This window comes from Hypomesus transpacificus, unplaced genomic scaffold, assembly GCF_021917145.1.
Source record: "Hypomesus transpacificus isolate Combined female unplaced genomic scaffold, fHypTra1 scaffold_55, whole genome shotgun sequence".
Taxonomy (NCBI): domain Eukaryota; kingdom Metazoa; phylum Chordata; class Actinopteri; order Osmeriformes; family Osmeridae; genus Hypomesus; species Hypomesus transpacificus.
The window spans coordinates 444581-516669 of NW_025814032.1; the positions used below are offsets into that span (position 1 = coordinate 444581).

At 42.0% G+C, this 72089-nt stretch overlaps 1 protein-coding gene across 2 annotated transcripts; it reads left to right on the forward strand.

The window, feature by feature from the left end:
- Window positions 1-34817: 34817 nt before the first annotated feature.
- On the forward strand, window positions 34818-41560 carry LOC124465542 (BRCA1 associated protein). 2 transcript variants are annotated; one of them, XM_047017379.1, is made up of 13 exons: window positions 34818-35127; window positions 35678-35842; window positions 35957-36158; window positions 36327-36516; window positions 36622-36735; window positions 36949-37097; window positions 37374-37449; window positions 39452-39590; window positions 39804-39913; window positions 40006-40095; window positions 40256-40359; window positions 40577-40716; window positions 40856-41560. In XM_047017379.1, the coding sequence occupies exons 1-13, from the start codon at window positions 35049-35051 to the stop codon at window positions 41071-41073; spliced, it is 1776 nt and encodes a 591-aa protein (XP_046873335.1). In that variant the 5' UTR covers window positions 34818-35048; the 3' UTR covers window positions 41074-41560. The 2 variants fall into 2 exon arrangements, with proteins under 2 accessions (XP_046873335.1, XP_046873336.1); XM_047017380.1 differs by having other exon boundaries at window positions 35681-35842.
- Window positions 41561-72089: the final 30529 nt, after the last annotated feature.

Below are 72089 nucleotides of genomic sequence, written 5' to 3' on the forward strand. Positions count from 1 at the left end.
ACCTCGGATCAGCAGTGCGGTAGCACACGCACTGCGGCAGAAGGGCGGCAGCAGGTGAAGGAGAGACCGACCAAATACTCTCGTGGATTTACGAGACGAACCAACTCAGGAAGAAGACTGAGGACGACGACAATCCCGACCTCCACCGGCTCCAACCTGGCACTCGCTGTCGCTAGTCTGGCGGCAAAGCCCGTGCTTAATCCAAAACCGCCAACAGCCAAACTCCTCTTTCTGGGTTATTGTTGTTGGTTGAGATATTCACCCAACAATATAAACATAACACCACTAATGATAATATAAAATCTTCACTCTTGGTATTTTACCGTACGCTACAATTTTCTTCTCCCTCCAACTCCTCCGCTCGCTCTGTCTTTTTCTACTCCAACCTCATCTACCCCAACTTCCCGTGTTACCCTGCCCTTTGACCTCAAACCGGATTGGCTTAACATCATAATCAAAATTAAAGCAACAACATAGATTCACAAAACATTCATCTTACTCTCTTCATATTTGTAACCGGTACATTTTAACATGCGTTTTTTAAACAACAGATATACATTTCCAAATGCTGTATTCAGTAAAACATGAACAATATGCATTTCTCATCAAATCAAAATCATACTCTCAAACCTTAAAGTCTATTTATTAAACTATGAACTTAAGTATTATGTATTCAAACTTTTATATTTATGTAATAGGATTGTTTCAACAGAAATGTTTACCACCCGGGCTACACAACTATCGACCCATTGCATTGGCCAGTATCTTGTCTAAAGTGTTTGAGAGAATTATTTGATTGAAATTGGAAATGTATATTCTGACTGCAGAAAATCAGTTTGGTTTTAAAAGAAAACATGGTACTGATCTCTGTATCTATGCTCTGAAGGAGATTGTCTCAGGTACACAAGTCTTAATTCATCTGTATTTTTATGCTTTATTGATGCTTACAAAGCTTTCGATCGAATTTGTCATGAAAAACTGTTTATGAAGCTAATAGCGAGAGGTGTCCCTAAACCTCTTGTGAGGATTTTGGTGTTCTGGTATGCCAATCAAACTTTTCATGTTAAATGGGACAATGTTGTATCAGCTGCTTTCCATGTTGGTAACGGAGTTCGACAAGGAGGAATTTGATTTCCCTTTTTGTTTAATATGGATATGGACGACTTATCAAGCCAGCTGAATAAGACAAATACAGGCTGTCTTGTTGGTGAATCTATTGTCAATCATCTGATGTACGCAGATTATCTGGTTCCACTCAGCCTGTTGCAACAGATGCTATGGGTGTGCTCTCAGTATGGCTTAGATCATGATATAAAATATAATGCAAAGAAAAGCCACATAATGATAGTCAGAAGTAATCAGGACAGGAAATTAACCTTCCCTACCTTTTATTTATCTGGCAGTCCCCTTGGTGTTTGTGAGGAAATAAAATATCTGCCATGTCATTTCTGATGATTGCACAGATGACAACGATATGTATCAACAGCGCTGTCAAATATATTCTCAGGCCAGTATGTTATTAAGGACGTTTTCTATGTGCTCAGATTCAGTTAAATGTTCCCTGTTTAGAACCTACATAACACCATTGTACACTGCTCATTTGTGGTCTATGTACAGGTAAAGGAGTATACAGATACTGAAAGTAGCCTACAATGATGCTTTTAGATTGCTACTTAATGTGCCAAGGTGGCATAGTGCTAGTCAGTTGTTTGTGTCTAAGCACGTACCAACCTGTAAGGCAATCCTGAGACAACTGATGTATGGTTTCAATGATGCTTTTAGATTGCTACTTAATGTGCCTAGGTGGCATAGTGCTAGTCAGTTGTTTCTGTCTAAGCACGTACCAACCTGTAAGGCACTCCTGAGACAACTGATGTATGGTTTCATGTGTCGACTGGACAAGTCTGAGAACTGAATAGTAGAGGCTCTGGTCAACCCTCTAAAGAGCTACTATCGATTACTTGGAACTTAAGACTACATTGGCACAAAAGTCTTCATACTTTTTATGCACTGTATTATCTATGTTTTATGTTTTCGTTTTACTCTCTTTTTTATAGCTCTATGTCTGTTATTTTATGTGGAACTTGGCGTCTGAAATAAAGATTTATATATATATAAATACATATATATATATATCAATGTTTCAGGATTTGTATAACTTTTTACCATTGCATACAAAATCGGAAATGCAATACTAAAAAGATCAGCTTTTGTTAAGAGATCCAAGATTACAAGATCCACAAGGCCTTTGCTAGAAACCAAGGAATGAGTGGGGGCTTGGTCAGCCCACACTCTCCTGAAATGTTGCGTGTGCGTCTTGCCAAGCCCGCGCGTGTGTAAGTTAAGGCTGAGTTTGTGAGGATGTGGAGCACGCGCGGGCAGGAGGAGGGGAGACATTCATTGGAAATTTGGCTAGAAATTAGCCAAGCAAGCAGGTTTCAAATATTCACCAAAAATCGACCTTTGATCTTACAGTCAAATTTTTCACAGATTTGTGTTATAAACATTCTCAAGAGTCTTCATATGAACTTGTGATTGAATCAGAGTATCAGTTTTTGACTGGCTGATGTGTAAAGCATTATTTTAGCGTTAGCGATAAGTTCAATTTGCTTTATATCAATCATTTTTGGAGATATGAAGTTGCCTTTGCACACGGTAACATGTTGTAGTGTCTTCCATCGATATACCAAGTTTCGTGTTGATATCTCAAAGATTTGCTGAGACATGACTTCACATCCTGTTTGGCGGCTTTTCTGATGAATTTGATTGGCTGTACCGGACAAACGGTTGCGAGGATCAAAATTCTTTTCGATAACTTTTGTGACGCTTGGTCTGAAGATCATCTCTGGTAACTTTGAAGAAGATATGACAAAAATTGTAGGAGGAGTAGGCTTTCAAAGGTTTTTGATAAAACCGGAAATAGCGGAAAATCTATATAACCGGAAATTGACGCCATGGGGTGCGTTGAACTCGGCTTGATCCAGGGAATCCAATGGTACCTCATTTTTGAAAATGGGTCATACGGTTCAAAAGTTGCGTGTGTAAACACAAGTCCAACTTTGACCCGTTGGTGGCGCTGGAGTGATCTAATGGGAGACATGAAACTTGGTGTAGGCATAGAATCAACTGTCCTTAATGAGTGTGCCAAATTTCACAAAAAGTTGTCGAAGGGTTCTAGGGGCTGCCATTGACTTCCATGGAACAAGAATAATAATAATAATAAAACTAACAATAACAATAGGTTTCCTCCTGACGGAGGAATCCTAATAATAAAACTAACAATAACAATAGGTTTCCTCCTGACGGAGGAATCCTAATAAAACTAACAATAACAATAGGTTTCCTCCTGACGGAGGAATCCTAAATATAGCTGCAAGCAGCAATGGAGGGGCCAAGCCGTCCAGAGCAGGACATGGCCCCATAGCACTTGCGCAACAATTAAGTCACAACAACCTGTTGCACTCATGCAACACGCCAAGTTTGGTTGAAATATCTGTTTGCGTTCCAAAGTAGTGAGTGTTCAAAGTGTTTTTTTTTCTGGTATAACACCGCAGGCCTCCTCTGCTCCTCGTGGGAATGATGGAACCCAAGTTTGGTGACAATCGCACAAATGGTTACTGAGTTACGCTCTCACGTGTCTTTTGCGGTTTCGCCGCCGCCTTTGATCGTCTCTACCGAACAAACGGTTTTGAAAATGGAAAATCCATCCCGACACCTTTGTGAAGCTTGGTCTGAAGATCATCTGTGCCAAATTTAGTAAACATTGGACAACATTTGGGGCGTTTAAAAGGTTTTTACACTTTTCCATAAAATCCAAAATGGCGGCCGCGTCAATTCGGTTGTTATGAAATATTATTGATGGTCAAGCATTATATCTCACAAGACACCAACAGACAAAGAAATTACTTTATTAAGGTAAACACTTCAACAGTTATTAGCCAAAACACGTTTATGCTTCCGGCCACGCCCCCTTTTAGTCACATGACACAATCTTTGGAGGACATACTCAGAATAAGGTTCCGAGTAGGCATATCAGATTTGGTGTCATTGCCTCAAACAACTGCTGAGATATGACTTCACTTCCTGTTTGGTGGCTTTTCTGCTGATTTTGATTGGCTCTAACGGACAAACGGTTGTAGGGATCAAAATGCTCTACCATAACTTTTGTGCGGCTTGGTCTGAAGAGCATATCTGGTAATTTTGAAGAAGATATGACAAAAATTGTAAGAGGAGTAGGCTTTTAGAGGTTTATGATAAAACCGGAAATAGCGGAAAATCCATATAACTGGAAATTGACGCCATGGTGTGCATTGAACTCGGCTTGATCCAGGGAATCCAATGGTACCTCATTTTTGAAAATGGGTCATACTGTTCAAAAGTTGCGTGTGTAAACACAAGTCCAACTTTGACCCGTTGGTGGCGCTAGAGTGCCCAAGTATGGGACATGAAACTTTGAGAATTGGACCAGGGGACTGTCCCCAATGAGTGTGCCAAATTTCACAACTTTTGACCAAGCGCTTATGGGGGCTGCCATAGACAGCCAGTCCTAAGAATAATAATAATAATAATACTAACAATAACAATAGGTGCCTCGCAGCTTCGCTGCTTGGCCCCTAATAATACTACCAATTACAATAGGTGCCTCGCAGCTTCGCTGCTTGGCCCCTAGTAATAATACCACCAATAACAATAGGGTTCCCTCCTACCGGAGGAACCCTAATAATACCACCAATAACAATAGGGTTCCCTCCTACCGGAGGAACCCTAATAATACCACCAATAACAATAGGGTTCCCTCCTACCGGAGGAACCCTAATAATACCACCAATAACAATAGGGTTCCCTCCTACCGGAGGAACCCTAATAAAACTAACAATAACAATAGGTTTCCTCCTGACGGAGGAATCCTAATAATAAAACTAACAATAACAATAGGTTTCCTCCTGACGGAGGAATCCTAATAAGAATACGTAGAAACACTTAAGGTGGCTTCGCCGCTTTGCGGCTTGGCCACCAATAAAGTTGAGTCAACCAAACACAGCTTGGTCATTTTTTAACCATGACCTAAAGCTCTGTAGGTGTATGTGTAGGATAGGCTACATATATTTAGCAAAAAGAAATATAATACAAAATGGTTGAAAGGTGCATATTTATGTAAATATGAACCTGTTATCAATATCTGTGCCCATAAACCGAATGCCATATTGACAGATGGTTTTTCAAACCTAACAGTCCTCAATATGACATGACTCTGTTGTAGCCTACTAAGTTTTACCGTATTTCTTCGATTAAACGCCCGCCCTAGATTAAATGCTGCACAAAAAAAATTTGGAAAACGGTTATTTAATTGGTTAAATGAAAACACAGTATTTTTTACACAAGTAAATCACAAGTGTATTATATTCAGTGTTGGGTAACATTACTTTTTAAATTAATTAATTACTGTTACTAGTTACATTCCTTGTAAAGTAACTAGGAGCAAAATGAAGCTAAGCCAAAGCTAGGTATATTTACATTTACAATTATTCATTTAGCAGACTCTTTTATCCAAAACGACTTTCAATACAGAGCTTTACAAAGTGCATAGGTCACTGATAATAAAAACAAGATAGCCCCAAAACATTGCGAGTAGCCAAAACATGAAGCACATATTGTGAACAACCAAAATAAGTGCCAAAGGGAAGAACCATAAGAGCATGTAGTTAAACAAGTTACAATTAAACAACATGAATCTCTTAGTGCAAGTGTACCTGTAGAAAAACAAGCAACAATAAAAACAATATATCACAGCGAGTACAACAATTTTAATCAGTTACCACTAACCACAAGCAACAAGTCTCTAAGCAAGAGTCATTATGATCCTTGAGGAGACTAACATCGGGTCAAACAAACCATTTCTAAGTACCGTTATACTCCTGGAACAAATGCGTCTTGAGCCTTTTCTTGAAGGTGGAGAGACAGTCAGTGTCTCTGATGGAGTTGGGGAGTTGATTCCACCACTGGGGGGCCAGACAGGAGAAGAGCTTGTGTAGGGACTGGGCAGTCTTGAGCGGTGGGACCACCAGGCAGTTGTCTGAACAAGACCGTAGGCGGCGGGTGGGGGTGTAAGGCTGCAGGAGAGACTTGATGTAGTCAGGTGCAGTCCCGTTCACTGCTTGGAAGGTCAGTACCGGGGTCTTGAAACTGATACGGGCCGTGATGGGTAGCCAGTGGAGAGAGATGAGGAGCGGGGTAACATGGGAGCGTCTGGGAAGCCTTACTCTAACCTTACTCAAGTAAGAGTTGGCCATTAAATGTACGGCCTAGACTGCAATGTTTAAAATGAGATTAGTGATTAATATAGCACCATCTTAAAAAGAGGATTAGTATTGTCTATATAGTATAGTCATTAGTACTTTTATTTAAGTGATTGACCAAATGTTTTTGTCTACTGTTGTTCAAGTTTAAGTATTTTATTATCAGATGCACAGAACAACACAGGGTCAGACTGGGCACTGACATTCTTAGGACAAGAGTACTCAGAACATAGTTTAGACCTATGATAAACCAAAATATAAAATAAACCTCCTGATATACAAAATTATATATACAAAGCGGCATACTAAACCTCTAATGTACATACAATATACATTTAATATACAACCTAAGCTAACCTATGACAAGTGTTACCTACAATTAGTGATTAATTGAACCTGGATCCAGGTTGTCTTAGCAATTACAGGCCAATTTCAAATTTGCCATTTCTCTCCAAAATTTTGGAAAAAGCTGTGGCAAAACAGCTCACTGAGCACCTCTCCTCAAATCAGCTCTATGAACCTCTCCAGTCTGGATTTCGTCTTCACCACAGCACTGAAACTGCATTAGCCAAGGTAGTCAATTATCTATTATTAGCCTCTGACGCGGGCTCTAGCTCTGTCCTGGTTCTTCTAGACCTAAGTGCAGCTTTTGACACTGTGGATCATGAGATTCTCCTGGAACGTATGGAGAACTATGTTGGGATTTCTGGTACTTCACTTCAGTGGTTCAGGCAGGAGGACTCAGTAATGTTATGTTACTTGATACTTTATTACACACGTTACAATACATCATTGTAATATTTGATTTGGCGTATGGTTGTGCTCGCAGCGGCTCCCTGCCGCACCCAACTGAGACACCGTCTACTGAGACACTGTCTCGACATCCGGGCAGAGAGCAGCAACGCATTCCCCCTGAGGAAGAAGAAAAAGAAGAACCAGACAAAAGGGGGGAGGCCGGGGAGGTGGAGGCCGCAGGAGACCGAGAGTGTCTGTGTCACACTAGCAATGCAGGAGCTGGAATCCCTGCTATATACCCCGCCCTATTAGGAGGATGTGCCTGCGCGCATGATGACGACTGCTGTGACGTGCTAGGTCTCGCGTCCCCCTGCATGAACCTGCTTTGCTTGTTTTAGATCGTATCTATCTGATAGATCACAATATATCCACTATGATGGTTGCTAATCCAGGAGCTCCACTGTAAAATACGGAGTACCACAGGGTTCAGTTCCAGGCCCTCTTATTTTCACTCTATATGTTGCCTGTAGGAAACATAATTAGAAGTTTTGGGGTACATTTTCACTGTTATGCAGATGATACTCAGCTATACATGTCTATAAAGCCTGGAGAATTTCCACATGCTTTGGAAAAATGTGTTTCCGGGTTGAAAACTTGGATGACAGCATATTGGTTCTGACCCCAGGCGCATGTGGAGTGGACTTAAAGCCATTACAGACTACAAAGGGAGAGGCTACAATGAGACCCAGTCCTCTGTCCTACTGCCAGACGAGCTGTACTCCTTCTACGCTCGCTTTGAGAGGGACAGTGACCCCCCTGCAGTGGAGCTACCTGAAGGCCAAGCCAGTGGTGTGCCTACACTAACTGTAGCCGAGGTGAGGCTATGCTTTAAGAAGATCAACCCTCGCAAGGCACCTGGCCCAGACGGCATATCAGGTAGGGCCCTTAGGGGCTGCGCTGACCAGCTGGCAGGGGTCTTCAGTGACATCTTCAACCTCTCCCTTAACCTGTCTGTACTCCCCACCTGCTTCAAGAGGACCACCATCATCCCTGTGCCCAAGAACACCAAGGTCACATGTCTGAACGACTATCGCCCAATTGCACTGACCTCTGTCATCATGAAGTGCTTCGAGCGGCTAGTCAAATCATTCATCTGCTCCTCGCTGCCCCCACACTGGACCCTATGCAGTTTGCATACCGGTCCAACAGGTCTACAGACGATGCCATCGCTCTGACTATGCACACCGCTCTCTCCCACCTGGACAAGGGGAATACATATGTGAGGATGCTGTTCATTGACTACAGCTCTGCATTCAACACCATCATCCCCTCCAGACTGGTCTCCAAGCTTGTGGACCTGGGACTAAGCACCTCCCTCTGCAAGTGGATCTTCCACTTCCTGACGGGGAGGCCACAGGTGGTGAGAATCGGTGACCGCACCTCATCTGTACTGATCATCAACACAGGCACCCCCCAGGGCTGTGTGCTCAGCCCTCTCCTGTTCTCCTTGTTCACCCACGACTGTGCTGCAACGCAAAACTCCAACCTCCTCGTTAAGTTTGCTGACGACACAACCATCGTGGGCCTTATCTCTGACAGTGATGAGTCAGCCTACAGAGAGGAGGTTGACACCCTGACATCATGGTGTCAGGACAACAACCTCTCTCTTAACATCAGCAAGACCAAGGAGATGATTGTGGACTATAGGAGGCGGCAGGAGGAGGAGCATGCACTCCTACTCATCAATGGATCGGAAGTGGAGAAGGTCAGCTGCTTCAAGTTCCTCGGGGTGAACATCAGCAATGACCTCACCTTGTCTGTTCACACGGACAAGGTGGTCAAAGCGGCCCGTAAGCGCCTCTTCTTCCTGAGGAGACTGAAGAAGTTTGGTATGGACTCAGTCATCCTCACTAACTTTTACAGATGCACTATAGAGAGCATTCTGACTGGTTGTATCACAGTGTGGTATGGGAGCTGCACAGACTGGGACCGCAAAGCCCTACGAAGTGTGGTCCGTTCTGCTGAGTTCATCATCGGCAGGAGGCTCCCAGCCCTACAGGACACCTACCACACACGTTGCCTAAGGAAAGCCGGCAGGATTCTAAGAGACTGTTCCCACCCATCCTTCAGTCTCTTTACCCCGTTGCTTTCTGGCAAGCGTTACCGCAGCATCCGGTCGCGCACACGCAGACTTGACAACAGTTTCTACCCAAGGGTCATCAGGCTTCTCAATGGACACTTATATGGACATTGTTTTACTGCACACTAGTCACTTATACACTGTCACTTTCAGCTACTGGTTGCTCTTTCAGTAACATTGCACTACTGTACCTCACTGTACCTCGCCACCAGGCTCCTGTTTGGTCATTGACATAGTCACTGATCTGCAAATTTGCACTATTGCACTGTACTCCACTTAGGTTAGAATAGGTTATAGGGTTGAAACAGGTTTTCTGTGCATTAGGGTTAGTATAGCGTACTATTTATTGTTATCTGTAATTTAGGAAGTTTCAGTGTTAGGGTTAGGATAGTCGTTTAATTATTGCTATCTGTATATTTAGGAAGTTTCACTTATTTATTTGATCATATAACATCTACTCTTATCTCTTTACTCTGGCTCCCTATCCAAGCCAGAGCTGATTTCAAAGTTTTACTACTAACTTACAAATCTCTGCATGGATTGGCACCACTGTACCTCTCCGGTCTCCTTGCACCCTATTGCCCCGCAAGGACTCAAAGATCTCAAGATGCCGGCTATCTGGTAATACCCAAAGTTAAGAAAAAAACAGCTGGAGGTAGGGCGTTCTCATATAGAGCACCTCTTCTCTGGAACAAATTACCCGTTTCAATTAAGGAGGCTGATACTGTTTCGACATTTAAAACTTTACCGTATATTGTTACTATTATAGTTCCGTTGCTGTATATTGTTACTGTTATAGTTTTTATTACTAGTTGGAGACAACGGGGGACTGGTTGTTTTCATCCTTATTCGTATAACCTATTTTAGAGTTATTTCCCCTGGAACAGATTTCATGTTCCAACCAAGGGGGGCTGTCGCTGTCTTGGTGTGTGGGGCTGCATCAAATACCCTTTTAGTTCTGTTAAATTGCTGCACTAGTCCACACTTGACCGGTGGGGATCTCATTCTATTATGACTGTAACTGTTAAGGCCGATATATGCTTCTGCGTTTTTCGAAAAACGGACACATGGGAACGCCCTCGTCTCTGTGGAACGCTCTCTATGAGGTCTCCATCAGCCCTCAGAGAGCCTCGGAGAGCTTGACGTGCACCGCCTAAATTTTCTAACCCTCCGTCGTAGCTACGGAGAGCTATGGAGAGCTCCGCTGTGAGCTTGGCTGTGATTGGTCAGTATTAAGTACCGCTTGCGTCAGGGGCGGGGTTGCCGTGATAGCAGGACGAACAGAATCCTTTGACCGCCATTGCTTGTAAAGTTTTTATAATTAATATTTCAGCTAAACGGTACATGTAAATCAGCATCTGAATGAAAATGTGACGAGAAATGGGCAGTGTAGTTGCTGAAAATGTGCATATTTTATTGTTATATTTTATGAAACGGCTAATTCCCTCTTGGCTCTCGACGAAGGCGGTCGCATTTTTCTATCCTCCCCTCCCTGACCTTCCCTGCTTCGCTCTGTCTTGTCTGTCTTGTCTGTCTCAAGATACTCTCTCACCATCACTCTCCGAAACTGGAAGCATGGAATTAATTAGCTGGTCTCTCAATGCAATTGACACCATCTTCTTGAAGAGAAGCTCGGGTTCGGGGGAACCCAAATGTCCGGACGGGACGTTTGCAGCTGGTTACACGATGGACGCGTGGGACAATTGGCGTGTCGTGTGTCTAGCGGCGCTTTCCGTTGACGATGTTGAAGACATCTTTATTTTCGGAACCATGATTACAGGCTTTCTGCTGTGTGGATTAGGCGGTTGGCTTGTATATCGGAAAGTTAAGGAAACGACTGCAGCCATCAAAAGCCCCCTTAGGCTGCCCGACCTGATTGAGACGGTGGGCAGAGCCGTTGGAGCACTGACTGTGAACTTACAGCAGAATAGGGAGTACAACAGGGATAAGTTCGCGGCTCAGCAAAGAAGGTTCGAGGATCTGGAGGCCTTCCTGAAGGGTGGACGTGAAAATTGAGTCGCGTCTACTCGTCTAAACATCTACACAAATCTTATCTACTTTTGGCCCCGTAACCAGCTCAGGCCTTGGCCAAGGCCGTTGCTGGAAAACAACTCCCCTGGAGAGCGCTGAAGCGAGGCTATCTTGCTCTTCCCTTCCCACTCCCCCACCATCAACATCTGTGGCTTGGTCTCTACCCGGGTCATGACCAAGGACGTCTCCTTGCCAACACTATCTGCATAGAGAGACTCGGACTGATTGTGGCCAAGGTCGAGGGCGCCAACCCAGACCTACTCACACACTAACTTTCACCTACTACAGATACCACCACCCCCCCACCCCCATCCAACGCCTTCGACTGCTTTTCCCTGGGTGGCTGGCGGGTCTGTGTCCAGCGCCTATTACGGTCGCAGCCCTTTCCCATTGCCAGTGTTTGTAATGTTGTGGTGTTAATGTTTGTGGGCTTATGTGCTGAGGTTTTTGCCTGTTCCCATACTGTACTCCTTTAGGAGCATTGTATGGGGGTTGCCTTTTTCTCTCCTCCTCTCTCCTCATGTTATGCTTTGCTGTAATCTTTCTGGTGGGCGCCTCTGATGGCTGCCTAGGTAGGCTCTCCTGCCAAAGTAAATTCCGTGTCTGTGCAAACTTTCATGGCCAATAAACATCAATTCAATTCAATAATTTGTACATTTGCTCCGACTTCTCGGTAACCTAGGTAAATAAACACTTAACGACGTCTAAACACAAAACCATTGCGCCACCTACTCTTCTGGCGGTGAATTGTTTTCAGCACCCACAGCCTACGGAGAACCATAAACGCAGTCTATCCGTGCGTATCCGTGCGTATCAGTGCGTATCCGTGCGTATGTGCGCCCGCCCATCCGTAAACGGAGACGCAGAAGCATAATTCGGCTCCTGGCATTCTCTAATCCCTGCTCTCCTCTCTCTGTCCCCCCCACACATTCCCTGTGGTGTAGGGGGTTTGAGCTGTCAGGACCTGCTTGGTCGTCGGTCTGCCAACGCTGGACCAGGTCGTCACCCGGAATCCAGTCTCCATGACGGCCAACAGCGAGTTTCCCGGTCCCATCCAACGTCTTGAAAGCCGAACAATGGATTTTGGTGTTTCAAAACCCATTGACACTGTATGACTATGTTTAGCTTGTGTTCTGCTCCTCTCTCCTACCAACCGTCTCTGGAGGAAGGGATCCCTCTCTGAATTGCTCCTCCCAAGGTTTCTTCAATTTTTTCTCCTGTTGGGAGTTTTTCTGGGAGTTTTTCCTTGTCTTCCTTGAAGTTTTAGGTTGGTTGAGGGGCAGTTCTATGGGCGCATGTGAAGCCCTCTGTGACATGCTTGCGTGTAAAAAGGGTTATACAAATTGTAGCAACCCAGGGGACTTGAAGGCCCGATACACCATAAAATAGGACTCAGACACGGGGTTAACATAAATGGGTTTTACTAAGGGTTTCAGGGTAAGGGTAGTGGGACAAACTTCAAATTAGGGGAAGTTTCCGGGGTCTGGGGTCCCCAGAACCTTGGAGTGCGGTTCTGGGGGGGTCAAAGCAGAGGGAAAGGTTAATGGCAACGCTCATCCAGGGTTGTCTCTCTCATTCTCTGTCCCCCCTGCGGCCTTGGGCTGGCTCCCCTTTAAGCCCTCGCCTGATTGCCGAATGGGCTCCAGGTGTGACCAGTGCCATGTGCCCAGTGGCTGCAGCACCTCGACTGGCAGGTAGACTCCCTCTATCACCTCCCCCAATCGAAGTCAATGGACCCGCCTTCGGGGCCGGATTGGCTGTTCTGACTCCCCTGGTTTGCTACAAAATACATTTGATTTGATTTAGTGCAATATTGCTGATGCAACTAGTAGCTGAAAGAGCAACAAGTCGCTGAAAGTCAGTGTGTAAAGTGACTAGTGAGAAGTGTCGACAGTGTATCAATGTCCATATCAATGTTGATTCAAATGCCTGTTGGCCCTTGTTATAAGTGATCAGTGTTAGGGGTGGCACAATTCAGCTAATGCTCACATGCTAATCCTTGATTGTCTGAAAATGCAGTTCAAAGTGTTGTCTATATCTGCAATGCTATGGTATTATCAAGCCACATGGAACAAAGACCATGAAATCTACCTCCTGTGGGAAGTGTATGTGAGCAGAAAGTAAGGTTATCAGAGTCATTTCACTTGAACAAATGAACCCCAAATAGTCCAGATCCATGGGCTGTCGTTGAGAGGCCTGCTCCAATCTCGACTGCAGTCGGTTGAGAAGATGACTTCCCATTTGAAAAAGTTGTAAAGAAAATACATTTATTTAATTATACCATGAAAAATGTCTGTATAATAGCCTAGCCTACATCCTCTGCAATTCATAAACTCTTAAAAGCTCTCTGTAAGCATTGCCACCACCAGTGTTTCGCTACATTTACAGTAAAGTCAATTGCAACAAGAATATTTTGAAAGGCCGCAATATATCAGACAAACACACATAAATCCGAATCCAATCCAAGCTCAAAAAGGCTACGCTTTTGAGCCCACAAACTCCACTAGGATCGTTTATTTAATGATCGCATAGAGTAGCCCACGTTACCTTATTTTCTAAATTGTGACCACTTACAACTATTCCGAATGGAAACTGAAACTAGTCAACCTTCAGCGAGCCTACTTTTTTCTTCCCATTTTAGTAGGCTAAGTGTTGACATTAGCAGTGACCACATAATCCAAATATGGAACTTAAGAAACTCTGGAATGCACGCAAAGGTGTCTTACATGTATGTAGCTAACTATAAAACTTTATTGGCATGTTCCGTGATGTAATTAACCCACCTTTGTCACTGATGCGTTCGCCTCTGGCTCTTCCATGTTGACTGACCAGACCAGATTTTCCATGATATCTCCTGAAAAAAACATCAAGGCACATATACGATGATGTCAACCCCTATGTTTTGATGGTCAAGGATTGCAATGATACCATAGACAACATCATTGAATGCTTTGTGGCATTCATGGTAGTAGGGCTGTCCCCACTTGGTCGACTAGTCAATTTTCTGGTCGATATGGGAGTTGAAAAGATTGAAAAGATACTAAATACCATCGGCATTCGGTTACAATAGGACTGGTGATACGAGTCTTATTATTAGTAGGCTATTAGCGGCTGAATCTGCAATGTCCAGCAGCCATTGAGTCAGATTGCGAAAATGTTTGTACGTTTTTTTTTTTTTTTTACATTTACATTTTGTCATTTAGCAGACGCTCTTACCCAGAGCGACTTACAGTAAGTACAGGGACATTCCCCCCGAGGCAAGTAGGGTGAAGTGCCTTGCCCAAGGACACAACGTCATTTGGCACAGCGGGGAATCCATCCGGCAACCTTCTGATTACTATCCCAACTCCCTCACCGCTCAGCCATCTGACTCCTTTGCGTTTCAAAGTTTGATTAGTCGATTTTCAGACGTTTTAGTCGAGTTTTGGTCGACCAAATAAAATCTTAGTCGGGGACAGCCCTACATGGTAGCCATTTTGCCTTCCTCCATAACCGAATTCTGTATTTTGCGTCAGATCTCTTCAGCCAAACACAATGAATGAAAAGTGGTAATGTCTACCCCCATGTTTTGTTGGTCAAGGATTACAATGATACCATACACAACACCATAAACTACATAAATCTAAATATAAGTCTAATTGTGATATACTGTGGAATGGAAATCATAATATTAATAGACCGATTTTTCTAAGGGATTTGAGGTGACATTTTATTTGAAGAAAGAATATTTGAAAACAGAATTTGGATTTTCTACCTGTTTTTCTTGTTACTCCAAATTGGAATAACACAAATTGATGTACTGTCTCTAAGTGAGATTGTCTCTTTAAGATCAGATTTTGTTGGTGGCAACTGTTGCTGAGCAGAACATATCTGAGGTAAGGTACATATTTTGTCAAATTATTATTTATCTCAATGTCCAAGACTTAAGGGTATTAAAGCATACCCTCTATATGTGAAAATATGTAATTTAAGGGTGTAATCTTATTGACAGATAATCAATTGCTGAGTTAATTAGACAGCTGATTGATTACTAGCATTAGCTGAACATGCTAATGTTTTTAACATGACATGAAGATTGAAAATGGTCACTGTAGCCAGTGTGTTGTGACTCATTTGTTCTGCACTCTTTGTTGCACTCTTCACCAGCACCAGCTAAGTGGCAAACCAACTGGAGTAAATGTTGTTTATGTCAAAAGGAGACACAAGAAGTTCTCAAAGCCCCGCCAACACGATATTCATCTGATCAGGATGGCTACTGCATGATTTCAATGAATATCCCCCTCTTTTATGAGACCAATTACCTGCCAATCATGTTCGATCCTGCACGGCTGGATGAGGGTGGTGGGATAGATGGAACATTGAGACGGAATAAGGCCATGTATCATCAGAGCTGCCAACTCCTTTTCAACAACACAAAGCTTGACCGGGCCAAAAAAAGGAGAGCACAGAACAGTAATCAAGGTGATTGCCAAAAAAAGATGCGCAGAGCTCATGAAGGTCAGAAGTCTATCTTAGCTTGCTTTCTCTGTAATACAGAAGCTCCAGCATCAGTGCTTAGACAAGTAATGACGATGCAACTTAACCAGAGACTAAATGAATGTGCCAAAGCACTTAATGATGGAAAACTTCAGGCAGCACCGAGTGGTGGAGATGCCATTGCCCAAGAGCTGAAATACCACGTCACGTTTGACTAATCTCTACAATAGAGAAAGAGCATCCCTCAGAACCATCAAGAGACGAGCACGTGAACAGAATGCGTACCCACATGCATTTTCTGAGCTGGTCATTTATATAGTGGAGACCAAATCTTGCTCCGAGGATCTGTCTGTCTTCCGGCTTGCAGATATAGTTAACCTGTATCAGCAACGGCTCGAACAGCTCTGGGTGTGGAAAAACCTGTAAATGCCACCAGACTTAAAGACCGATTGCTGGCCGAAGTACCGGAGTTGGAGGCTCATAAGCAAGGAATAAATGTACTCCTCGCCTTCAAAAGTGATGTCGAACAGCTCTATCCCAAGCCTGTGAGTATGATGATGCCATGATCCTTGGCAATGCAGCTAAGATCTTAAGAACACAGATGCTCAATCATAAGGCAAGTTTTGATGGGATATTCCATGAGGGTTGCATTGAAGAGGCAGTTCCATCCAGTCTCCTTCAGTTTGTAGGCATGATTGAACATGGTGCTGACATCAAATCACAGCTGTCATTTGGTGCATCAAAGACCGACCTTGCTATTGCCCAACTCCTGCAGTACAACTGCTATGCAAGGTATTGGGAAGGGGCATCAAAACATAGGCACTTGAAAGCCCACGAGAGTCTGTTTCCTATTTACATGGGGATGTCTGTCTATGCGAATACCAGGAAAAAGGCTTGCACAAACATTGACACCAAATGTGCTTATAGTGACCAAAGAGGAGCAGGCTGTCGGCGATCAGTCCATCAACCTAGATTAAGTCAACTCATGCCCACATGAGGAAGTGGACACCAGGAGCAGGTTGCACCAACAGGATTTAGGACCAGTCTTAAGCTAAGACTGGCGTGAATCAACGCTCTATGTCTAAAATGATGTTGCGCCTGTTGCACCAAGCTGACTTAAGCTGCTCTCTCTCTAATGCTGGGGACACACTACAGGATAATCGGGCTGATTTCATCCCTTCCGACAATCCTAGGTAACGTCCCGATTATCTTGATGGTTCTACAGATTATTTTATCAGATGTTCCCTTGGTGTGAGGTGTGTCAAGAGTGACCGAATCTGCTCGGAAGGACGTCGGAGGCAAATATTCAACATGTTGAATATTTGCGATCAGATATCCTGATGTGTGGGGAACTCCGAGGACAAACCCTGAGTTTATCACGTGAAACGAAACACACTTGCACTGCCTTGCACAACGTCATGTGGAACGGCCGGGAATCGAACTGGTAACCTTCAGATTACTAGTCCGATGCTCTAACCGCTCAGCCACCTGACTGCCACATATTTGTGGCAACAGCAAGCCCTTTTCTTTTTTCCGTGAATTTTCTGTGAAAATCATTCCAAACACTATCATCGCAATTTCTTCCTGCATATAGTCCGCCATGCTTATTCTTAAATCTCGACAGATTTTGCGAGATATCTTGTGTTAACAGACGGGACACTGTTTGTGTGTGGTGTACACTGTAGGAGCAAAATGGCTAAATCTAGGATTTTTTTTCCTTATGTTTGTGGTCTCACACAGTTTGAAAATCTTATAACGTAAAAAAAAATTGTGTAGTGTGCACTGACATTAGTCAGTGTTTCTCAAGCTTTTTCAGACCAAGGGCCACTTGGCCAACAAATTTAAACTCGCGGACCATCTAACTAAATAGTAGGCTATATCCCCAGAACAACAGGCCTCCAGACCTGGGGCCATACAATTGTTAGCGGCACATGATTTTCTAAGGATAATGTAGGCTATTCCGCTAATTATAATTTCCGCTAAAAAAAAGTTTGGAGACCCGAGTGTTACTCAAACACTGAGCTAGACGTTGTAAATATTATAGCTCAAACCTAGGACATATGGGTTTGAAGTGATGCAGATAGGGATTTCCGCACAAAATGTTTGGCCATTATTTGAGCGCAAAATAGTTTTGGGAGATTTATGTAAAATAAACAGCCGTTTTATAATAATTTACTTGTGGCCGTCGCGGACCACTACGGGGGAAGTGGCGACCACCATTGGTCGGCAGACCACACTTTGAGAACGACTGCTATAGACAACGAGCCTCTCATTGTCAATGTTGATGACCGTGTGCTAGTGAGATATGGCACTCTCGAAATGCCAGCTGTAGTTGTACAGGGGGAAGGGCCTGGGCTTGCTGTTAGATACTTTGACGGTGTAACTAGTACTGGTGCCAGTTCAGGATTGCATGCCGCACAAGATGCGCACTTACACTGGTAAGAACACATTTTGATAGCATATGGACACAGTTTGCGTGCTGGTTGGGCATTTTTCCGGGGGGTACTTTTATTAGATTTTGAGGATTTGTCCGGGGGGTACTTAAATTCTGGGGGGTACTTTTATTCGGGAGGTAAAAGTATGGGGATTTATCGAAAGTTGCTTCCACGAACCAAAAAGAGGGGCGTTTTTTTCAATCTTAGCCTGAAAATTAGCTTGCTAAACCGCTTAGCGAGCCACGACATATACCCCCCAGGAGTCACGTGGCTTCTTCAACCGTTCTTTAACACCATTCACCAAGTGTGTCGCCATATTCTGAAATTAGCAAAAGACACTGTATACCAGGGGCGTACCCAAAAACGAAAATATCTATATAAAACGAAAAACTATGCACCGGGTGCACATCTCAGGGTAAATAAGTAAAAAAAAATCTGAAAAGATGCCTATCCATTTTTTTCTAGGCCTACCCAAACATATTTTTCTGGCTACGCCCCTGCTGTATACTTGAACATATAGATTTTTGGAGAACCACCAAGCATCAAACTGATCGATCTTGAGAAATATGTTGAATATTTTACTCTGCTCAATAAAATAAATATTACACCTGCCCTGTGACCAAAAGAGACACTTTCAGTGCAGGTGAAGCAAGACTGACTTCAGTATGTCTAGCAACACTGGAGGGTGAAGTGAACATGCATCAAAATGGGGTAACATACTTTAATAAAAATAAGACAACAAACCTTTCATGTCCTTTCATCTTGCTCTTTCCTATTTACAAGTCTTGGCTGCATATATCTCTTCCCTGACTTCTATTTCGCTTGATGGAAATTTGAGCCCTCAATGGCGCCTTACAGGCAGCGCTGCATGCAAGGCACTATCTTAATCCTAACCCCCTAAACCTGACTTCTGCCCTGAGACCAGAGGAGAAAGTTGGCTCCCTGCCCTGAGAACAGAAAAATACGACTTCTGCCCTGAGATCAGGAGGGATTCACCTGTCCTCAGACAACTTCTGCCCTGAGACCAGAGAAGACAGTTGACTCCCTGCTCTGAGAACAAAAAAATACGACTTCTGCCCTGAGACCAGGAGAGATTCACCTGCCCTCAGACAACCTGCCCTGAGACCAGAGGAGACAGTTGACTCCCTGCCCTGAGAACAGAAAAATTCAACTTTTGCCCTGAGCCCAAGAGAGATTCACCTGCCCTCAGACAAAAGTGCGGGAAACGATAGTCTTTGCCCTGGGACCAGATGAGACTTAACAGCCGTGAAGAAAAGCCACATTTATCAATTAGACTACACTGCCCTAAATAGCCATTGTTTTTTGAAAACGAGTACAGTAAAGCTTAATGCAATGTACATTAACAAGCTTTCTAGCTCACCTGATTAGCTTGACTAGCTGGCTTAGCTAGCGCTTATGGTTAACATGTATGGGCACACAATGTTGATAGCACTAGCAGGTAAAAAAAATCACACATAGCTGCACCATTTTCGAGAAAATTACTCACGTTTTAGTTTTTACATACTTAAGGTCCAGTGGCGGCTGGTGAAAATTCTAGGTGGGGCTGTGAAATATTCAGTCAATTCGGTAACCATCCTAATACAATTGAACACAAACTGCATGATACGAGTTCTCTGAGAAATAGTAATTATGTAATTAATGCACACACCTATAGGCAAATGTCCACATTTGTGGACTATAAATATCATTACACTCAGTTCAGAAATATTGAAAACCACGGACATCTGGGCACTTGAGCCACTCTGCCTGGTATTATTAGGAAACAAAACACAACTATTACTGTAAAACTAAATATTAAGGATCTATAAATGAATTTAACACAATCAATTATCTTTGATAGAACGTGCCTGTTCTTATCCACTTCTTCGTTGTTTCTCCTCACCTCAATCCGGTGACCTTCGTCCAGTTGCATAGCGATTGTCTCTGCCTAGCATTGGTATCTTGATTGTATTCTCCATGTGTGCCTTTGTGCACTTGTTTTGTTTTCTCAGATAAATGTTTATGTCCTTAACATCCACGCTGTATCTGTTCCGAATGTTATAAAAAGCAAGTAAGGGAAGCAAAATAAGGCATTGACATGACTGCATCCAGCTAGCCAAGCCTTTCTGTTGTAGCTTAGAAATCGTGGGAGAAACCTCTGTGTATGATTTACCTTTACCCTTTTCGCTCGCCTGTTGTGTAATTTTGATGTCAGGTTGGGCCAAACTCTTTTATTTTTATTTTATCCACTAAAATTCTCCTCTCGAAAGGATTTTGGAGAGGATATCTGACAGAATTTGAGAAATGAGAACGTCTGAAGTCCGGTCCGGAGTCATTCATTTTCAATAACGTTAAGTAGGCCCTACAGTCAAACCTACAAGGCAAAATCATTTCGATACTTAACTCTGCTTGGGGCGCTAATTCCAGCGCCCTTTAGGCATCATTTTTGAGGACGCTGATTGGCTAAATATGTGTTTCTTGTTAGCAACGGTCAGCAATTCACCTATCGCCAGCAGGTTGGTAGGCGTTTTGAGGGCGCTTTTTTCTAGCGCCCCAGATGTCGAGCATGAAGTACATTTATCCCAAAACAGAATTTTATTATATATATACACAACACTTTATTGTGTATTTTTAACGCAGTCATGCTTAAAATGAGTAGTTATTGTTTAGAAAATATATTACACGAAAAACTAAAATCTAAAACACTTTTCACCAGGGAGGGCGCCCTCTATTGACCAGCCGCCACTGTTAAGGTCTGCAAAAAATTGGGTGGCTCTGAATTATCAAAAAAAAAGATGCAAAAAACGCAGAAAATCTAACCCGATCCGGAATTTTTTTTGTAAGGACAAAAGTTTCGGAGGCAAGTGTGTAAGCATGATTGACATAACGTGAGGTATTTATTTTTTAACGTGAGCCAATTTTGGACACGAATTTCGGACTTCGTACAAAGACCTTTACATTGAAATTATAACCAGTTCCTCTTGATTGCGCGTAACTTATGGCACGTTGTTGAGAAAAAAGATTGAAAATGGTGGCCCGCCTCTGCAATTCTCTCCTCTCTTGCAATTGGTTGTCAGATTAAACAAATCACAAACGTTTCTGCCCACAGGACAACTTTGAGCAAAGAAAATTCCCTCGATATGATGAACTAAAGCAGACCAAAAGGATTTAGTATACATACAATTGCAAAACAAATGAATGATTGTTTCATTCTCGGTATCACAATAAACACATTTAGGATCAAGGATCAAAATTTAAATCTATTTAAAAGGTGTTTCACTGGATGTATCGTGTGCAGGGTTTCTAAATAAAGGTGAAATAAAAAATAAATACAAAAAATGTACACCCGCCAACCCGCCAAATGCGGGTTAAATTCAATGTTAATAAAAACTCACTTGCCAGTTTGGCCGGTGATGCATGAGGCATTTATCCCCTGGCAGTACTTCCTGCGTTTCCAATGAACACCAGTGAATGTCTAATATGGGGAGAACTCCCACTCACGGGAAACTTCCGGGTTCTGAACTTGTTGCAGTTCCACTCTAGTTCTATATGAGGGCGCTAACGGTCGAGTGCAGAATGAATGGAGGTCTATGGAGCTATACCCCTCAAAATCCACTTTTCTCAGGATATAATTGTTTGTCTAGTAATTTGAATTCTGAATTTGAAAGGGGAGCCAAAAAAAATACACACCGCTGGGGGATAGATTTTTTTAAAGTCGCGTTTCTGTTCTCAAAATCCTTTTTAAATGTCATTGACGTCATACACATTGCACGGCCCGAGATACTGCTTGACGGCAAGCTCTGTTTACTGTCACTTTTCACTCGAGGCATCGACAACACAGCTGACAGAGGAGGCTCTCCCTGTCAATACACATGCTAGGAAGAGTTTTAGTTTGCTAATGTTGTTAGCAAACCAAATGTTGCTATGCTCTGATATTCTGGTTCTGCTTCGGATGCCATCAAACAGGATCTCTGGTCATAGTCAGTCCTTTTCTAACCAATCAGCATTCGTTAGTAGAATGCTAGCGTGTTATGGGCAACAACGACTTACCCTGTAAGAAATCGAAAGGACACAAGTAGTCGTTCATTCAACTTTCGAAGTGTAATCCATGTTGAACATGCTAAAACTACAATCAAATCTGAGATTTCTCAACGACAATCAGGTGAAAGAGACAAATGTAGCCGTTTAGCTCCATAGACTCCCATTCATTTTGCATTCGACCACAATCACTCCCAGTGGAACTGCAACAATATTTCGGTACAATGGGGCTTAATAGGGAGTGGCAGGCTCTCCTTAAACAGGCTCTGTGAACACTGTGCCGTAATGCTACGTGATAACCTTTTAAACGCCCATTGGCTGCGCGCAGTTTGAAGTGAAACCTGTGCGAGAATCCATGGAAACGAACGGAGCATCCACCAGAAAACACAAGGAATAATAGGAGTTGATAAGAGCTAGTGCTAACTAGAGTAGTAGAGGAAAGTAAATAAGTTAACTAAATGCGGCGGTGGTTAGAACAAACTAATGGGGGCGAGAAGAGGAAAGAGGCAGGGGATGAGGATATTGAAAGCACTAGCTCTAGAGAAACAAAGAAAATAACATTTAATGCCAAATGGCTGATGGGTTGGGAATGGCTTGTTTAACAATTAAAATGTTGTCATGTTTTGTAAGGATTGCCTCATTTATGCAAAAACAAAACAAACTATTTTGTGGTGGGAACAAATAAAGTTGAGGCAGTAAAAGACCACGAGACGCCCGAAGTCATCAGGAGAGCCTCAAGAGTTGTAGTTCTCTAAGGTCACTGTTGTAGTTTGTGTAAAACTGTGCAGACTTGGGTCCATGCACTTACAATATCGATCATTATTGATATAAATATAGGTGCTCCTGTCTCGATCAAAATACAGCTTTTACATGGCATGATGCAAGTAATCAGATACGCTGACTAGATGTTGCATGATCTTGTCAACTAGGCTATACAGCACTTCATACATTTTCCCAGTAACATTCGCTAGGTTATGGCCACTACACATTTACTGTATGGCTAGCGAGTGACTGCCAACCAGCATTTTAACGTTGAATGTCAATCGTGTGCCGGGTGAACTAGACTAGCTAGACTACTGTAGTAGGCTATGCAGCTAGCCCAGAAGAAAGTTAGAGCTACGACTACGTAGCTAGCTAATGTGACAAGACTGAATTTAACACACCAGGGACACAGACAACCTCGGCAACCCTGCGTCAGGAATATATTTTTTTTAACGTCACTTTAATCTTACAAAGGCGTTTAAAACAAGACTGGGTGTGTAGATACGTATAATATACGTTTCTCCTACATCTTGAGACCTAGAAAATGTTTACCATGACCAACAGTTGCCACGCTACAAGAAACCAATCCGATTGGCCAACGCTAGCGTTTTCACGCTCCTCATGTACATAAAGTTTAGAAAATCCAACTTTCAACGCTCCGCTCGCCTTGCCACAATGCCCTACGTGAGCGTCAACGCCTGGTTTCATTGAAAATGAATTGTAAGCCGACATCCCGCTCCGCCCGCTCCGCCCGCTCCGCCCGCTCCGCCCGCTCCGCCCGCTCCGCCCGCTCCGCCCGCTCCGCCCGCTCCGCCCGCTCCGCCCGCTCCGCCCGCAGTATGAACGCACCGTAAGGATTAAAACTGCCAAGACAGATCGTATTGAAGAGAGCCTTTGCTGGGAAAAGCCTTGCTTTTCTCCCCAAATACAGACAATTCATCAAATGCCCTACCAGAGAAGAGAACACTTTGGATCACTGCTACTCTACTATCAGTAAAGCATACCATGCGGTTCCCCGAGCAATACTGGGTCACTCAGACCACACCATGGTCCACCTGACCTGATTCCTGCATACAGGCAGAAGCTTAAGCGCTGTAAGCCTGCTGTGAGGACATGTAAACAGTGGACCAGTGAGGCTATGGAGGAACTGCGGGCGTGCTTGGACTGTACTGACTGTGACATGTTCATGACTGCTACCAATAGTCTGGATGAGCTCACGGAGGCTGTGACATCATACATCAGCTTCTGTGAGGACTGCTGTATACCAACACGCACCAGGGTGAGCTACAACAACGACAAACCCTGGTTTACAGCTAAACTCAAAAGGCTGAGGCTGGACAAAGAGGCCGCGTTTAGGAGTGGGGACAGGGACAGATTTAAGGAGTTGAAGAACAGGTTTAGCAAAGCGGTGAGAGAGGCTAAACGATTGTACTCGCAGAGACTAGAACATAAATTCTCTGCTAACGACTCTGCTTCTGTCTGGAGAAGCCTCAGGCAGATCACCAACTTCAAGTCCAGAGCCCCCCACTCCACTAACGACTCCCGTCTGGCCAACAACCTGAATGAGATCAACTGTAGATTTGAAAGACAATTGGACAGTCCTGAACAACCCCTTTCCACCCGTGAGGCCTCCCCCCTCCACCGTCTACAGTGACGACCCTCTCCATTCAGGAGAGAGAAGTGAACAAACTGTTCAAGAGACAGAACCCCCGCAAAGCAGCTGGGCCGGACTCTGTCTCTCCAGCCACCCTCAAGAACTGCGCTGACCAGCTGTCTCCGGTGTTTACCTACCTCTTCAACACCTCCCTGGAGACATGCCATGTGCCAGCCTGTCTCAAGTCCTCCACCATCATCCCTGTGCCCAAAAAGCCCAGGCCAACTGGACATAATGACTACAGACCCGTCGCACTGACCTCTGTGGTAATGAAGTCTTTTGAGCGCCTGGTGCTGGCACACCTTCAATCCATCACAGACCCTCTACTAGACCCCTGCAGTTTGCCTACAGAGCCAACAGATCTGTGGACGATGCAATATCACTAGTCCCTCACAGAAATGTATGCCTGTACCGTATGTGTCGAATATAAAATGTAACTTATTATAGGCCTATTACTTGTGAAAACCAGTATAACTCCTCACTAATTACTCAAGCGTTACATTGTCATCCTGCAGTAACTACTTGTGATGTGGACCATTATTTTAAAGTGACAAACATGTTAACACCTCACTGACATGTCACCTCACAAGATCTACAACATAAAACAACTGCCGTGATTGGGTAATATTTTTTTTTATTATATGCACTGGAAGATTTCCATGAAATCATAAAAGCAAATCCTACATAATGCAAAAATGCACATGGGCATGCAAGAATAAAGCATTTTGTAAAATATGTCTGAATTAAACATTCTTTGTTTTGCACAATGATGAAACCTAGCATTTAAACAAAAAATCTGTATTTTGGAATGAAACATTCAACACACTCAACAAAATGTGATGATAAACTGAGTCAAACATAATTAGAAATTTATTGTTTGGAGGATAACCCCTTGAGATGCAGCATCTCGTTTTCGAGGGGGTCCTCAAGACACAAGACAAATACATGCACATTCAAACTCGCTCAAGTTCCCCCACTCCCAGACCTCACCCACCCCACCGACTCTTTATTGAATACATATTGTAATATTGAGAGGTATATATACACATATACATACATACACATATACATACATATATATGCACACATATACACAAACCTTCACCCGTACACACGTACAATATTTATACATAAAAAAAAAAATTACAAAAATAAAGAAAAGTCCAGTCAAACATGAGCAAAACATTTACAGCGATAATTTGCTTGTAAGTGATTATAAAGGGATATTTTGAAGGAGTGCAAAGAAGTGATAGATCTTAGAGACCCTGGTAGGCTATTCCAGTCTGAGGGGGCTTTAAATTTAAAGGCACGCCTGCCACTCTCTTTTGAGATGTTTGGTACAGTAAAGAAGGGGTATTCGGTGTGTCTCAATCTGTACATAGGTCTATATGGAATTAAATATTCCTTCAGGTAAAGAGGATAGTCAGAGTAGATACATTTGAATATAATCTGGTACCAGTGAAACTGTCTTCTGGCTTTTGGTGATAATAAATTCAGTGTGTTATACATAATACAATGGTGAGTAGTGAACGGACATCTCAACACAAATCTGCACATACTATTGAAAACAACATTTAGTGCTTTTAGATTAGATTCTGATGTGTTTTGATAGACAACATCTACATAGTCTAATATAGGAAATATTAGCTGTGTCACAATTCTTAACCTAATCAGTTGAGTGAAACAGTTAATAGAATGATACAATATTGGTAAATTACAATTTATTTTATTGACTACTAAATGAATGTGACGCCTAAAGGAGAGTTGTGAGTCAAGTACAAGGCCCAAATATTTGAGTTCATCAACTTTAACTAGCGGAGTATCATCTGAGAATTTGAGTAAGAGATTGTTGTCTTGATTCAATGTAGCTGATCTGGTGGGAAACAGCATACTATATGATTTTTTCTTATTGAGTAGTAGGTGGTTGGAATGGAACCAAAGTTGGATGGCATTAAAGTTAGATTGCAGTGTGGATTGAATCCTAGAAATCGACGAGTTAGATGCATAGATCACCGTGTCATCTGCATATAGATGAATAAGACAGTCAGAGCACATTTGAGGAAGATCATTGATAAATATAGAAAATAAAAGAGGCCCTAAGGAAGAGCCTTGAGGGACACCTTTTTCCATTATTAAGGATTCTGATAAATAACCCTGAAAAGAGACTCGCTGACGTCTAGAATGGAGATAAGAGTTAAACCAAAAAAGAGATTGTTTAGAGAGGCCTATCGCATGTAGTTTGTCAAGAAGCATATAGTGATCAACCATATCGAAGGCCTTAGTGAGATCTATAAATATTGCGCCAGTCGACATGTTATTGCCTAAGGAGGATGAAACATCATTGGTGAATTTTAGAAGAGCAGTAGTTGTAGAAAACTTAGGTCTGAAACCAGATTGATTAGGTGACAGAATGGAGAAATCATTAATATATTTAAATAGTTGATTAAATATTAGTTTTTCAAACACTTTTGCTATACTACTTATGATGGAAATGGGTCTGTAGTTGTTAAGGTCAAGTGCATCGCCACCCTTGTGTATTGGTGTTACTCTGGCAGACTTCCACATTGATGGAACCACACAGGTGGATAACGATAAGTTAAATAAGTCCGATAAAGGAAATGCCAGTACATGAGAGGCGAGCTTGATAAACTTGATCTCCAGACCATCAGGATCAGTACCATTACCTGCTTTTAGATCAGAGATTGCCTGTTGGACGTCAATAGGATTCATTGAAGCGAATGAGAAGGAGCTGCTTAACTCATCTATCGGATTAGAGTAAGAGAGGTTGAACGATTGTGAACTACAAATAGTGGAGAAGTGTTGGTTAAAAGCATTGGCAACCGCAGAAGGATCACTAATAATGTCATTGTGAACTTTGACTTTTGTGGCAATGCTTTTAGTGTTGAGTAAAGAATTGAGACTTTTCCAGAACTTCTTAGGACTTCTGAAGTTATTAGACAGAGAATCTTTATAATAGTTTGATTTGGCGTTTCTTGTTTTAGTTGTACACATATTTCTTAATTGTTTATATGCAGCCCAGTCTGTTGAGTCCTTTGACAGGCGGTACTTTTCCCATGCCTTATCTCTTTGTTTAAAAAGATGTATTAGATCAGCATCAATCCAAGGTAAGTGTCTGCCCTTAACCCTTACTGATATCCAAGGGGCATGTTTGTCAATAACTTTAAGAACTTCAGTGTAAAGAAAATGCCAAGCATCTTCAACAAAAGGTATAAGTTGAAGCCTATTCCAATTTATATTTACTATATCTTGAATGAAAAACTCAGTGTTAAGATGCTTACTCTGCCTTACCCTGATTACCTTGGGTGGTAAGCGAGGCAATCTAATTTTCCATACACAGAAAACCATAGAATGATCGCTAAAGCAATCGGGTAGTACACCAGATTCAGTGATTCTTTCAGAGTGGGTGACCAAAATCCAATCTAATAAAGATTTAGATCTGTGGTCAACCCGAGTAGGTTCTCGGATAAGTTGAGTCAGGTTTAGGGTCTCAAAAAAATGTCTGTCGTTTAGAGATGAACGGTCTAACCAGTTGATGTTAAAGTCACCCAGTATAATCATCTCATTTGAGTTATCCACGGATTTGATAGTAGTGCCTATGGAGTTTATTGACTCTGAGGGGGAGTTTGGAGGTCGGTAAATATTCCCTATGATCAGCTGTTTATTTGCGTGAAAACAAATTTTAACAAAAAGGCATTCAAAATGCACAGGGTTTTCCTTCGGGATTACAAGTTCGGAAAATAAATTTGAGGAGACATAAGTGGCTACTCCTCCACCACGAGCACCCCTGTCAGCTCTATACACAACATAGCCATCCAGTTTGATTTCATCATCTGATATTTTTGTATTCAGCCAAGTCTCAGATAGTGTGATAACACTGGGTTTATTATAGACAAGCCAGGCTCTTAAAAGATCAATTTTATGTGGCAAGCTTCTTATGTTCAGGTGAATGACAAATAAGCCTTTACCCATATATACTATTCAGGGACATAGGAGAAAAGGTGGACGGGGGATGAGGGGTATAGTGAGGGAGAGAGAGCAACATACACGCAGACACACACACATACCCACGCACACACATACACAAATCACAAACTGGCTAGGCCAAAGCATTACAGAATGCAGATTCCATCTGCTAAATTTCTCACTGAAATAACATGAAGTGAGGGACTATTATTACATATTTTTCATACTGGAAATAATAATTTAGGTCAAGTTAAATCCAAGCCTTTAATAGTATGAAATAAAAGGAAATACTATTGGCCAATATCATTCTAGTCAGAAAGAAAAAGCTCAATAGCTAGGTAGGTTAGCAGGCATACTTAGGTTTACCATATATCAACCATAGGACCTTAAAGAAGAACACAGGAGAATGGCCAAAATGTATCTAAGTGGCCTGAGAAACAGGTAGCCAAAGCTACTCAGTAAATAACAGAGTTCACTTCAATAAATTCATATATAAGCCTTTCATTGCCACAAATAATATTTAACAAATTGAATCTTATACCTCAATTAAATGAGACGAAGTAAGTCATTTTGGGGAATGAGTCTCAAGATCCTGAATGAAAGACTCTGCATCTCCAGGGCTTTTGAACAGGACTGCTTTGCCCGCTGCAATGATCCTCAGTGAGGCCGGATAGAGAAGAGAATATTCCATATTCCGTTCGCGGAGCTTTTTCTTGATGTTGTCAAACTGCCGACGTTTGATGACCAAGCTAGCGCTGAAGTCAGGAAAGATGTGGACGCGGTTGCCTTTGTACATTAGTTCCTTTTTCTCACGTGAGAGACGTAGTATTTGTTGTTTATCTTGGAGGCTGAGGAGTTTTACCAGGATTGGCCTTGGCCCAGGTTTAATAATGGCTAAATAAGTAAAAAGAAAGTACATGGCTGACCCTAACCCAAATCAACGTATAGGTCTATTCACTACTCAGGAGTCTTGCATTGGCCACTACTGCGAAATATAACAGCAACGCAATTCCAAAGGAATAAAAATGATGAAGGAAGAAAGAACAAATGGCAGGACTGTAAAATAACTGGCTAGATAACCTAATTCAGAGAATAGAAACATGGCCCAAAACGCTAGCTACAGTTGTTGATAGCTGTAAAGCCAGGCTATAGCTGTTGGCTAGCTTGTAAAAAGTCCCTCATACATTGTATAGTATTGCAATCAAAATCCACACAAATTCTACAATTCGAAATTTGCACAAATTCTACCATTCGAAATTCTAGTGAAATTCACCTAGTCGTTGTTGTAGTATGTTAGCCAAAAACTGGATATTTGCACAAATTCTACCATTCGAAATTCTAGTGAAATTCACCTAGTCGTTGTTGTAGTATGTTAGCCAAAAACTGGATATTTACCATCCATAAAAATATCCCATTGTCAAATGATTTTGCGCTCCTAACTCACTCATTGACGTTGGACCATAGGTTTAGGGAAAACATGACATGGATTCAGGACAAATAGGTTTCGGTAAGCCAAGTCGACTGGATTTGGAAAATGGACCGGCCGTGATTTGATATTTTCTGAGCTGCAGAAAGACCTAATTGCAGACACATCGAAATTGCCCGCATAATCATACAGTATGATCAAATATTGGGGAGGACGTGTCCCATAATCATACAGTATGATCAAATATTGGGGGGGACGTTTTGCAGAGGTGCACACTCATAATAATTTCAATGAGGGGAAAGGCGGATATCGCGCGCCATAACACCAACAGCATAACGGTTATCCAAATAACAAAGAAGTGTACAACACTGGCGTTACAGCGTTAGTATTCACACACACACTTGATGCCATCTACCTTTACATTAGCAACAGTAACTCAGCTGTTAGCTGCAGAGCTAATGTTACAGCCACATTCTAAGGGTAGCAAGCTAGGTAACCATATACAGTAAAGCAACAAAATGATATAGCGTTAGCTTACTTGTCCAAGGTTTGTAGCTTGACCAAGGAGAGTTAGTAATGATCCCAAATTTAATTTCAGCAAGGCCAGCTTTGTATTGGCTCAAGTTGAGGAAACAGTAGTGGCTGAAATGTTTGGCGCAGATATACAAAACTTGGGGAAGTTGTGTCGGCGCATTTCCAGCGAAAATAAAATGTTGATACTGGTTGTGCAGAGGCCTGGATGAAGGAACTTAAAAAAATACTTTTGTTTTGATTTGTACATCCAAACACTGAGCAACTGTTATGGTTCGTTCATTTGCTAGCCATGATGTCTCTCCAGGAAAATGTTTAATCGCACTTGCCTTTGCACGATCGTAGCTCAGTTTTTCATGGGCGGGCCATATTATCTGGGCGGGCAAAGCAGAGATAAGGGCGGTAGCCTGGCTCCTTGGGACGTCAGAAGGAGGAGATTTTCAAACAGAGCAATTGAGCCTTCATTTTTCTTAAAGGCGGAGAAGAACACCCAGGGCTTGGTTTACACCTATGGAAAAGTCTAGCCACTGGGGGACCAAAGGCAGGCTAGGGGAACTCATATTAATGTTAAATAACCTCCTAAAGTGAAGTTTTCATGTCATGTGACCTTTAATCTTACCTAAAAAATGTCAGATGTGTCATGCGTGGAGCATCGTGTTGGTGAACATTTTCTGAGAAGTGTTAAAACACCAGTTGTTACTGCATCAAACAAAAGCATATAGACCAATTTTTTGTTTGAAAACATTCGGGATGCTTGCGCAAAGTGGTGGCAGAATCCCGGGAAAGGATAGCATTTATAACGGCAAAAGGACCACACGGATCATACAACTAGTTAGATTTAAATAGACCAAAAAAGTCGAGGAGGTCAACCTTTAAGAGAGAAAGCGATTCCCCATTGATCTGTCGCATCAGAATTTTGATTTGGATCTCGAATGTCTTGAATGTCTCGAATAAAAAAAAAATCGGACCAGCTGGCTGAATTGAAACAACCTGGCTGAAAAAGGCAGAATTCCCATATCTCTTGAAAGCTGCCCTGCTCGACATTTTAGATGTAGAATGGACTGTAAAACTGTAAAATTATGAACTTTGTAACATGACGTGAAGACATTGCTGCCGCCTGACTATGCCGTCTACCGGGCGACATTCTCACTCAAATTGAGAGGCAGTGAAAACCGAAACTGTACTGTACTGTAGCTAGTGGTACGTGCCAGTGGAGCGAGTGGTACGTGACAGTGGCTAGTGGTACATGCCAGTGAAGCGAGTGGTACGTGACAGTGGCTAGTGGTACATGCCAGTGAAGCGAGTGGTACGTGACAGTGGCTAGTGGTATGTGCCAGTGCCTCTACTGGCACTTAGTGGTTTGTGCCAGTGGAGCTAGTGGTATTGCATTGGGTGTCTTGCAGCTTTTATTTACTATCATGTAGCCTAACTGCCCCGCGGCCATTTTAGAATAGGAGAACAGACTATAAACTTTTATTTTTTTAAATATGTGTGGCGGCCTGCGGAAACCTGTGGATGTTGCAGCCGCTCATTGTAGGCTATAAGCCATAAAAGATCGAAAATCGTTTTCTGTCAAAATTTAGATTTTTGATGTTTTGTATAGTTAACACCCTAAACTTCATTGTAATGTACAAAAAGTATACGATTACTCATGAAAAACTGTTAATTTCAAGGGTTTTTGGACATGTCAGCTAGCAAGATTTTCAAGCCATGTCAAATCAAATGCTTAGTTTGCCTGTTCTTTTGAGTGCTGCAGCAGCCCATAACATCTGATCAATGAAACAACTTGCTGAGAAGTTATTCATGCAGCCTATACTTAAACTGACATTTACATTCACAATGTCATTACGAACAAAAGGATATTCTCCCATTTCACTCTTTGACACAGGTCGATTTAATGATGTAACTTCAGTTGTGATAAAGATATCTGAGTGATTTAATCCAATATATCCAAATATCCAAGGGAGTTTGTAGTTTCCAATATGTATAATACCCAGAAAGTACTTTTGCAATCATAGGGTGTCATTTATTGACATGGTTCTTCATACGAAAATAATGAACTATTATTAACAACTATATTTTCTCAGAGTATCGAAATGCAAATGGCCAGGTTTCACAGATTCGTTAAGAAGCTATTAACGCTAAGAGCTTCTTAGGAACGTTCTAAGACCATTTTCATTATTTTCGTATGAAGAACCATGTCAATAAATGACCATATGTAGGTTACCTATATTGACTTCAGGTATTACAATTACTTATATACGCCACTAAGAGGCGCTGATAACAACACTACGATGTGCATTAGAGTCGTAGGAGAGTCTACAACAGTGGCTCATGTGCACGCTTAAATTCAGTTAGTCTGAGTAAAATAATTTGTTACTAATTCATTACGTGTGTACAAGTCTGCTTTACATTACAGTCACACCATTATACTATATGCAATATAATTGTAATACATGTAATTGTAATATTGTGATGTCTTTCTTTCGGATTATCGCTGCCAACAGAGGAAGTGGGTGGACCACGACCTACCTAGCATTGCGCACGCCTACGGCCAAGCCCCCGGCCCCTCCAATGGGTGACCAGTCTTTCCGAACTGCTTCTCCAATGGACAATCAACGCCAATGAAGGACAAGCGCCTTAAAAAGGGCATGTTGGCACAGCAGAGGGAGCGGACATTGGTGGTATGACGAAGCTGTGCGAACAGCGTGACAAGACTGGTTAAGTTGCTATCCCGGTTTTTATTGATTCTTTTTAGACTACGTATTGTTTGTCTGTTGTATTTGCAGGTGTACGGTGAGGGCCCTGACCAGATAGGTTGTATGTATGTCCAGCTATATTCAGACTAGAAGGATTAATTGCCGTGGGACCTCACTGCCATTTTTAGTGTGTGTGCTCCCTCATTGCATATTGATGGTTTGTGTACTTGCAGTGCCTGTTTTGCAGTAGTGTTGTTAGCTGGGCTATAGGCATCCTATTTTATCAGTGGCACCAGTCTTTGAATACCATAAATTGACGAGTCTTTTTGATAAACTTGTGAGGTCTGCCAGTTGTTCACTGAAGCCCCATTCCAGATCCTCAGTTTAGTATAACTAGAAATAAAGCGAACCGTTACATAATGTCTAAATTGAGGACTTTGTATGGTGGTGAGCTTGTAGCGAGACATCAAAAGTATGGTTTGGAGTCTGTTAGCACAAACAGTTTAACTTATTTTTTTTGAATAAAAGTTTATAGCCTGTTCTCCTATTCTAAAATGGCAGTTACACGACAGTAAACAAAAGCTGCAAGACACCCAATGCAACTGCCACGAGACCCTTGCGTACCGCCATCAACAGAACAGTAACTGTCATGTACCAGTGGAAGCACTGTCACGTACCACTAGCTACTGTCATGTACCAGCGGAGGCACTGGCACATACCACTAGGTGCCAGCAGAGGCACTGGCATGTACCACTAGCTACTGTCACGTACCAGTGGAGGCACTGGCACGTACCACTAGCCACTGTCACGTGCCAGTGGAGGCACTGGCATGTACCACTAGTTACTAGGTGGGTTCGACATGACCCGACTTCATGCGGCGCTGCAGCCGGCTGCAGGCAGCTGACTTGAAACAGTGAATTCTGGTTAGACTTTTTGTCCGACTTAAGACGGCATCGAGGACACGATACTGTGACGTCACCATCAAAGTACCGTGAGATCGATTTTTAGAACTGCCGGCTGTGTAGCCGAGCGCATTTTTCTCAAGAGCAACTGCACGGGTTCAAGTGATGACACAGCTATTTCATGATTGGCCAGACTCACACACGACAACTTTGACGTGTGTTTTGTAATATTCGGACACCTTCAGTTTCGCCAATGCTCAAATCCGGACCAAACAGTCGAATTAAATACAAAATGTATTGAAGAAAGGGTTTTGCTCCGCCTCTTCACTAACAGAAGACTAAGTTTAATTACTTTTGTGATCAAAATCATAATTAGATCAATGGGAAATCGCTTTCTCTCTTAAAGGCTATCCTCCTCGACCTTTTTGGCCTTTTTAAATCTAACTATTTGTAGGTGTGGTCCTTTTGCCGTTTTAAATGCTATCCTTTCCCGGTTTTCTGCAACCACATTGCGCGCGCACCCCGAATGTTTACAAACAAATAATTGGTCTATTTTTTGGCGGTTACAATTTGTTCAGAAAATCTCGATAAGAAAGTAACATATTATTGGCATCTAACAATTGGAATACATAAATTATGTTATCAAACCAGTTGGGTAAAAATATTTTGTTGTCAGAATGTCTACCAGTCTGACCCGGAAGAAATATCAGGATGTTGGGGCGCTGTCGGCTGTTCAAGCGTTACGATGCATTGGCAGGGATCTTAGCTGTTATGCATGTGTGAATTCTGAAAAAGTATTGTTTCATTGTGCAAGGAAAACAACGCTATTCCTCCCATTCTCAAGTTGGCTAGAGAGTTACTTACGACAGCTTGCTTGCTAGCTATCAAACTGCCTTTGTTTTTCTTTCTTACAGTAGAGTTATCCGTCTTTAAAGACACATGAGTGTGTCTCTGGTCGTGATCCGTCTGGAGCTAGCAGACCAATCTCCGTCGCCCTTACATTTCCAGTACAGCGCAGGTAGGAAAATGTATAGAGCTAGCCTAGCTATCATTTTTTCTCTCTCTCGAAGTTGAACATTTGCTCGACAGTCTTTTACAATATTAATAAGACAGTTAACTAGCTAGTCAGACATCTGGTAGCTGGCTATAGTAATAACCTATACAATAATTTATGTTGGTAATTGGTTCTCATTCTGTCCTTTCAGTTGCATGCCTTTGGATTGTTTATAATAAAACTGCCTTTATTGCATTGCCTCATGTTATCAGACAATTGGTCCTGCTTAGATGGACTTCTACAATATTTTCCTTGTGAGTCACTTGAACTTTTGTGAGTCAGCAATAGAAATTTAGCTCATAGCTAGATATTTCCTTGTTTTTTTTCATGCTCAGCTTTGTAAGGACAACAATAGCTATTGGCCGTTTACCACGAATAGTTACAATAGGTATTGTATTGAACCACAAGAACATTATGTAGAATTCATGGTTGAATTCATTATATTTTGTTGTGTGTGTGACTGCTCTGGCTGAAGCTATGGAAAATTACCTCAGTTTCTCCTCTCCTGGTCCAGCAGTTGAGCGTATGTCAGAGAAGGAGCTTCATGAAAAGGCTCTGGGCTCTGCTCAGCAGGCACTGAGTGGGAAGACTGAGCTAGAGAGAACTGCTGTGCTAAATCAACACATTGGCAGCAGAGCCATGGGAGACATGGTCATCGAAACCTTTTCTACCAACCCAGGTTAGAACCACTTTGGTAATGTTATATTCTTTTATCATTAGAACACAATAATGGTAAGAACTCTGTTAAATCTGTCGAACCAGTATTGGTTTAACTTTATCTTGTTCCTTGCAGAAAAGGATGAAAGTGCGGAGATGAGGCCATCAGGAGGTGAGAGTGATGGGACCCCAGAAACCCAACTGGGCACTACGGGGGGCAGAGAGATGAGCACAGCTCCTGACTCCCCCTCGAAACAGCTGCCAGACCAAATCTCCTTCTTCAGTGGCAACCCCTCGGTGGAGATTGTCCATGGCATCATGCATCTCTACAAGACCAAGTAGGCTTCTGCCATAAGCAAGATTCTAGAAAAAATATAGTCCTTTAAAGACACTAGTTTATCAATAGTTCAGTAAAGGTGGATTTATTATGGAACCAAGTGACACTACCGATGAATAGAACTCCGACCATTACTTGCCTGCTGTGTTTCTTATTTGTACTGTTGCAGCAAGATGACATCACTGACGGAGGACGTGAGGCGCAGTGCAATGCTGTGTATCCTGACAGTCCCTGCTACAATGACGAGCCATGATCTCATGAGGTTTGTGGCGCCTTTTAATGATGTCATGGAGCACATGAAGATCATCCGGGATTCCACACCTAACCAGTACATGGTCCTGATCAAGTTTAGACATCAGGTGAGATTATAGTGTGTTATTATTTTGTACCACTTTGTTAGAAAGTGTTTGTGTGTGTTCACCCAGCTTAACCCCTATCTATCTCTTATCTTGCACACTCGTCAGGTGGATGCAGATAGCTTCTACACGGCATGCAACGGTCGCCAGTTTAACTCCATTGAGGACGCAGTGTGTCAGCTGGTGTATGTGGAGAGGGCTGAGGTCATCAAGTCTGAGCAGGTATCACCTTTCGTTCTACTAATAAATCAGTCAATCAATCAACTCAATATTGCTTTTCATAGCCCGTCCTTACGACATATATATTTCATTCATCTTTTTAGTTAAAGGCCTATCCTCTTTTTCTCTCTTTGCAATCTTCCCCTCTTACTCGCCCACCACTTCCCTTATTCTCTCCCAATTTTCTTTATTTTCTCCTAATTTCCCATCTACTAGGGAGCCAGTCTGCCTGTGATGGAGATGACGGAGCTACCTAAGTGTACAGTGTGTCTGGAGAGGATGGATGAGTCAGTTAACGGTGTTCTGACCACCCTCTGCAACCACAGCTTCCACAGCCTGTGTCTACAGCGCTGGGAGGATGCATCGTGAGTGGATAAACACACACATTAAAATTGCTTTTTGAATTTGTATTCTGAATTCACATGGCTTATTCATCTTGTGGACATATCTGCACACTTGATGTGATATGTTGAGGGTTTATGATGTCATTTTGAATTTCTGTTGTACAGTATGGCTTTGTGTGTTTGTGCTGGAACAATGGAACTTCTAGGTGCTGCTGACTGTGTGTGTGGGTGTGTGTGTGCTCAGCATGTGAAAGGATGTTAATTAAAGTGTTGCTTGTGTCTTTCTTTGTCTTGTAGGTGCCCTGTATGTAGATACTGCCAGACACCAGAGCCTGTAGAGGAGAACAAGTGCTTTGAATGTGGGGTTCAGGAGGTAAACACATTTGTTTGGAATATCTGACTCAAATTTTGAATGTACATTTACCATTAGCTGTGTCATTGTGTGCAGTACAAAACTTCATCGCTGATGATCGTAGCCTGAAATATGTATTTTTAGTTAATAGACAAGTCAATCCAACTATCTCAGTATATTTTGACCTGTGAGTGTGAAAGATAGGGGAACTAGTTTAAAGTCAAGCTAATAGATTTATTATGTCAATTGTAAAGTACAGTGAGGGAAAAAAATATTTGATCCCCTGCTGATTTCGTATGTTTGCCCACTGACAAAGAAATAATCAGTCTACAATTTTAATGGTAGTTTAATTTGAACAGTGAGAGACTGAAAAACAACAACAAAATCCTGATTTTTTTTCAAAACTGTTATAAAGTGATTTGCATTTGAATGCATGAAATAAGTATTTGACCCCCTCTCAATCAGACAGATTTCTGTCTCACCGGTGTCTTTTATACAGATAACAAGCTGAGTGCGCCAAATATCAGCTTGTAACCTGTATAAAAGACGCCTGTCCACAGAAGCAATTAATCAATTGGATTCCCGACTCTCCACCATGGCCAAGTCAAAGAGCTGTCCAAGGATGTCAGGGACAAAGTGGTAGACCTACCCAAGGCTGGAATGGGCTACAAGACCATCGCCAAGCAGCTTGAGGTGAAAACAGTTGGTGCGATTATTCGCAAAGGGAAGAAACACAAAAGAACTGTCTATCTCCCTCTGTGTGCAAGATCTCACCTTGTGGAGTTGCAATTATCATGAGATTGGTGAGGAATCAGCCCAGAACTACATGGCAGGATCTTGTCAATGATCTCAAGGCAGCTGGGACCATGGTAACCAAGAAAACAATTGGTAACTCACTACGCCGTGAAGGACTGAAATCCTGCAGTGCCCGCAAGGTCCCCCTGCTTAAGAAAGCACATGTACAGGCCCATCTGAAGTTTGCCAATGAACAGATGAATGATTCAGAGGAGAACTGGTTGAAATCAAGCTCTTTGGCCTCAACTCATCTCGCCGTGTTTGGAGGTTGAGGAATGCTGCCTATGACCCCAAGAACACCATCCCCACCGTCAAACATGGAGGTTAAAACATTATGCTTTGGAGGTGTTTTTCTGCTAAGGGGACAGGATAATTTCACCAGATCAAAGTGACGATGGACGGAGACAATCTTGAGTGAAAACCTGCTTCCCTCAGACAGGGCATTGAAAATGGGTCGTGGATTGGTATTCCAGCATGACAATGACCCAAAACACACGGCCAAGGTAACAAGGGAGTGGCTCAAGAAGAAGCACATAAGGCCTTGGAGTGACCTAGCCAGTCTCCAGACCTAAATCCCATAGAAAATCTGTGGAGGGAACTGAAGGTTTGAATTGCCAAACGTCAGCCTCAGCCTTAATGACTTGGAGAAGATCTGCAAAGAGGAGCGGGACAAAATTCCTCCTGAGATGTGTGGAACTACAAGAAATGTCTGACCTCTGTGACTGCCAACAAGGATTTTGCCACCAAGTACTAAGTCATGTCTCGTATAGGGGTCAAATACTTATTTCACTCATTAAAATACAAATCAATTTATAACAATTTTGACATTTTTCTGGATTTTTTTGTTTGTTATTCTGTCTCTCACTCTTCAAATAAACCTGCCATTAAAATTATAGACTGATAATTTCTTTGTCAGTGGGCAAACATACAAAATCAGTAGGGGATCCTTTTTTTCCTCACTGTCATTGATATCAAATGATGATTAAACACAAATCAATACAAAAGCATAAGATAGTTGTAACGCACCAGAGCTTGTATGGTTTTAATGATTATAAGAATAGTGCCATTTAGGTCAAGAATGAATTCTCACCCCCACATTGACATGTAAGTACTTACAGTCAATAACAGCCCCTAATTCAACCCAACAAACCCACGTAACTATGTTGCTTTATGTTTCCTTTATCTTTATAGTTGCTGCCCTACATTGACTTATATTCTGTCTCTGTAGAACCTGTGGATTTGTCTGATCTGTGGGCACATAGGTTGCGGCCGCTACGTCAGTCGCCATGCTTACAAACACTTTGAGGAGACACAGCATACTTATGCCATGCAGCTGACCAACCACCGTGTCTGGGACTATGCAGGAGGTGTGTGTATGACTTCCTCAGGAGCTCGTTGACAGGCATCTGACCACTACTTTACAGGATGTAGAGCTGTTGTCTCAGCAAACTCACTCTGTATAGATAGTGTTACAAGTGGTGCAAAAGTTTAAAAGTCTGCAAGAGATTGAATACTCAGATGTCAGCCCTCGGCTTACTGAAAAAAATATTTGTTTTACATTTATGATCTGCTCATTGAAGACAACTACGTCCATCGCTTGGTGGCATGCAAGACTGATGGCAAGATGGTCCAGTATGAATGTGAGGGCGACACATGCCAAGATGAGAAGATAGATGCGCTACAGTTAGAGGTTGGTATATTTGCATGCCTGTTCATGCAAATTCTTCCTTTCCCCCAGCGTGAATGTCAACTAAAAGTATGTAAATGTGTGTGACTGGGCAGTACTCCTACCTACTGACCAGTCAGCTGGACTCACAGCGCATCTACTGGGAGAACAAGATTGTTCACTTGGAGAAAGACACAGCAGAGGAGGTAGGAGAATCAAAATCATTTAGTTACCTTGTTTATAATTTATTCATGAACATACAGATTATGCGTTAAATGGGCTTGATGAATATTCATAATATTTATGTAAATGTAGGTAATATTCTCATTATCAATTGTTGTTTGTGTGCCTGGATTGGTGTTACAGATTAACAACATGAAGGCCAAGTTCAAGGAAACTTTAGACCGCTGCGATAACCTGGAGAGGAGACTGGGAGAGTTGTCCAAGGAAAAGCAGAACATGGAGAAAAAGTAGGTTGCGCAACTGGCAGTCACCCCCCATATCTCCTAACAAGCAGTATATAAGCCTACTGTCATTCACCCCCCATGTTTCCAAAAATGCCCCTGATTTTAAACAGAAGCATGAACAAAAGTATCAGTTCCTGCAAGTACACACCTACACTCGCTCTCTTTCTCACACACACACACTCATTTTCTCCCACACCTCTGTCCATTCCTGCCCCTTCAGGTGTACCCAGTTCAACAACCGTGTCATGAAGCTGGGCCAGGAGTTGAAGGAGGAGCAGGAAATGAACCGCTGTCTAAGGGCAAATCAGGTCCAGCTCCAGATCCAGTTGGCAGAGGAGGAACGTAAGGCCCGGGAGACAGGTGAGTTCTAAGCAGACATGTCCAGACACCTTATCCACACCTACGGAGACCTGCAGATATATTTAGATCTACTAGTTTCATTGCACTGTGACCTCTGTGTGTCTGGTAACTGTGTGTGTGTGACACTGTGATCCTCCAGGTGAGAGGAAGGATGCGGCCATAGCAGAGCTGCAAGAGCAGCTGAGAGATGTCATGTTTTACCTGGAGACCCAGCAGCAGATAGAGCACTTGCCCCCGGAGGCAAGGCACGAGATCCAGGAGGGGCAGATCAATATCGGCGCCAACCCCACCAACGCCGGAGCAGGACCATCCTCCGTTGGACAGGGCAGGAGAGGTCGGGCAAAGAGGGGGAAGTAAAGAGAGAAATTGAAAATGAGGTTGAGGTAGAAAGGTTGAGGAAGAGACTTCGGAAAAGGACGGCGTGTGCCCCTGTGTGTCTATCAAATAGTTCCTGTTTGAGTACATGTGTGTTCCACAATGATGTCTTGTAGACACTGCTTTTGGATGTAAGGAAAAGAGGTTGAGCATTAAGGGGATGGGGGGGGAGCTGATGTAATTCACTAAAGGAATGGGCTTTGTCAGAATGACAGTCTTCTGGACATGTCACTTGTGTGTAAGTAAATATATATTGAGTTAAAGGATACAATATTTTCAAAATATAACTAAGCGATTAACAAACAAATCTAATTGATGTCTTTCCCATTCATACTGCCTGTCTTGAGCCAGTCAGATGTGTTGTCTTTTTGTTTGTTGTTTTTTTAAGTATTAACCTTAAAATGTTTATATTGGTATAGAATAAGGCATTTGCTCTCTCACACATCCTAAAATAAACAGAAAGACTGGAGGACAGGAAGCCACTGTACACAACTGACATGCAGCCCCAGGGAACAGCAACAGGAAGCACACCTTCTCAGTAGTTGTTTTTGGCGGCCTGTTTTTATTTTAGTTTTAGTCTAGTCTTTGTGTCAAGCTGTCATTTTAGTTTTTATTAGTTTTAGTCACGTTCATACTGTTTTTAGTCTAGTCTTTTTAGTCTAGTCAAGTTTCAAGTGTAATTTTAGTCAGACTTATCCATGACTATTTTCGTCTAGTTTTAGTCAACGAAAACTGATGACATTTAGTCTAGTTTAAGTCAATGAAAATTGTATTTTAGTCTCTTTTTAATCAAAACAGAAGTAGTCTAAGCAGTATTCTCGGGAGGCATGTTAATGACAAAACCATTTGTTTAAATTTATGTATTTGTCTAGAAAAAGGTATTCAAAGTCATGTTGTTGATGCCAAATTCAGTTCAGTGTGATTGTTATGTGAATGACAAAACTAGCTACAATATTTGGCCAACAAGGGATGCTTACTACACATCAGTCAGGTAGGATCTAAGAACCCACGTTACACTCTCATACAAACAAAAACACACACACACAGTACACACACTAGTCTCACGTGTTAACCCACTTTACACTCTCACAAACAAACAGACGCTAGTCACATACGTTTGTCTCATGACGCTCAGTCGTCTTCAGCTCCAGTGGCTAACGTTTAAAGCTAACGTTAAATGAGCCACATTAACCACAGCCTCATGAGATGGCTTATAATAATAACGCGACTAAACGAGACGAAATAACGTTATAACATTCCGTCTCGTTTTTATTAGTCAACAATATTGCATTATACATTTAATCATAGTCATCGTTGCTTGACCAGCATTTACGGCGTGTATCGTTTTCGTCACGTGATAAAGGTTCGTTGACGACGATATTTAGACATAATTTTCGTTGACGAAAAGCAACACTACTTCTCAGTAGCATCCTGACTGTTTATTTGCATGGGTGAGATATGTGCCTGTACACTTGAAACAATATTTTGCAATGTCCTTTACTCCTTTTAAAAGACTGTACGTTGTTTATATCATTGATAGAAGTGTAGAAACATAGAAATTAAGGTGGGCATGTAGGCTACACAGTTGGTGAGTCAGTTATTTCAATTCAGTCTCAATTCAGTTTAACTGTGAGGGTGACCCTTTCATTTTGTGGTTTTCACTTTAAGTAAAGTTATATATATATATATATCAGTCATGTTCAATCTCTTTACAAATGTTATATGGCCCAAAAAAACATTGAGAACCAGACAAAAGCATCAATAGGTGCGTTCGACATGGACTGCGGCTGCATGAAACGACCGATAAGAGTATCCGCTTGCAGCTGGGGATTAGTTAAAAACAGCTTCGTGGTTTGCTGCGTTGATGTCAATCATGGCCGATCAAGCGCTGTTTGCTTACTTTATTGGTGGCCAAGCCGCGAAGCGGCGAAGCCACATAAGTGATTCTACCTTTTCTTATTGGTGGCCAAGCCGCGAAGCGGCGAAGCCACATAAGTGATTCTACCTTTTCTTATTATTAGGGGCCAAGCAGCGAAGCTGCGAGGCACCTATTGTAATTGGTAGTATTATTATTATTATTATTCTTAAGACTGGGTGTCTAAGGCAGCCCCTAGAGGCGCTTGGTCGAAAGTTGTGAAATTTGGTACACTCATTAGGGACAGTCCCCTGGTTCAAGTCACAAAGTTTCATGTCCCATACTTTGGCACTCTAGCGCCACCAACGGGTCAAAGTTGGAGTTGTGTTTACACACGCAACTTTTGAACCGTATGTCCCATTTTCAAAAGTGAGGTACCGTTGGATTCCCTGGATCGAGCCGAGTTCAACGCACACCATGGCGTCAATTTCCGGTTATATAGATTTTCTGCCATTTTGAATTTTGTGAAAAAACGTTTTTTTGCTTCTCCTCCCTCAATTTTTGTCAAATCTTCCCCAGAATTGGCACACATCATCATCAGACCAACCCTCACAGAAGTTATCAAAGGATATTTGATTTTCAAAACCGTTTGTCCGGTACAGCCAATCAAAATTGGCAACAAAGCAACCAAACAGGAAGTTGGATCATATCTCGGCTAATCTTTAAGAAATCAACCCCAAACCTGGTGTGATGATTCGGAACCCTCTTTTGAGGCTGTCCAATGAATTTGGTGTCATGTCATTACTGGGCGTGGCCGCGGGAAGCAAAAATGTGTTTTGGCCAATAACTGTTGATTTGTTTGCCTTTATTAAGTGATTCCTTTGTTTCATGATATCTTGGGACGTCCCGTGTGTGACCCATCATCATTTGTGATAATAGCCGAATTGATGCGGCCGCCATTTTGAATTCATTGAAAAATGTTTTTTCTCTACTCGTCCTACACATGTTGTCCAATCTTCACCAAATTTGGCAGAGATTATCTTCAGACCAAGCTCCACAAAGGCCATCACATGATTGTTTGATTTTCACAACCGTTTGCCCGGTACAGGCAATCAAAATGTGCAATTAAGCCATCAAACAGGAAGTTGGGTCGTATCTCAGCAAATCTTTGATGGATTCACACCAAACTTGCTGAATGCACTCGGAACACTGTTCTGAGGATTTCTTAAGTGTTTTATGGGTCATTTGACTGCTTGGCCACCACATTGCTGCTTGCAGCTATATTTGGTGGCCAAGCCGCGAAGCGGCGAAGCCACATAAGTGATTCTACCTTTTCTTATTATTAGGGGCCAAGCAGCGAAGCTGCGAGGCACCTATTGTAATTGGTAGTATTATTATTAGGGGCCAAGCAGCGAAGCTGCGAGGCACCTATTGTAATTGGTAGTATTATTATTATTCTTAAGACTGGTTGTCTATGGCAGCCCCTAGAAGCGCTTGGTCGAAAGTTGTGAAATTTGGTACACTCATTAGGGACAGTCCCCTGGTTCAAGTCACAAAGTTTCATGTCCCATACTTTGGCACTCTAGCGCCACCAACGGGTCAAAGTTGGAGTTGTGTTTACACACGCAACTTTTGAACCGTATGTCCCATTTTCAAAAGTGAGGTACCATTGGACTCCCTGGATCAAGCCGAGTGCAATGCACACCATGGCGTCAATTTCCGGTTATATAGATTTTCCGCTATTTCCGGTTTTATCAAAAACCTTTAAAAGCCTACTCCTCCTACAAATTTTGTCAAATGTTCTTCACAATTACCAGATATGATCTTCAGACCAAGCCTCACAAAAGTTATCGAAGGATATTTGATTTTCAAAACCGTTTGTCCGGTACAGCCAATCAAATTCTGCAGAAAAGCCGCCAAACAGGAAGTGAAGCCATATCTCAGCAGTTCTTTGAAGCAGTGACACCAAAGTTGGTACGCCTACTCGGAACCTTATTCTAAGGATGTCCTCCAAAAATGGTGTCATGTGACTAAAAGGGGGCGTGGCCGGAAGCATAAACGTGTTTTGGCTAATAACCGTTGAAGTGTTTAACTTACTAAAGTAATTTCTTTGTCTGTTGATGTCTTGTGAGATATCAAGCCTGGCCATTGATAACTTTTCATAATAACCAAATTTATGCGGCCGCCATTTTGGATTTCATGGAAAAGTGTAAAAACCTTTTACACGCCCCAAATGTTGTCCAATGTTTACAAAATTTGGCACAGATGATCTTCAGACCAAGCTTCACAAAGGTGTCGGGATGGATTTTACATTTTCAAAACCGTTTGTTTGGTAGAGACGATCAAAGGCGGCGGCGAAGTCGCAAAAGACACGTAAGAGCGTAACTCAGCAACCATTTGTGCGATTGTCACCAAACTTGGGTTCCATTGTTCCCACGAGGAGCAGAGGAGGCCTGCGGTGTTTTACCAGAAAAAAACACTGTAAACAATCACTACTTTGGAACGCAAACAGATATTTCAACCAAACTTGGCGTGTTGCATGAGTGCAACAGGTTGTTGTGACTTAATTGTTGCGCAAGTGCTATGGAGGCCTTGTCCTGCTCTGGACTGCTTGGCCCCTCCATTGCTGCTTGCAGCTATATTTATTATTACGTTTCTTCTGTCATTGGAGTCTATGGCAGCCCCTAGGACCGTATGGTAAAAAGTTGTGAAATTTGGCACACTCATTAAGCACAGTCCCTTCTTTATATTCACCAAGTTTCATGTCTCCCATTGGAGTACTCTAGCGCCACCAACTGGTCAAAGTTGGACTTGTGTTTACACACGTAACTTTTGAACCGTATGACCGATTTTCAAAAATGAGGTACCGTTGGATACCCTGGATCGAGACGAGTTCAACGCACACCATGGCGTCAATTTCCGGTTATACAGATTTTCTGCCATTTTGAATTTTGTGAAAAAACGTTTTTTTGCTTCTCTTCCCTCAATTTTTGTCAAATCTTCCCCAAAATTGGCAAACATCATCATCAGACCAACCCTCACAGAAGTTATCAAAGGATATTTGATTTTCAAAACCGTTTGTCCGGTACAGCCAATCAAAATCGGCAACAAAGCAACCAAACAGGAAGTTGAATTATATCTCAGCTAATCTTTGAGAAATCAACACCAAACTTTGTATGATGACTCGGAACCCTCTTCTGATGCTGTCCAATGAATTTGTTGTCATTTCATTACTGGGCGTGGCCGCAGGAAGCAGAAATGTGTTTAGGCCAATAACTGTTGATTTGTTTGCCTTTATTAAGTGATTCCTTTGTCTCATGGTATCTTGGGACGTCCCGTGTGTGACCCATCATCATTTGTGATAATAGCCGAATTAATGCGGCCGCCATTTTGAATTAATTGAAAAACGTTTTTTCTTTACTCCTCCTACACATGTTGTCCAATCTTCACCAAATTTGGCAGATATTATCTTCAGACCAAGCCTCACAAAGGCCTTCACATGATTTTTAGATTTTCAGAACCGTTTGCCCGGTACAGACAATCAAAATGTGCCATAAAGCCAGCAAACAGGAAGTTGGGTCGTATCTCAGCAAATCTTTGATGGATTCACACCAAACTTGCCGCATGCACTCGGAACCCTGTTCTGAGGATTTCTAAAGTGTTTTATGGGTCATTTGACTGCTTGGCCACCTCATTGCTGCTTGCAGCTATATTTTATAAATAAACTTAGTCTTTCCGTTAGTGAAGAGGCGGACTAATACCCTTCATTTAAAAAATAAATAAATTAAGCTGTTTGGTCCGGATTTGAGCATTTGGCAAAACTGAAAGCAGAGTTCAACATTTAAAAAAAATTGCTACTGGCCTTACGGGCCAGGGGGTTTGAAACTTACTGCCCCCAAGGCCATTTTTACTGCCCCCCCCTCCAGAAGTTGTAATTTATCATTGTTACAACAAAACCAAAGGCTTAAAAGTTATGTAATTCTGTTTACATGTTTAACCATTTATTAAACAAATCCTGGATCTAAAAAGAAAAAAAATGAAATCACATTTCTAATGATAAAAAATTATAATAGCCAGCCAAACAATTGACTTTTAACCTAAAAAATGACGTGCTCTCTTCCCTGCTGACAGCCATCTTTTGCACGACTGTCTGGCAAACCTCTGGTCCCTCAATGCTAATTTATAAAAGCTTCCATTGTATTTCATCAGTATGATACTAAGTACCCAATTCGACCCCATTCTTCTGCTGCAGTTCAATAGCCCGGGGGAACAAGGCGAACGTCTGTCCGTCTAAATTACGTGATATGCCGTTGTTATAAGTCGTGCAATAACATGATGGGCATCTGCATTTAAATTCCTAACGAGTTGGGTCAACTGCCTGGAAGATGGATTGTCAACCATCCACTTAACTGTCACGCAAACCAGGTGCTGTCTGCTAGCATGGCTGGTCAGGGATTGTTTTCGAAAATTGTCGGTGCCTGTGTAAAAAAGATCCACTTTTGTCTGCTTTAGACGGGAACATACGACAGACGACACAGTGCATCTTAGCTCCATAAAAAAAGTTGCTTCCGTTTGAACTCAAAGCTCTAATTTGCTTTCATCTTCATTTTTGTCTCGGGCCAGTTCTAAAAAAATGTATCGAGATTAGAGAATTACAATTTGACAACCACTCGTCACTACTCAACTCTTGATTTGCCAAATGTGCGCCCCACGAGCTGCAAAGTTATTTATGCATTTAGTAGATAGCAAAACATATGAAGGATGTTAATTTTTTTACATTTTTTATTATTATTTTTTCAATCAATAATTTGCAGTGGCCTGATCGGGCCAGTGAGTTGCTATTTAACTGTCCCGACGTTACTTTTTACTGGCCCCGGGCCATCGGGCCATCGCTTATGTCGAACCCTGCTGAAGGTGTCGGAATAATTACAAAACACGCATCAAAGTTGTCGTGTGTGAGTCTGGCCAATCATGAAATAGCTGTGTCGTCAATAGAACCTGTGCAGTTGCTCTTGAGAAAATGCGCTCGGCTACACAGCCGGCAGTTCTCGAATCGATCTCACGGCACTTTGATGGCTACGTCTCAGTGACCAGGGGTCTCATTTATGAAACTGTGCGTAGGATTCTTACTAAAAATGTACGTACGCCCAAAAGCCTAAAATGGTGTACGCACACAAAAATTCAGATTTATAAAACCGTGCGTACGCACACCTGTACGCAATGTTCCCTTTATAAATCACAGATTACCCACGCGTGTGTGTACGTGAATCAGCATTGTACCCCGCCCTGAACACGCCCATTTTTTACCATAAATAGTCAATGCAAAGCACCTCATGAATGCTAATCTAGTATCTCATCATGACCCTAGCATGCGATTGTTCTTTACGGAGAATCATAGCGCATGACAACTTCTCAGACACTGTTATATTGGTAGAGCCCTAAAACTCCGAAAATGTGGTGGCCTGTAGATCACCAAAAAATAAAACTGCGCAGTGGCGTCAACTGTGCCAGTGATACTGCGAGTCGAGATACAATTTGAAAACAAAAGCGTTTTGTTATGAACAGTAGATTAAAGTCTGGACTGATAACAAGGACGTAGAGTGTAGTGATTCACGGGAGCTTAATGACTGTATTTCCAGTTTTTGACACATAAGGGTATTTGCACAGTATTAAATAAATATATTTAGTTATACACTGTGTTCTGCAGTTATCTAAAGGTAGCATATGTGATGTTATCCTGCATTCCATGCAGTCTGGGAATCTCCCCCTCCTGCACCCCCGTAGTCGACAATCTGATGGTGAGGAAGCGCAGAATTTAGATTTAAAATTTGAGTTGGATTGTACAAGGTTTTTATGGAACAATTATCACTCAGTAGAATCACAATTAACACTGCTGGATGTAATCTTCATGATAATCATGAAATTGAATGAAAAAAACGTGTACGAGGCAAACCAAATATATAAATATTACGAGTAATGTTCTTCCCACATTCAATTTCTGCAGTCTGACTACAGTACGGTCATCTGAGTCGCCAATTCCAACTGTTTCCAAAATGTGCATAGGCCTACGGGAGGGTCAGAATTTGCGTGCAGGGCCGCACATTCTCCTGTCAAGTAAATTTTTTATAAATCACAACCTTTGCGTGGAATGTGGCGTACGCACACTTTCAGCCCCGTTTTGTGCGTACGCAAGCTTTATAAATGAGACCCCAGGGGCCTCATGTCGTTGCGTACGCACAAAAAGCTTGCGTACGCTGGTTTTCACGCACACTTTGTGATGTATAAAGATTAACTTGACGTGAGAATGTGCGGGAGTCACGGAAAGTTTTGATCAGACCTGAGAATGTGCGGACCGTCCGCAAAGTCTGTAACGTGGCAAATTCTTACTGAAAAGTGCCGAAACTCACCAAACATTACAAAATAAAGTTTCCACTACTACGTTTATGACGTTGACGATTCAAAAAACATAAAAATAAAAGTTGGATCATTAATGTGGATGATCACATCAAAACCCAAAACAGGAAATGCTATATAACCTTCTGTTTAATCCGCCCCCACTTAATAACTTCTGTGAAACTTGAGGGTATCAATCGGACAACAAAATCACTCAGGAAATGCATGTCACGCAAACCTGCATGCTGTTACGATGCGCCAGCACTCGTTTCTTCATTTTAAGTTTTACATCGGACCATTTCTTCTTAATTTCTGCCATGGTCCGGTTCTCTGAACCCACAGCATTTATGGCCCTATAATAATCTGAATCAGAATTCGGTTTATTCGCCATGTATGTAATACAAACACAGAATTTACTGTGGCAGGGAGGTGCAAAACACTAAACAAAAACTAATCTTAAATTAAGTGAAAGTACAAAAGTTTAACTATTTCTAAGAACTAAACAATTTAAGAATACAACAATTTAAATATGAAATAATAATAATGATTTTATTTGTAATGCACTTTACATTTAGCTAAATCTCAAAGAGCTACATGTTAAAAACAAGAAAGGGCGCAAATAGTGAAAGTTTTTCACTCCGCCCACTTTCTTTTGTCGCTAATACCTGATGACAGGCCGCAAAACAGGACACATTTTCTCGCCTCCACCTCTGTTGTCAGATATGGAGGACCAAACCTCCCAAAATAAAAAATAAATGAATAAATAAATACATAACCCACAATTGATCGGTATCAGAGTGCGAAGATGGATTTTCCACATAGAATTAATATAACTAGAGTAAGCTACTTTTGTCTTCCAAGTGCTCAGTGGCGCAGTGAGGCGAGCGCGAGACTGGACGCGGCCATCTTTCCACTTCCGTGTCTTCCGGTCTAGCTTTAAACAGTGGCTCTTTTTTTCCCTGGCTCCGAGACCTCGTGCACGCTTGCAACTAGCTGTACACGTCATACTTTGCGACCAGCAGTCGCGAGCATAGATTTATATAGTTACGAGCCTATGTTACGAGCGTGTGAGCTAAGGCATTGCAGTGGCAGAATGGGGTACAAGTCCGATAAGAATCAGACACATGATGCAAACTTAACGGAAATGTATTCTGTCACTGTATAGTATTCCTTTTACTTGTTTTTTAGAAATAGGCTATAGGGCTTAATATAGAGCTATTCTAGATGGAACTCATCACATAGGCCTGGTTGCTTTTTTCTTCGTGATATAAGTATGATTTCCAACGCATTGTATCAGATGAAATAAACTGTGAACATGAACAGCTCTGGCTTTGTTCTCGCCAGGCAAAGAAAGCTTAGTTAATAGTTATTTTGGTAACCAAAATCTTCCATAATGCAGACTTACCATAGCTTACTTTTATCTTTATATTCAAAATGCCACGAAATTCAAACTGCCTTCAATTTAACATCAGTGTAGAAATATGGTCTGTGTTTTATATGTTCATCCTACAAAACCAAACGCCTATTAATGGATATAACGTGATCTAACAAGACTTGGTAATACTGTAATAAATAAAAGCTTGAGAACTGTGTCTAAAATATACTTTATTGGACATTTGCCTTTGAAAGGGGAATATTCGCAGAACCATATAGGCTACAAGACGTTTCCATCAGATGTAAGTGGGGGTGAAAGATATAGTCACTGAGGACCTTCATTTTCCCACAAAAGCAGTCCGGCTTGATGACACGATCAAAAAAATTATAATGGGTGTGTTTAACAAAAGCTTCTGAAGGCAAGACTAATCTTTTTTAAATATAGGCCTATATAATTTCCTATTGTGGTTACCGGTTAAAGTAGCCTATTAATCTTCGTCTTTGCTCCAGATAGACGTCAACAATCTATGCTCGCGCTTAACATAGGCTATTATATTTGCCATCATGTCATGAAAGTTTTTACGAAAAATCTAATCTGTTTTAAAATAACGGGAATAAACTATATTAACAACATTTTATGTATGTGTGACAACCATTTGCTTAACTTGCTACAACAGGGCAGGCAACTCAAGCCAGTTCTCCCTGTGCTCATTCAATATAAGTCTATGGCTCATTCAGCTCAATGTAAATCGGCTATCGGCCAATGTGAACTTTTGTGCTCGTGCCCTGTTAGTATCCGCGAGCACATTTGCAGGCAACTTTTATTGATGTAAGCAAATAAATGGGGTGCTAGTTTACCCATTTCGGTCTCAAATTTAGCAAAAATCTGGGAAAATTATTCTATGAAAAAGTTAGTAGTATGAGCCAGGTTCGAGAATCCAACAAAAAATATTGGGGGAGATAGTTTTGTAAATGTTGACTGGAGTTAATAGAATAAAAACGACCAGAAGAGTCGGAAACCTAACCGTAATGCAATACCACCTACATCCACCGGGGCTGTTGCTTCAAGCCGAGGGGCGAGGGCTTGATTTTCCATGCCTGGGGTTCCAATGACTATCTTAGTAAACAAAAGACTGCACACACAAAACAGATAACCAGAGATTTGAGAGTTTTGGCTAGCTAACCTTGCTAAAAAAGTGCTAGTCAAGATTTTTAACTTTTTGAGGCTCTGGATACCAATTTGTCCCATTTAGCTGCATGCAGAGTCATAAAGAGAATAAGTTGCGTCAATTGATTTGCCTTTATGTTCATGGTACTGTACTGTAGGCTAGTTAGAACTAGAGCGAGCTAGCATCAGTTTCAAACACAGCAGCATCGTCGTTGAGGAACAGGTGTACTGTACTGTATGATGAAGCTGTGCCAAGGTAAGAACTTAAGTTCTTGGCCCATTTTCTGGTATCTTGTACATTTAACATTTCAGTGTCTCAAAATGCAGAGATTTTTTGATGCTAGCTAGAAATGTAGAAGCCAGAATGTAGGAAAAACAATGTGCTACTAAGTGAGTGATGACCTGTTTATGTAATGTTAAGTGTAGCTAACTAATTTAGTGCATTATTTATATTTATTGAGAAATTAATGCCTACAAACAAGTTTGTGTGAGAGGAAAGCTGTATTTAATTATGAATCCATAACTGTGGTCGCTTATTTGCACCAAAGTCTGGGAGTTACTGGGTACAGTAAGAAATTGGATGATATTATACAGTGTCAAGGAACCATCAAAGAACAGAGTACAACATGGTTAATCTATTCCTAAAGTGAATGTTTACTAAGCAAACTATGAGTTAGAGACCATTTTAACATTCAGTCCATCATGCGATTATCATTACAGCTCACTGTCTGTTTATGTGTGTGTGTCTATGGCCCTTGCAGTCTGGCATTGCTACTGAGGTTGATGTGAGCTGAAAAGGAGGTGCCTTGGAGGTGGATGTCAGACCACTGGACGAAGGAGCGCTGGATGGGAGGCCACTGGACGAGAGATTCAAAAGCAGTTTGCTAGAGGCAAGCTAACTGCTGTTGCTAGCCACACTTCACTGATTGTTTGAAAGCGCCGAAAAATGATAACGTAACTTTTGTGAGGGACAATGTATAGAATGCCGGTCATTATCGGGAAAATAAGCAAACAAATCAACGTTTTTACAGCAACCTACATTACAATCTCACCACCTGGCTGTCTTTACAATAGTCATATCGTCACAACATATAACCTCTTTCAGTTTTTTCGAGTAAAATTGAACTATAAAATTTAAAAAAATACTACTATGACGCTTTCTATGGTTGCCACCTAAAAGACTAGGCGGTCTCACGAGCGACCCACACCCACTCAAATTACAAAGACTTTCACAACCTAAATCAAAAATCTGAGATGGCAATTCCACTCGAAATCGCTTTCTCAACAAAGTCCAATGGTTAGAAATTGTTGGGGGTGGTATTTTTCACTCATAATCCAAGTTCTAATTTGCGTGCTAGAAAGTCTATCACGTTGTATCCATGCGCCGTTGCTAACGTGTGTTGACCTGGTGACGTAGATAGCACAGAGTACCCTTCGTCGACTAAAGGCTCTTTTCGCCACAAAAAGGTTGTAACCTCCTAAACTCTACAACGGAACATAAATCTCAAGAGTCAGATGGCTGAGCGGTGAGGGAGTCAGGCTAGTAATCAGAAGGTTACCGGATCGATTCCCCGCCGTGTCAAATGATGTTGTGTCCTTGGGCAAGGCACTTCACCCTACTTGTCTCGGGGGGAATGTCACTGTACTTACTGTAAGTCGCTCAGGATAAGAGCGTCTGATAAATGACTAAATGTAAATGTAAATCCTTGTTTGCATTAACACAAAACATTTTGGGAGTCAGATGGTTGAGCGGTGAGGGAGTCGGGCTAGTAATCAGAAGGTTGCCGGATTGATTCCCTGCCGTGCCACATGATGTTGTGTCCTTGGGCAAGGCGCTTCACCCTAATGCAATACAAGCAACTCAATCGCTACTGGGACGAAACTTTTGACACCGATGTTGTGTATGTAGTCCAAATATTGACTGAGCCTTACAGTGCGTTCACACTGCAGCGACGCAAATCGCTTGCCATCGCTTGCCTTCCCACAGTTCACCACGCTCGGGGGCGTTTCAAACAGATAAATGTAGAATGTAGTTCTCTAAAGTCACTGTTGTAGTTGTCATGGCCAAGTGTGCAGACTTGGGTTTACGTAGTTGCAACATCGATCAAAATACAACTTGTATACAACATACAAAACTGTTTAATAGACATACACGTTGACATGTGTAAAAAACGTTTTACTATATTCCTCAGTCTCTGCTAATCTGTCGATACGATAGGGAGTTCCAGCCGGGCTAGCTAGCTAGTTACCACAGAACGAAGTTACGTAATGTGACGAAACTGACAAGTACAAGCAACCACAACTTCGGCAAACCTTGCGCCATGTATTGTTTTTTTTTAATTAACATCTCTGTACAAATACTGTTATGTATCGTACAGGACTGGGTAGGCAGCCACACAAACGATTAGTTTCTCGTCCACCCTGAAACCTAGAAATGTTTGCCATGGTTGCTACGTTACGAGAAACAAGAAAACACTCCGATTGGCCATCGGTAGGGAAAATCGCTCCTCATTTGCATAAAGTTGAGAAAATCTCAACTCTGTCGCTTTGCGTCGCTACCCACAATGCACCACGCAAGCGATTCGCCTGGCTTCATAGAAAATGAATGGAAAAGTTGTCGCTCGCATCGCGTCGCTGCAGTGTGAACGCACTGTTAGGGGCAAGAGTGTATGGCTGCAGCCTCCCGCCTCATGCCCTCCCGTCTCATGCCCTCCCGTCTCATGCCTCTACTTTTCAAAATAAAAGCTTGTCTGGTCCGCAATTTCTCCTTCCTACTTTGGTGTACGTGTTTTTTTTAGCTAGACTACAAACTAAAATCTATTCTACGGCTGCAGCCTGGGAGGCCCGGTTGAGTTTAGGCGTCACAACGACGGTTGAGGTTAAGATTAGTTTAAGGCCAGGAGTCGTAGCAGAGGTCGAGGTTAAGGTTAGGCACAACCACGACTGTTGGAGGACAATGATGGTCGGTACAGCACACTGTGCATTTTGTGCTCTTTTTTTTTAGACACTGATGTGTAACTTAAGGAAAATCACAAAAATAAACCATCAAAGTCTGCAACCATAAATTGCTCTAGGTAACGTTAGCTAATATTCGCTAACAAATGTCAACTTAAAACGCTGTTTTAAATTAAGGTCATCGCAGGTTTCATCAAATATAAGTTTACATCAGGGACAGAACAATAACATCCAGAAATCAGCAAATAATGTATTGATAAAAGAAAACCAATTTCAAGTTTTTCAATTTATTGCAACAAACGTGCTCACAAACTTACCTTCATCCGTGAAATAATTCGCTATTTAGTATTTTTGACCCTCTGAATTTACCGTTGGACAGCTTGGGCATGAGACGGGAGGGCATGAGACGAGAATGGCTGCAGGCTGCAGCCAGACCCGTCTCACAGATTCTCTTCAGACCAAGGCTCACAAGCATTATCACGTTTTTTTAATTTTTGAAACTGTTTGTCCGGTACAGCCAATAAATATTGGCGAGTCATCCAAGTGTTTTGTCATATTTCAAGTCATATTTCAGCAATGTTTTGTTTTCTGCATTTGTACATGGCCTCGAAAGCCCTACTGTTTATGTGCAATACATTTGTGCCAACGCTTTTGCTTACTTCATCTTTGTATACTTTTTACAGTTAGTACTCATTATAATAATGCTTAACAAAAATAAAATTATGTCCTGTTTGATAAACAATAGTTTAAATGAAATATTCACACATGGGTGATGTTGACATAACATTGTATGTCACACCCTTTGCACAAAAGCATTGAGTTAAAGTAGTTAAGATCATGTTTGATTTAGACTTCTTTACAATTAAATCAAATCAAAATATTTTATTTATTAATTTGTACAGCCCTTGTATAGCAATGTCACAGAGGGTTTCACATACGCCCATAGAACAGTCCCCTTCAACCAACTTAACTCTCAAGGAAGACAAAGAAAAACTCCCAAAAAAACTCTAGAGGAGAAAAAATTGAAGAAACATAGGGAGGAGCAATTCAGTGAGGGATCCCTTCCTCCAAAGACAGTTAGTGAAAGAAGCTTCTGAACACAGGCTAAACATAGTCATACAACAGTGATGTGTCAATGTGTGTTGAAACACCAAAATCCAGTGTTCAACTTGGGTCAAAGTTGGTAAATGTCAATTTAAGCAGAGGTAGCCACAGGGCTTGGGATAGTGATTGGCACAGCATCACAGGCAGGGGGATAAGGAAAGGGACCGGGAACCCGCTGTTCTCCGTCAGAGACTGGTGTCCAGTTTGTGACTAGATTCAGCTTTGGCAGACTGTCATAGATCGAAGTCCACTGGCGACCAGGTCCAGCGTTGGCAGACCGACGACCAGGCAGGTGCTGACCGCTCAAACCCCCCACACCACAGGGGATGTGTGGAGGGGGAACAGAGAGCAGATCACAGATTACAGAATGCCAGGAGCAACAAACAGATACAGTAACTGAAGTTTTCCCTTTTTGTAGTGTGATTTATTTTTTAAGAAATTCAGATTGCAGTAGAAATGTATTTATTGCAGGTGAAAAAAGGAAAATCACACACACACACAAAAAAAGATATAACAGTATTCAGGGAATATGTAAAATATCACTATATGGAATAGCCTTCCTCAAGTTCAAGTCTTTTATTTGTCAGGTACACAGAACAACACAAGGTTAGACTGGGCACTGAAATACTTAAAACAAGACAACGCAAACACCTGGCATAACATAACATATAAGTACACGGAACATAATTTACATCTATGCTGAGCTTAAATAAGTGAAAACCTCCTAAATATACAGATAATATAAATAGTACACTGTACTAACCCTAAATGCACATAAAATCTGTTTCAACCCTATAACCTATTCTAACCTAAAAATGTAGGTTAGAATAGGTTAGAATCAAGTTCAAGTCTTATTTGTCAGGTACACAGAACAACACAAGGTTAGACTGGGCACTGAAATTCTTAAGACAATTTTCTATTCCTGTGTTATATATTGTAGCCTATCAATATTATATCATTGAGACAGTGCAAATGATGTAGTCATGGGTTAAATAATCTTGGTTAGATTCACAGTTAGTGGTATAGAACATAAATATAATTAATACACCTTACTTGAGCCAAGTTAGAAATGTACATGGTAAATGGATTGCATTTATATGGCTATTTAATACCATAGCGGCATAAAAGCTTCACACACACACACACACACACACACACACAGGAGCTGCAATGCAAAGTGCATGCAAGCAACTTGGGTTTCAGCATCTTGCTCAAGGACACTTGAAGAGGAGGAGTCGGGAATAATCGGCCAACCTTGTGGTTAGTGGTTGATCCTCTCTGCCCTTTGAAACACAGGCGCCCTACATGAACATTCTTTCTTACCATCCCACATATGTCATTTGCCATTCACTGATTTTTTGGGGGAAATAATCCTTCACATGATTGCTTCTTTTTGGAGATGGGATTAACAGTAGAAACATTTGCAAACTCTTTGTTTTCAGTGTATTTTGTTTTTTACTCCTTCTCTCAGGTGAAAGAAGTCTATGAAGAGTTGTAGCTTGCCAAATTTACTGTAGAGGCTAAATGTTCAGAATGTGGTTCACTTGCCACAATGCTTTGACACAATGCTTTGACAAAATTCTTTTTGCTGACATAGATGACGTTGACCACATTATAATGTTCAGAAGTGTCATTGTACTGTTGAGAAAATTGAACGGTCATCCAAACCTGTGAAATAGAAGAGAGATGTAAACGTAGCAAAATTGCTTCCCTACAGAGGGTTTTCACCGACGTCACGTTCTGGGTGGTAATCCGGATGCGCGGCCATATTGGAGGCACTTGGTGTTAACAACTGAATGGAGTACAACCAAAGAACATATATTCTATACTCTTTGGTACAACTATAGCCATGTCTAAACGACCAAAATGGTTATCAAAACGCGTCCAAGATCCAAAGGCATATAGGGAAGGACTTGGACCACAAGAAAAGGGTCAATATTTTGAGAAATTAGGATTTATTGGCGGTGCAGATCCTTACAGTTAGCTCCCTCTACTTGAATCTGTGACGACCCGGTGATTCTGCCTTCAGTTGGATATCCCGATATTGCTAACTACCTGGTTTTCTCGCCAAACCCATACACATGCAGTAGTTTGATATGAATTATATTATGTCAATGTCAGCGTTACAGTAAAATAAGCGCACAGTAAAAACAATAAAAGCAGTAATTGTTTTTACTATTTACTATGAAAAATATTATAATTACAAAAGAAATGTGCCGATCAAATCCGTATGTTGTCCAGATTTTTCCCTCGTAGATCTTGGTTGAGCTTTGCCAACCACAAGCGCCTCCTTTCCTCTGACAATCTCTGGCATTCCTTTCCCTGGTTTTTAATAACTTTTGGAAGTCTATAATATACCAAATGTTTTTCACGATCTGTCCTATTTGTACAACTTGAAACACGACAATAATTCACAATTTTCCTTGACGACGTTTGGGATATACTTCAGTGCCAGTGCTTTGTTGTGATGCGGAGTGCCTCCAAGATGGCGACTTCCGGTCTGATGACGCGTCGGTGAAAACCCTCTATATGTGTGAGAATTTGAAATGTTGTTTTAAATACATCAACATAACCATTAACTAAGGATGTATAATACTGTATACGGATTTGCATATTATTTAGCTGATCAGATTTAGCATGCCCATATTGGGGGAACAATGGTCTGTTAAACCAAATATACTCACTCTGCAGTGTTGTGCATTGAACACGTTCATTTTTATGAGAACGATGAACTGAACGAAACTTAATGACAAATAATGAATTGAACGGTGAACACGTTCATATTATCGGAGGTCTAGCTAAAACGTTACGGAATGTTTTCCTTCTCTTAAGGACTGACGCTGTCTAAAACGAATGCTTGCACTATGTAGTTGCTCAGTGCCCGTAAAATGTTTGCTATGTAGACTAACCTAAACTAACTCGACTTTGCATTACGTTACCCAGGATTCATTCCACACACATGTAGATCAAACAAGCAACGCTAGGTTGCTAGGTAACGGAAGCTAACTAAAGCTGGCTAGGTTCCGTTTCGGAAATTTAACTCAGAAATATTTAGAACTTACGATCTATGCACCATGACCATGTAAATGCATAAATGTCACAAATGAAATGACACAAATGACAGGCTATATGATCATTTTTTTTATACCTTAACAAAATGGCAAAATACAAATGTAAACAAATCTTTTTTGTGCCATTTAACGCTAGTCCATTGCTTCTGTGGCTTTCAGTATTTTTTTCAATGTGGCTTGTCCATATATTAAAGCAATAAATATAACAAATAATACATTATTTATATAGCCACATATTAAAATAAGAAAATAAAGACACATTTACGTTTCGGCATGGCTGCAGATGTCATGTGCTGTTGTAAACAATGCAACTAGTGGAGGCGGTAAAGTGCTCAGTGTTGCCAGATTGGAAAGTATCGTAGCTACCAAAGGCTCAAAATTATCGTATTTGAAGGATAATGATCGTGCATCTGGCAGCACTTCTTGCTCGCGCAAGAAGGTGGAACGTAAGGGAGATACACTTTTCAAAACTTGTAAGGGCGTAAGCCTAATTAATAGTTTGTTAAAGACATGTAGCCTATATAGCCTATGTCTATGGTACGGTGGCCAAGACCCAGAGAAACACAAACATCCAACGAGACGTAATCCCGGACGTTTTTGGAATCCCTGCCGGACGCATTTTTTAGATCTTGTAAGGACGACATCCCCGAGGTCCGGGTAAAAGAGGACGTCTGGTCACCCTATTTGTTAAAAAACAAGTTAAGTCTTTAATTTGCAATTTCCGCATTAAAACTATGAAATGAACTGAACTATGAACGCGTTCAGAATTTAAATGGTGAACTATGAACGTGAACGATTCATATTGACTTGTATGAACTGAACTTTGAACGAGTTCATGAGAGGTATGAACGTGCACAACACTGTCACTGTGTCTTTCTGGAGATGTCACGACTGGTGTTGCTCTCTCTGCTCTCGTGGTTCAGAAGGTCAAAGGTTTCCTGAATTCCTTTATTTTCCAATCTAAAATCTCTTGCAGCCCAAATGCAAGCAAGAAATAATTTTGAATCCATAGTTATGTGGTTAATTTCACAAATTCAACAGTAATATTTAGCAACATGTTGGTGAAAAATAAATACAACCAAGCAAAGTCTATAATACAAGAACATTACAATATGTGTAAACAAAATAGTATAACTTTTAGAAAAATAAATCAAATCTAGAAACTCTATTTTAAGTTTAACATTCTTAATTAAACAGAATATCTATCTACAATTTAACAATGTGTTGTTTAAAAAAAAGTATATTTGCACTGCCTCAATGAATGACTAATTTAATTCCCTGTGTCTGTTATATATACCCATCCCCTTCAAGGAGCCGTCCAATGTTATGCTCTCCTTGCAACCACCCCCACGCCAAAACCCGAGTTTGTGGACGGTATTTGACATAAATCATATATATAGATTAGTGCTGTCAAACGATTAAAATATTTAATCGCGATTAATCGCATTAATGTCAATTAGTCCAACATTCTAATCTATTCTAAATGTCCATTGATTTCTTTTTGTCCCATAATTTTTCGCATTTTGATGCTCTTATCAACATGGAAATGTGGATCGGATTGCTTAGTGCAAATGTTTTATTTATTTTTTGAAAACAACATCGCCATCGCCTGGTTTTGACGAGGGGGCGGAGAATTCTCATTAGCTGTGTGCTTGGGGGTATTTCAGACGTGCTGCGATGATATCTCAGTTCACAACGACAAAACACACAGATCACTTTGGTCTTGTCAATGGAACCATTTGGTAACTTTTTTAAATAAATGTTCCATTCAGAATTTTGTTGGCATCCATTTCGGCATCTCGCGCTTGCCATCCACTCAAAACGTAACGTTAGCCTACTACTTACTCTTTAGCAAGCCCAAACAAGTGTGTGCGGCGTGCCTGTTGTTTTGTTTCCGGTCTAGCTAGATAAAAAAGAAAGAAATTTGGCTGTAAAACGCTAGCTTTTCAACAAAGCCACCGGTGTGACGTAGGACGGGGGACCGCCCGTTTTGGCTCTGGTCTGTATCTTTGTCACGCCCCAAAATTTACATCCAGACCAGCCCGAGGTAGTGTCTATCTCCGATACTAGTTTAGCTGCGCGCTACTCTGTGTAGGCTACTTATAAGGAATTACAAAAAAGAACGTTTTGAATTATAACAAGGATATTGCAAATGGACACAGCATTTACCGGTCGTAAATGCTGTGTTCCAGGCTGTACAGGGAAGGCTAACAATCACTGTCTTCCCAAGGAGCCAAACATTCGACAGGCATGGCTGCTGTTGTCTATGAGAAGATGCCGGCAAAGTTTGACACTCAATCATTCATTTGCTCTGAACATTTCACCCAAGACAGTTTTGACAACCTTGGACAATTTCGAGCAGGATTTGCTAGGAAGCTGAACCTGGAAAGAGGTGCTGTTCGGACCGTATGCTCATTGCAACCGCAAGCTATAAGGACAGTATGATGTTGTGCTAACAGTTATTAACAATGCTAACGTGTCCTGTATGTAGCATACCATGTAGAATGCTAAATACGTTTCTACACACATCAAATTACTCTAGCTAGACTAGCTGTAGTCGGCATTAGAAGGGAACCTTCCGGAAAAATAGCCAGAAAACGAACAGCAGTCTGGCTTATTGCTAACGCCTGTCTAGTTAATCTATTTGAAAGAACTGGAGAAAGGCAGGTGCTAGATACAGGATACGTTAGCATTGCTAGTAACTGTTACTAGTAACACCTAGACTGTAGGCATGTAAACAAGTTTAGCTTGCTGACGCAAGAGCATAGGTAGAATGTGTGATAATTTACTCTAGTTTATTGGCAATGGGGCTAACTTTGTTTCATGTTCCTGACTGTGTTTCATTCAAATAAATAACCTGTGTAATGTAAATCTACAAATCACGATGCATGTTTGTCCAGATCTTTGTCAGGTTATTTTTCAGCAAGATATTTAGAGCTAGCTAACTGAAGCCGAGTTAAATCACGATATGGTTTGGTTGCTAAGCTGTAGCCTAACGTTCTACCCACCTAAGTCAATCCAGTTTGCTTCAACAACAGAAGTGGAAACAAGTAAGGTGATCATTTCAAATGACATGTAGTCAATCTGTTGAAGACAGTGTTGTGTAGACACAATAGTTTTATTTGCGCGTTTTTATTTCAAGTCTCCAACTTAGGTGTTTCAGCGAGTGCTGCTGTTGGCGGTGTCGCGTTTTTGCTCCCCAGCTTCACTCGTTGAAAACCAACCAATCAGCGCGCAGCTTATCTAAATATTAATGAGCATACCATTAAAGGAGAAAAGCTAGGGGTTTTTCCCGGGAACATTTCAGAGGATCTATCAGGGAACATAGAACAGCACCCGGGCCATTTTCAACCCAACCAATGTTACATACCCTATTCGGAGACCTTAAGGAACAGTGTGAAATACCCCAAAAACCCAGTCAATCGCCCCTTTAAGAGGCTTTTCAAGAATACACTTTGTAGGTTGAATGACATTGTGGTCTCGGCTGTATGTCTTACTTTGTGGACCGTTTTGGTTTGCGTTAATGTCAGAACTATTAGCATATACTTCAGACACGTCATCACTTTGTTTTGCAACACCAATACAACACCAATCATCACAAACCTTGATGGGTTTACGCTTTCGCTTCAAAACTTCACTGTAGGATGCTGTGCTTGAGAATACATCGGAAGTGGCAGCAGCTTTCGTCTGCGCAGGATCTTGAGGATCTTTGAGCCGTTACCAGTAGTTGACAATACAGTATTTGACTTTACCTGTTGTCTGTGCACCTTACCATTTCCTTTCACAACATCACTGTACAGTAGTCTGCTGCTTGGAGAGATCGCCGTGTTCACCATGTAACTGGAAGATGTACCTGCATCATTACACATTCCATGCAGCTCTGCACCGACATCCATCATGACTGCTTCAACTCCAGTTATCTCAAAGCGTGGTGTCATCTCCCCATCTGAACTTGCAAAGTCAAAAACATACCTGTAAAGAGATTCAGCAGAGCTAAAATTAGCAACAATACCTGACTTGTGTCGTTTCTTGTTATCATCCCTATTAGCGTGTGAATCAATAACTGCAAACCATGTTCCCTCTTTTACAATAGCACATGTATTAGCACAAATGGTTAAGAGACATGCATAGTTACTCAACAGTGTTCGTTGTAATGCTACATCAAATGGCATGGCAACATCACATACAGCATGGTCGTAATCCTCAACATGAACAAATCCAGCGAAAGAATCAGAAAAGTATATTCTGAAATCAGAATTCCACACTATGTCTTGTTGGCAGTTCAGACACAGCAATGTAACCTCTTCCTCTGACATGATCTCTTATCTTACCCTGAGCTCTCATTGATCTATACAGGCAAGTCCCTTTCTTTCACCAAAACATCATCTAAATCTTGAGTATTCCAAGTCAACACACTTTTTGCCTTGCTCTTCATAACTGCAGTCAGACTGATGGCACCACACTGCTTGTTCTGTGCATCTCCGTGCAACCGTGGATGACCTTGATGAAAGGATCCCATTAGCACACATCTCTCTGGAAAATCAACAGGTTTAGTCAAAGACAAACAATCATCAACTGCCTTTGACCGTCTGCTGGGACGTGGCATCTATTATACAGACAGAAAACACATCAGAAACAGTGATGTCTGACAAACCACACGACTGACTAACTATTAACTTTTCTACTATATCATGTCGGTTGGTCACAAATAAGCAAACCTTACTTCTAAAATACTGCCACAACCCTGATAAACACTTTAAATGATGAAACATGAGATGTGTTTGGAGGTAAATGAGAAAGGCCTAATCAAGACCACGGAGCAGGAATGGATGAATGACAAAATACCCAACTCATTATCATTACAAATAATCCCAAGTCAAATAGGTTGAATATTTCCCAGAAGTTATGTAACTGAAATGTAATAATTACCCAAACACATTTAGCCTACATAGCAGCCTAACACCTTTGCCTCCAACTCGAAATCTTGCTTGCATTTACTAAGACAGTAGGCTATACCACTTTCATCAGTAACTAATGCTTACCTTCCTTACAGCACTGCAGCAGTTAAACCGTCAATAGGCCTATCTGGAACAGAAGTAAAGTTACTAGTAGTTTTCGCAATACTAGACAAATTGTTACGATAGGGTGAAATCAGCAAAATCAGGTAAGATGGGACAATGAAGAACTGACGGACAGCAGCACTGAAGCTGCCAAAATCTGAGTTCTTCAAACTCTACAGCAAGGCATGGAGCAAGATAGCAACCCATTCAAAATGCTCAGGCAAGATTTAGGGGTAAAAGAATGCTCCCCCTGAATGAGCATAAATGCAATCCCTGATGGTGTTTGAACCAATTAAAGTAGTTTATTTGGTGCCCTTTTTCACAGTCTCATTTTATTTTACAAGCCGTCCCATTTACCTGAACGTGTCATTGGAGTAGGATAGGGGTTTTCTGTGTATTTGAAGGTCCAACGTTTCTAAACTATTTTACTTGGCATCATATTTTCGTTGCAGAAATATAGCAGACATCCATACCAAGTCCCAAAAGTACCACTTAAGGTAGTCTACAGATTTTCTGGTGTTTTTTTTGGTAATCTACACCAAAAGTGTCCCAAATTGCTTCACCCTATGCAACATGCTAAATAACTTCAACTTTAGGCTAAGTCCCAAACCAACAATTAGAACTAATAAGCATAGAGCTAAGTGGCAATTTACGTTGCAATTGGTATTTCTCAAATTAACACTAGAAACAGTGCTTCCTGATATGCAACATGTAGCCTATGGTTGATGTCATTGACATCACTTAGTTATTTAATATTAGCTTACAATTTCACTGACAGTTGATTTATAAATATTGTAGCGACCCTGTGTTATTGGACATTCATTGGTTGTTAATGTTAATGTTCTTATTGGAGGGTTTGGGAGGTTGTGGGATAGCTGGGGTGGGTCTTTTTTGCTGTAGCATATATATAGGGGTGTTTTGGCGGTTATCTGCCTCTCTGTTTTCCCTTCGTGTTTAAGGTTAACAACTGCGTGTAGGTAAAGCAGCAAAACCAGAGCCATTGAGCATCATTATTAAGATTGTTCAGATTGCGAGACTATTGGTATTAGTTAAGGCGTAGACAGTGGCCCACAACTGTCTGTGTAATAAAACCCAGCACTTCACCGGTTGACTCCCGACTCCCCCATTAGCATCCCGGCTAGGGATGTTACACTGGTGTCAGAAGTGATTCGAATTGAGGTCGTGGACCGGCTAGTTTTGTCCTAGTTTGTGTGAGAAGATGGAGGGCACGAAACCAAGGCTAAAGGAGGAGAAGACGGAGGTCAAGATAGACATGGGTTATTACGGTGCCTGGGGCTCGTCCTGGTGCCCTGCTGTGGATCGGAGGGAGAGAAACGGCGGCTTTGTGGGTGGTTTGCCCGCCAAAATGGAGCCAGCACGACAGGGCCGGAGTGACACATCACTTCCCCACCATGCAACGTGGGGTAATGTAAACCGAATGGCGCTGCACAGCACCCAGGAGCTAATGACAGAGTGAAGACACCACGGTTCTCTGGTGATGCCGACTTCGAGGCTTTCTTGGCACAATTCGAACTTTTAGCGGACTCGGTCGGTTGGAGTGTAAACCAGAGGGCATTGCAGCTAGCTATGTGCCTGTCTGGGGAGGCTGTGGCTTGTTTGTTGTTGCTAAGCCCGGAACAGAGACGGGACTACAGGGCGCTAGTCGGGGCACTCAATAGGAGATATGGTCTGGACAGACATCCTGAGCTCATTCTTTCGGCATTGGGTCGTAGGGAAAGACTACCGGGGGAGTCGCTTAGATCGTTGGCTAACGAGATCAAAAGTTTGACCCGGCGGGCTTATGGTCATATGAGCTAGCACGCGACCGCTTCGTCCTACCTTTGGCTCCTCCGGAGCTGCGAGCACAGACTCAGCTGGCGAGACCACGTTTGCTGCAGTTCAAGTTCAAGTCTTTTTTTTGTCAGGTGCACAGAACAACACAAGGTTAGACTGGGCACTGAAATTCTTAAGACAAGACAACGCAAGCACCTGGCATAACATAACATATAAGTACACGGAACAGGAGGCGTTCGAAGTGGCAAGACGGAACAAAGTAATCTGGGGAGAGTCTGTTGGGAAGGGAGCAAGGGACTCGGCGGTGGTGAGTGCAGCGGGATCATGCACAGAGAGTGAAGAACGACAGAGGTGGGCAGCCGAAGTGACAGAGCTAATCCGTGAAGTCTCTGTAAATGCTCCACAACAGCCCAGCAAACCCCGCCGTTGGCGCTCTGGCCCTCTAGTCTGCTGGGGGTGCGGCCAGCCTGGTCATCTACTCCGTGATTGCTCTGTTGTCCACAACTCGGTAAACGGTCCGTGCCGAAGGGGCAGGGCGGACTCTAGACACGCCCCCAGGTAACGGAGAGCAAAAGGACCAGCAGCGGGTAAATTCTAGACCTACTGATATTGTGGTGGTGGGGCGCACAACAGCTGGGGACTTTTGCCACGTTCCGGTGATGGTGGAAGGGATTGCATGTACAGCATTGGTGGTAACGGGGTCAACTGTGACAATTGTACGGCCAGACATCGTTCCTAATAAATTAGCGTGGGAGCCCACAGCGGTCCAACTGCGAACAGTTACAGGTGAGACTGCTCCAATGCTGGGGAAGAAGATGATGACATTGACTGTGGGGGTTAGAGCAGTGAAACACTTAGTGTGGGTGGCAAGTGTTCAGGACCCCTGTATACTGGGCTTGGATTTCCTCAGAGACACTGGCTGCCAATTAAACCTAGGCACAGGCACTATGAGCTTTGGAGGTGGGCTCGATGTTACAATGTCCATGTGATGGACGCGTAACAGCTGCCCACACGGGGACTTAAGTATCCTTATTTTCTTTATGTGCATGTTAACATTCAGCAACACTATACAACTGTCTTCACATAAATAACAAATGTTACATTTGTTCCTTAATTCTCATGTCATCTTTATTGCCTTTGGTTGTAGTTTAGGTTCAGCATTTTTGTTACCTTTTTGTTTGACCATCGTGAGGGGCAGCATGGCTGCCGTGTCCCAGTAAAGGGTGTCCGCCTGGAAAACATGATGCTTAAATGGAGTTCCAGAGTGGATGGGAAGCTACCATCCCTGTCTGGGCTGTAGGGGTGTTTGCTCTGATTGTGCTCCAATTATTAAGTGGGAGGATGTATGGCGTCCCCTTCCTATATTTATTGTGGCAGCCCAGGCTTATATAACTGCAAGAGGAGCAAGCAGAGGGGAGAAGGGAAAACCAACCTAGAAAGAAGACCTCTGTGCATGTGAGGCGTTTGGTCAAATCAAATCAAATTTATTTGTATAGCCCTTTTTACACGCAAGCATGTCACAGAGGGCTTCACATGCGCCCATAGAACTGCCCCTCAACCAACCTAAACCCTCAAGGAAGACAAGGAAAAACTCCCAGAAAAACTCCCACCGGGAGAAAAAATGGAAGAAACCTTGGGAGGAGCAATTCAGAGAGGGATCCCCTCCTCCAGAGACGGTTGGTAAGAGAGAGGAGCAGAACACAAGCTAAACATAGTCATACAGTGTCAATGGGTTTTGAAACACCAAAATCCATTGTTCGGCTTTATAGACGTTGGATGGGACCGGGAAACTCGCTGTTGGCCGTCATGGAGACTGGATTCCGGGTGACGACCTGGTTCAGCGTAGGCAGACCGACGACCAAGCAGGTCCTGACAGCTCAAACCCCCCACACCACAGGGAATGTGTGTGGGGGGGACAGAGAGGAGAGCAGGGATTAGAGAATGCCAGGAGCAGCTAACAGTTACAGTCATAATAGAATGAGATCCCCACCGGTCAAGTGTGGACTAGTGCAGCAATTTAACAGAGCAAAAAGGGTATTTGATGCAGCCCCACACACCAAAACAACGACAGCCCCCCTCAGTTGGAACATGAAATCTGTTCCAGGGGAAAGAACTCTAAAGTAGGTTATACTTATACGAATAAGGATGAAAACAACCAGTCCCCCGTTGTCTCCAACTAGTAATAAAAACTATAACAGTAACAATATACAGCAACGGAACTATAATAATAATACTTACAATATACAGTAACAGGTTTACTTTATTTGTAACATCTAGCTGGGCAATGTGAACATAAGCTATAATTAAAATTTAAAAGTTACGTGTGATACACACATAGGCAAGCACACACCCCATGTTTACATAGAAAGTACACACATACTTCCCTTTAACAATCATAGAATTGACTAAACAAGAACGTTTTTAATCTAGTTTTAAATGTCGAGACAGTATCAGCTTCCTTAATTGAGATGGGTAATTTGTTCCAAAGAAGAGGTGCTCTATATGAGAACGCCCTACCTCCAGCAGTTTTTTTCTTAACTTTGGGTATTACCAGATAGCCGGCATTTTGAGATCTTAGAGACCTTGCGGGGCAATAGGGTGCAAGGAGACCGGAGAGGTACAGTGGTGCCAATCCATGCAGAGATTTGTAAGTTAGTAGTAGAACTTTGAAATCAGCTCTGGCTTGGATAGGGAGCCAGTGTAAAGAGATAAGAGTCGATGTTATATGATCAAACTTTCTAGTTTTAGTCAATAGTCTAGCAGCAGCATTTTGCACCCGCTGTAAGTTTTTTAGGTAGGTAATTGGGAGGCCAGAGAACAACACATTGCAGTAGTCCAATCGGGACGTAACAAAAGCATGTATTAGTTTTTCAGCATCATCCTTTGAGAGGAATTTTCGTATTTTGGCAATATTACGTAGATGGAAAAATGCTGTTCTGGTGATTTGCTTAATATGGTACTCAAACGAAAGGTCTGGGTCCATTGTGACTCCCAGATTTTTTACCAGCTGGCTTTGAGATACTTTGACGCCGTCTAAGTCTAAGGTTAGATGGGATAAATTATTTCGGTGTTTTTTCGGACCAAAAATTTGAACCTCGGTTTTATCCGAATTAAGAAGAAGGAAATTTGCAGTCATCCAAGTTTTCAACCCGGAAACACAGGTTTCCATAGCATGTGGAAATTCTCCCGGCTTTATAGACATGTATAGCTGAGTATCATCTGCATAGCAGTGAAAATCTACCCCAAAACTTCTAATTATGTTTCCTAAAGGCAACATATAGAGTGAAAATAACAGAGGGCCTAAAACTGAACCCTGTGGTACTCCGTATTTTACAATGGAGCTCCTGGATGAGCAACCATCATAGTGGACATATTGTGATCTATCAGATAGATACGATCTGAACCACTGAAGTGAAGTACCAGATATCCCAACATAGTTCTCCATACGTTCCAGGAGAATCTCATGATCTACATTGTCAAAAGCTGCACTTAGGTCTAGAAGAACAAGGACAGAGCTAAAGCCCGCGTCAGAGGCTAATAATAGATCATTGACTACCTTAGCTAATGCAGTTTCAGTGCTGTGGTGAAGACGAAATCCAGACTGGAGAGGTTCATAGAGCTGATTTGAGGAGAGGTGCTCAGTGAGCTGTTTTGCCACAGCTTTTTCCAAAATTTTGGAGAGAGATGGCAAATTTGAAATGGGCCTGTAATTGCTAAGACAACCTGGATCCAGGTTTGGTTTTTTAAGAAGGGGCTTGATAATAGCTTGTTTGAAATCGTCAGGGACTTGTCCAGTTACAAGAGATTCATTAATAATACTAAGCATGGGCGGTCCAATAATATGGAGAAGTTCCCTACAAAGTTTGGCAGGGAGGGGATCGAGAAGGCAGCTAGTGGGTTTCGAGGAATCTATCAGCTTGATGAATGCTTCCATAGAAATAGGGTTAAAGTGAGTGAGAGTCTCAACATGCAGAATGCTGGGTACAGAGGGAAAATCAGTGTTGATGGCCACTCCTCCAGGACTAGTCTGTAATTTGTCCCTTATTGCATAGATTTTTTGGTCAAAGAAATCTAAGAAATCATTGGGAGAGAGATCTGAACTAACACAGAGTGAGTAACAGAGTACAGAGTGACTTAGTGAGTTTTGCAACAGTATCAAATAGGAACTTAGTGTTGTGTTTGTTCTTACTAATCAACTTAGAGAAATATTCTGATCTGGACCTGATGAGGACTTGCTTGTACTCTATTTGGCTGTCCTTCCAGGCCAGGCGGAAAACCTCCAATTTAGTGGTACGCCACTCATGCTCTAATTTTCTAGTGGACCTCTTGAGAGAGCGGGTTTCCTCTGAATACCATGGAGCCAGTTTCTTGTCTATTCTTTTCCTTGGTTTGAGTGGAGCAACAGAATCTAGGGATTGCTGAAGAACCAAATTCAGATCCCTTGTTTTAGCATTTAATGATTTATTCGGGACACCAAGTGCTTCTACTGCAGCGGGTAGAATACTAGCCAGTTCCAGAGCTGTATTTGGGGTTAAGCAGCCGCTAATAGAAATATTCTGGGTGCCTCCAAGGCTCTGGCAGAGATCCATTTTAAAGGTTACCAGGCAGTGGTCTGATAATATAGGATTGTGGGGATGGACAATGACATCACTAATCTTGATTCCCCGCGTGAGAACTAAATCCAATGTATGCGAGTGAAGATGGGTAGGTTTAGAAACCACCTGAGTGAGACCTGTGGAATCCATAAGAGCAGTAAAGGCCTTACTTAAAGGATCTTTTGGGTCATCTACATGAATGTTAAAATCACCCATAATTAAGATATTGTCAGTGTATGTCACAAGATCAGCACTAAAATCAGCAAATTCCTCAAGGAAGAGGGAGTATGGGCCAGGGGGCCGGTATAGAGTAACTATACAAAACGAAAGAGGGGGGGCAACAGTAGTAGAATTAGTCCTTTTTAAAGTAGTTGGTGGTTTCATACAAATTATCTCAAATGATTTAAAGGTATTTACAGATTTTAGGCTGAGGTTGAAGCTAGCTTTATATAACATAGCAACACCACCACCTTTCTTTGAAACACGAGGGATGTGTGAATACGCAAAATCAGGAGGCAATGCTTCATTCAGGGGGAAATATTCATCAGGTTTTAGCCAGGTTTCGGTGAGACCAATCAGGTCCAGGCTGCAGTCAGACATCAGATCATTAATCAAAACAGCCTTTGTGGATAGAGATCTGATGTTTAGGAGCCCAACATTCCAGTATGGGTTTTTGGCAGCTTTAGACGTAGATAATACTTCTGAAAAGGTGGCACTGTTATCAGAAAACTGAGTAGCAACGGGTGAGCAAGGCTGAATATATATTAAATTGGTATAATTCCTAATAATTGAGGGCCGGAATTTGGAAAAAGGGCGGGGGGCCGACACCGTCTCAATGGGAAAAACAACATCAGCAACCACCCTGGCTACACTACAAGCTGAGCTATCGGGGCCCCAACAGCTCACAGCATGCCTATCAACATACCTATCAGACTCTCTAAGAGACTGTAGCCCGGCTTGTTCTAGTGAATGTCAGGTCTGCTTTAGAATAGCTTCAATATTCCTAGACAAAAGAAAAGCACCTCTCCAGCTAGGATGGAGCCCGTCACTTTTCAACAAGCCAGGTTTGGCCCAGAAACGAGACCAATTATCTACAAATCCTAAACCCTGTTCTGAGCAAAAGCGAGCCAACCAGCGGTTGAGAGAGACAAGCCTGCTGTAGATCTCGTCAGTCCCCCTAGCAGGTAGTGGGCCAGAGACTATTACTCAATGCCGACTCATCTTTTGAGCAAGGTCACATGCCCGAGCAATATTAACCTTCGTGACCTCTGACTGCCTCAGCCTAACATCATTGGTGCCGACATGAATGACAATATTCTCATACCTATCATCAGTGCGTGCGCCATGTGCCTTAGCTTGGGCATTTGCCTTAGCCCTAGTGCTAGCCAGCACCCTAAGATTAGCTTCTATGTCGGTAGCTCTGGCCCCAGGTACACAGTAAACTGTCGCTGGTCCCTCCAATCTAATGTTACGAGTGATGGAGTCACCGATCACTAACGTCTGCGGAGTCCCACTCCCACCATGCTGCAAAGGTGAAACCGGTGGGGCTAAACTTGAGTCCTCACTCACGCTAGGACTCCCTGTCTGTGATGTTGCGCCAGTCGCATCTAAAGTTACTAGCATACGTTC

Excerpts from the sequence above, each read along its gene's own strand:
- LOC124465542 (XM_047017379.1), top strand. The coding sequence starts at position 35,049 with ATGAGTGTGTCTCTGGTCGTGATCCGTCTGGAGCTAGCAGACCAATCT. Across the intron at positions 36,736-36,948 it reads AGGTCATCAAGTCTGAGCAG|GGAGCCAGTCTGCCTGTGAT; the intron begins GTATCACCTTTC and ends CCCATCTACTAG. Across the intron at positions 40,717-40,855 it reads ACGTAAGGCCCGGGAGACAG|GTGAGAGGAAGGATGCGGCC; the intron begins GTGAGTTCTAAG and ends GTGATCCTCCAG.